The sequence below is a fragment of the Sus scrofa genome, chromosome 6 (genome assembly GCF_000003025.6).
Source record: "Sus scrofa isolate TJ Tabasco breed Duroc chromosome 6, Sscrofa11.1, whole genome shotgun sequence".
Taxonomy (NCBI): domain Eukaryota; kingdom Metazoa; phylum Chordata; class Mammalia; order Artiodactyla; family Suidae; genus Sus; species Sus scrofa.
In genome coordinates, this window is record NC_010448.4 from 128,004,123 (window position 1) to 128,058,446 (window position 54,324).

The 54,324-nt window shown below is 46.6% G+C and overlaps 2 protein-coding genes across 10 annotated transcripts; both read left to right on the forward strand.

The window, feature by feature from the left end:
* On the forward strand, positions 713 to 23,837 carry LOC100157017 (glyoxylate/hydroxypyruvate reductase B). 9 transcript variants are annotated; one of them, XM_005660566.3, is made up of 8 exons: positions 1,217 to 1,273; positions 1,505 to 1,572; positions 9,176 to 9,301; positions 11,897 to 12,281; positions 13,093 to 13,264; positions 14,699 to 14,877; positions 17,568 to 17,664; positions 23,309 to 23,837. In XM_005660566.3, exons 4-8 carry the CDS (start codon positions 11,900 to 11,902, stop codon positions 23,463 to 23,465), a joined length of 987 nt encoding a protein of 328 aa, XP_005660623.1. In that variant the 5' UTR covers positions 1,217 to 1,273; positions 1,505 to 1,572; positions 9,176 to 9,301; positions 11,897 to 11,899; the 3' UTR covers positions 23,466 to 23,837. The 9 variants fall into 9 exon arrangements, with proteins under 9 accessions (XP_001924750.5, XP_005660620.1, XP_005660622.1 ...); XM_001924715.6 differs by lacking the exons at positions 1,217 to 1,273; positions 9,176 to 9,301 and adding an exon at positions 713 to 878; XM_005660563.3 differs by lacking the exon at positions 9,176 to 9,301 and having other exon boundaries at positions 1,153 to 1,273.
* Positions 26,275 to 43,939, forward strand: RBFA (ribosome binding factor A (putative)). Its single transcript, XM_001924525.4, has 7 exons — positions 26,275 to 26,756; positions 29,698 to 29,740; positions 31,704 to 31,880; positions 32,486 to 32,598; positions 34,427 to 34,511; positions 40,279 to 40,352; positions 41,580 to 43,939. The coding sequence occupies exons 1-7, from the start codon at positions 26,290 to 26,292 to the stop codon at positions 41,938 to 41,940; spliced, it is 1,320 nt and encodes a 439-aa protein (XP_001924560.2). The 5' UTR covers positions 26,275 to 26,289; the 3' UTR covers positions 41,941 to 43,939.

Here is a 54,324-nt window from a genome sequence, read left to right on the forward strand (position 1 = left end):
TTCTCAGGCTAGGGCTCAAATTGGAGCTGCAGCTGCTGGCCTACACCACAGGCACAGTGACTCGGGGATCCAAGTCACGTCAGCTACTTACACCACAGCTCATGGCAACACCAGATCCTTAACCCACTTAGCAAGGCCAGGGATTGAACCTGCGTCTTCATGGATGCTAGTCAGATTCATTTCATTGAGCCACAACGAGCAGTCCCCAGAGATAAAAATTTGAGAACCATCAGAGTAGAGGCAGCGGGTGAAGCCACGACACTGGATGAAACGCATCAGTGTTCCCTAAAGAGGACTTTAAGTGATCTTTTACCTGTTCTTAACATTTCATCTTTTTAAAAAGCGATAATACCAGAGATTCCAGTTGCAGGGCAGGCCTTCGTCATCCACCACCCACTTTCCCAGGAAAAAGGCAGTCTGCAGTTCAGGGTGAGATCTGCTCTTTGCAGAAGCCAGCTGCAAACTTCGATGCAGACGCCAATGTGCAGACCCTGCCCAAGAGTACAGTTACCCTCCACCCCACTTCCCCCACCTTGACATAAAACAGAAGACAGCTTATTATTTTACCATAATAAAAATGTGTTTATTAATGATCAGCAAAAAAATCGCAACTTTAGCAAACTACAGGCCAATCCAGAGAACAGAGCAGAGGAAATTCTTTCATAGGGTGAAGGGGAGCTGGGCGTGGCTGGCTGTTAGAATCAGAGCCCATTGGAGGGAGCCGAGCATGGGAAGTGTAGCGGCTTCCCATTGGCTGGCTGGGTTGTCGCCGGACCCAGAGACAGCCTACCTAGCCTGCTGGGAAGTAAGGTGGCGACCTCCTTCCTGCATGGTCTCCAGTGTTGGGGGAACGGTTGGGGCTTCCCACTCCACCTTAAGTGAGGTTTTAATTTATTAATTTTCCCACTCCCCACGCTGAGGCAGACCAGCAACCTTCTCAGCTACACAGCCCCCTCCCCCACCTCCCCGCGCGACCATGCCGACCACGCTCCTGAAGGAGGCTCCAATCCCCAAGTCCTCCTGCCGCCGGGCGGCACCAGCCTTCCTTACAGACAGCTTCTAGCTTGTCCACTCGGGTTGCCCAGAGTAGGCTAGCATGTGAGCGTGTCCTGGTCGGATGTGCCGGGGCTCGCATTGGCTGACCAGGCGGGGGGGCGTGGCCGAGACCTGTGACAGGCGGTCTGGGGGCAAGGCTTGGAAGTGTAGCTAGCGGGTTTGGAAGTGCGACGGGTGGTCTCCGGGCGTGGCCAGGGCTTGGAGGCCTGACTAGGAGGTATAGGTCGCAGGCTTGGGGCGTGGTCAGGGGCTTGGCGGGGGGGCCCAGGGACTGTGAGGTGTAACGAGCAGGTTTGGGGACGTAGCCTAGAGGTGTGGCGGGCGGTTTGGGGCGTGGCTTGCGGGGGCTAGGGCGCAGCACTCTTTGACCTTAGCCTCTCTCTGTCGGTGTTGTCTTGGGAGGCTGTGGTGGCTGGAGCGTCCATTAAATCTGGGATCTTTTTTAAAGGTAAACGTGCCCCAAGGATGTCGCGATGTGGGCTGGATACTGGATCGAGCCCTACCAGAGCTATGCCGGTGGGTGTAACTGACTCGGTCTTCACCAGGACAGGCGGGCGCTATTATAACGCTGAGGGGGAGCTGCCTTCGTGGCTCAGTGGTTAAGGAACACGACTAGGAGCAATGAGGATGCGGGTTGGATCCCTGGCCTCAGTGGGTTAGGGATCTGGTGTCGCTGTGAGCTGTGGTGTAGGTCGCACACGCAACTGGGATCCAGCGTGGCTGTGGCTGTGGCTTAGGGCTGCTGCTCCTATTTCATTCCTAGCCTTGGGACCCCAGTATGCCACACTGGATTCGTGCGGCCCTAAAAGAAAAGAGAAGAAAATGCTGAGGCCCGCAGGGCACCAGCTTAAGGAATTTAATAAAGAAGATCCAACGTTGTTATTTATACCTGCCTTGTCGGAGAGAAAACTTATGGCAGCTTCAGAGATTCTAATCGAGTCTAAAGGTCATTTTGGACAGGTACTTCTTTTTCTTCTAAGCTCCAGACAGTGGCAGATTAAGCTTTAAATAGATAAGATTCTGGTACCCACATCAGATTTTATAGTTTATAGTTTACTCCCTTTCAGGAATCCAGTTTTTTAAATCTTGGCTTTCTTTTCTTTAATGTTTAGCAAGCCCTGACCATTTCTTAGGAGAGTACTGTTTGCTGAGACACATTGTGACAGTGTTGGTTCTAAATTATATTGGGTTTGTTGATACCTGGTAATTGGGGAAAATGCACATAAAGGCTGCAAACAGTGCAGAGCTACCAAGTGTCCTCAAGGATAGGCCCTTTGGCATATCTTAGTCTTTTAGGTCCTCTTATCTAGTCATGAGTGAATAGATGTCTCCCAGCAAATTCAGAAAATCAGGCCCAAGATGATAAGAAAGCAGAAGAGCTAACCAACGTCTCACCGACCCATCCTAAAGGAGAATTCTTTTTTCCAGGCTGTTTTCTGAGCCTCTGGAGCAGAATCTGGGCGGGAGCTAAGGAGGAGAGAGAACAAACGTGATTTTCATACTCATGGAGAGGGCAGGGAACTACTCTAGTAGGTGGGGTGAGGATTGAATTTGAAAGGACTGGAGAGAAAGGACTGGCCAGCTGGTGCCAATTTGATGCAAGCGTTGGCATGTTGAGGACATGAGGGGATTTTGGATTCACCTGAAATATTGAGAGGACATATGAATTTAAGAAATTTTGCTGTGTTGTATGGATTCAATCTCCCAATCTTTGGTATGGTTTGTTTCTAGACACTTGGGAAAGTATCTAAGTTGCTGTTCAGATGAAAACATTAGTAACTCATTCATTGAAGGCCAGGGCCACCATGAACTTCATGTAGGAGGAGAGTTTCAGAGAGAAGTGCAGCCTGGCAGAACAGGGTCAACCCAGAGCCCAGCTCCTCGCTTCCTGCTTTGTCCTCTTTCCTGCCCTCTCCCCATCTTGGTTGGATATTTCTCTCTGTCCCAGGAACTAAAACATATTTTTATTGGTTGCATTGGTTTTTATGTTGGTTTTATGTTGCCTTAGACAAAAAGTAGGTGCCTAATAATATACCTACTTTGTGGTGAGTTCCTTTGTTGCCAGAATGTCCCTATCTGAACTATTATGTTAATACTGTCCATCCAAGGACACCTGCCAGAGGCATGTCCACTTAGCTCTTTTTGCAGAAATTAGGGGAAGAGAAGGAAATGTGACTTTAGGGTACAGCTGTAAAACACTACCTGTTATTTTCACTTCAGTTTCATCAAGAACCCAGGAAGGCTGGCAGACCTTTATCAGCTGCAGAGCTGTGTCTTTCAACCCTACCAGTGCCCCTGGGCACAGGGATCAGCAGCAAATAGGGCTCATGCTCCGTCTCAAGAAGTTTATGGCAAGTCCCACTTTCTCTGTCATGCTTCTTTGCTGGACTCCTGGCTGTGAGTGGAGATGGTCAGAGCTCTCTCAGTCACTTAGATGATCTTGAATCTTTTCCACATACAAGTGACAGTAATGGTGTGACAGATGTGTGTTATTGCTCTTTAACCAATGTTAAAGTAGTCAGGAATTGAGCCTCCTCTGTTAAAAATAAACTGAAATATTATCCTTTTTTTTTTTTTTTTTTTGGCCTTACCTGTGGCATGCAGAAGTTCCCAGGCCAGGGACTGAATCTGCAGTGACAACACCAGATCCTTATCCTGCTGTGCAACAAGAGAACTAAAATCTGCTATTAATGAATTTCTTTTCATCTTTTACTCAAAGTCCAAAAAGCAAATGTAAGTTGTTTTTTAGCCAATTATGTTCTGAGCTTTGAACACATTTGTTGCTGAATTCTCATACAGAGAGACTGGACACTGAGACTTTTTTCCAGGAAGCAGCATTTATTCATGCTGGCACTGGCTCAGTGGATTCATATCCAAAGGCTGAGCCCTGAACCCAGCAGGGCCTTGCCTTATATACCTCTGCTAGTTTCCCTTTTACATTTTGGTCCCTTTGTTCCCCTTATTCACATTCTGTAAATTCTGATTGGATGGTCCATGTTACATAGTTGCACATGTGCACATGTGCGATATTGATTATGTCATGCTGCCACAGATTTGCATGGGCACACAGATGCTGGTTGTGCCATGCTGCCTTCCCATTGTCCTGGGAGAACCCCTATCACATTCCCCACTTTGATGCTCACAACATCATCACATGTGTGGCCTCCCCCCACCCCTACCATGGCCTCAGTGAGGCTGGAGACAGACCTTATAACTAGGAGAGCTAGACAGGGGAGGATCAGGCAGCCTCCCAAGATCAGGAGCATAATACCTACAGGATTTTGAACCCCCCCACCACCACTCCCCCGCCAAAGGTTGAAAACCATCCCCGAATAGCTCTGCAGGGTTCCAGTCTTTCCAAGTTTGTATGGGGACATGAGCCATTTTTCTGATGTTTGTAGCTATGTTTGCCATTGCCTTGCCATTATCATCTATCTGGAGGCAACAGTAAGATTAATTAAATTTTTCACATACCCCTCCTTCTTTTGGTAATAGGTAATCCAAGGCTAGGCGGTTCTGGTAAATAGCTGCTGGCATTTGCTGTTGTTGTTTTGCCATGAATTCTAAGGTTGTGGGTGTTTGGTTAGTAATAATTTCCAGTACCACCTCTAACCCAATGATCTGATTAAGCATATATATATAGGGGTTTGGTAGCCCCAGCTCCCACCTTGTGCCCAAGTGGCTGGACCATATGTCTCGATAATCCTCTGGGGTGGGCATTTATTTTCTCTCTATTTTTGTTGTCCCCCATCTCAGGGATCCTTCTTGCTCTAATCTTTAAGTTCTGATAAAGGGGAACCCCTAATTCCTCTACTTCCTGATTAGGCAGGAGGAAAAATCTAGGTTGGATTATTCCTATGGAGCAGCTCACTTTCCTTTGAGCAGTGAGTTGCATATATGCTCTTATCCAAAACAGCCCATCAGGTGCCCTCCAGTGTTCAGGGTCACTAAGAGTGAGGTTTTCCCAATGTTGACTAATTTCAGGTATGCCTTGGAATGGATTGGCCCCTTCCTTAGTATGTATAGTACAGTTGACTATGGCTTGATAGGGAGAGGATTGGCACTGGGAGGTATTAACTGTGGAGGCCAGGGCCCAGTGCCAGGAAGGAGTGTTTGGCCACCACTCAAAGCTGGTAGAGTTCTAAGACAGCTTTCTTTTGTGTGGACTTTCTCCTACCCATTGTATGTAATTGGGTCCTGTTCTACCAATGCATTCCTCTCCAAACACCTCTGAGGTCAAGACCCAACTTTGGGGCCAGTTGTTTTCCCTCTCTGTTATGGAAAGATTCCACTGAAGTAGATGAAGTGCGTTTATGCTGGTTCCCTTCCAAGGCCATTCTTCACTCATAAGGGCCCCTCCACAAACCCAACAGTTAATGACTTTGAACTCGTGGGCAATCCTTTCAGCCAGATCAATGAAAAGGTTTTTTCTTAAGGTGGGGAAGTTCAGGTCTGGACCCAGGTCCTTCCGAAGTTAGTCATAGACTGGGCTAGGTCCTGATTGTGGAGGTGTCTTAGGCCTTGGATCTGCTTGTTGCTTTGTCCTTTGTATAGTTTCTTTGACTAGCTGGGCTCGGACATGATCCTGAACTCCCCCTCCATTGGATATGCCTCAATGTCCACTATATGCCCAGTAGGCCCAAGTTCCTGTTCCCCTTCTCTTTGGTCCCTGGCAGGTGTGCCCCTCTAGGTATTTTGTTTTTATCCATCCCATCCAGTACCTTTTACCATTATACATGCAAAGGGTGGGGGTGGTAGTCAATAACAAGCAGCTGGCTGATAGGTATAGGAGGTGAAGGACAATCCAACCTTTCCTTGATACCAGATCCTTTCCATACCTTTATCACAGGGGTGGAATTTAAGTGTACAAAAGGGGCCCAGGTTAGGAGCAACCAATAAGAACAAAACACCCTCCCCACAAGAGGAAAGAGAATGCTAGCAGAACCCTTTTGCCACAGTTCCATTTGGCTAGAGCAGTCTCTGCCAACCCTATGGCAAAGATTAGGGCAAGGATCACAATAACAGGTAAAAGGGGGGTGGCAGGGCATCCCAGTAAGAAAACCGAAATGGGAAACAAAAGCAGTCTATTTATCCCATCTGCTAGCCGATTCTTCACACTTTTCTGCCATGTGTAGATTAGTCAGCTTCCAGGGTGACTAAAGCAGGGCTGTCTACCTCACAGTCTCTGGAGCTGCAGCTTGCTTCTTTTGGATGATCAGTTTGCATGGTATCGAGGCATCGGGGGTTGCAGGATTTAAGGTTCTTACTATCTCCAGGTGAATGCATGGATTTTCACATAACAGTTCCCTGATATTTGACCATCTGGGCATTAGTTAGCCAGTATTGTCCCTTACATTGCATTAATGTCAGTACTGAGTGTGGCACTCAGACCATGAATTCTGACACTAAGAGAGCTGTGGCTACAACTGCCTGTAGGGAGGGTGGCCATCCTTGGGCAATGGAGTCAAGTCGCTTGGAAAGGTATGCTACTGGATGATTCCATGACCCCAACATTTGAGTTAGGACCCCCACTGTGACACCAGTGCATTCATGCATGTACAAGAACAAGGTCTTGGAGATGTCTGGGAGTCCCAGGCCAGGTGCACTGGTGAGGGCCTTCTTGATCTCTTCAAAGGCCTTTTGTTGTACACATTCCCACAACAGAGATTCCCATTCTATCCCCTTTATGGCCTCATAAAGGGGCTTTGCCAAAATGGAGAAGTTGGGTATCCAGATTCTACAGAAACCTATGGCCCCAAGAAATTCCCGAACCTGGCATCAGGTGGACGGAACCAGGATCGAGCAGAGAGCCTGCTTTCTCTCTGGGCTGAGTTGATGTTGTCCTTGGGATAGGTGAAAGCCAAGGTATTTGACTTTTTCTTGACAGATTTGGGCCTTTTTCTTTGAAACCTTGTAGCCAGCCTCCCATAGGAGGGTGAGGAGCAGACGTGTCCCTTCAATACAATTTTCCTGGGCTTGTCTGACCAGTAGTAAGTCATCCACATATTAAAGCAGTGTACAGCCATACTGGTCTGCTGGGAAGGCTTTTAAGTCAGAGGCCAATGTGGTGCCGAAGATAGCTGTAGAATTCTTGAATCCTTGAGACAGTCTAGTCCAGGTCAGCTGGCCCTTGTCACCATTTTCCGGGTTTTCCCATTGGAAGGCGAAGATTGGTTGGCTTGGAGGGGCCAGACAGATGCAGAAGAAGGCATCTTGAGCTGACGGCTTTACAGGTCCAGACATGTAAAGAAGGCAGCTTTGGTGGAGATTTGGCCCAGGAGAGTATAGGAGTTAGGGACGACTAGGTATAGGGTAACGGTGGCTTGGTTTACTGCTTGCAGTTCCTGGACTGGCTGGTAGTCATCTGTTCCTGGTTTTTGAACTGGCAGGAGAGGCGAATTCCAAGATGATTTGCAGGGTTGGAGGATTCCATACTTTAGAAGTCTCTCCAGATGTTTCTGGATCCCTATTCTCTGCAGGGAATGAAATGTTGTTGGCAGGCGGGTTCGACCCCTGGTTTTAGTTCTACTATTACTGGGGGTGTGTTTCTGGCCAGTCCCAGGGGGTTGTCCTCAGCTCATACTCCAGGTAGGGAGCTCAGATCTTTGCCGTGGCCTCTCTATAAGACTGTAGAGGTGCCATTCTTCTCCTCGGAGGCCCATAAGGGTCATGATCTTTGCCCTCAGCTTCTCTAGGGTCAGGGCCATTTGGCCATGAGAGTTGAAAGTTATCTGGGCCTGTAGCTTTTCTAACAGGTCTCAGCCCATTAAGCCCACAGGACAGTTGGGGAGGTACAGAAATTCATGTATGACTTCATGTCTCCCCAAAGTGCATCATCTAGGCAGCAGGAGGGGGCGCTGTGTTCAGTGGCCTGTGGCCACTATGATGGTGGCTTTCTCTGCAATAGTGGGCCCACAGGCTGAGTTACCACTGAGTGTTCTGCCCCAGTATCTGCCATGAAGTCAATGGCCCAGCCCCCTACATTCATTTGGACCCATAGGCTCTTGGGGGCCTAGCAAAATAGAGCCCGGTCAGTCCTAGTCCTCCTCATAGTCTCCCATAATGGCCAGCCCTACAAAATCACTTTTGGGGGCCCCAGTGCGGCTGCTGGGCTGGCTGATATTGGCCCTGGACCACCTGGTCTCTTCCCCTCTGCTTGGGGCCCAATTGGGAATCATCTGACAATTGGAGGCACTCATTTTTTCCAATGGCCTTCCTGGTGACAGTAGGCACATTGGTTCTGTCCCAGCTTTGGCCCTGGGTGAGATGGTCCTCCTCATGGCTCCCCTTTCTGGCCTCGGTCTTGGCTTTGTGGAGCACCTTCCATTTGCTTCACCAAAGCAGAGGCCAGTAAGCTCACCTTTTTTTTTTTTGCATTTTTTTGTTTTCAGCCTTTAGTGCCACCTGGTCACGGTTGACAAACACTTTGGTTACTATCTTCAGCAACTGACTAGCACTCATTCCTGCAAAGCCCTCTAACTTCTGGAGCTTGCATTGGATGTCCCCTTGTGCCTGGCTCACAAAGGCTGCATTGACCATCCACTGGTTTTCAGCTGCTTCTGGGTCAAAGGGGGTATAGAGGTGGAATGCCTTGCATAGTCTCTCATAGAATTGGCTTGGGCTTTCATCAGGCCTCTGGAGTACCTCTGAGGTTTTGCTCATGTTCATGGCCCTTTCCCACCTTGTTTCATGCCATTTAGGAGAGCCTCATGGTCACGTGCAAGTTGTGGAAGTCCCCCTTAAACATTAGGGTCCCACCGGGGGTCTTCCCCTGGGAAATGGTCTCGGGCATAAGCCTGGGCATCTAGTGTTTGTGCCGGGGTGTTTTCCTCTAGCCATTTTAGAGCTGCCTGAGTAATTCGGCGCTGTTCTTCAGTGTTAAACAGAGTCAGGAGAAGCTGACGGCAATCAGTTCAGGTGGGCTTGTGAGTTTGAATGATGGACTGCATTAGCTCAATCATAGCTTGAGGCTTCTCTGTGTAAGAGGGGATATGATTTTTCCAGCTTAGGAGATCACTGGTGGTGAAGGGTTGGTACACAAAAACACGTTGGCCTCCTTGAATTTGGCTTTCTTGAGAAAATAGACAGGCTCTCTGGTCTCTCTCAATGGCATCTGCAGGGGCTCCTGGCACTGTGGTGAAGAGGGGCTGCCCCAGCCGGCCTGACTTTCTGGGCACCTTCCTGACCGGAGTATACAGAGTTAACCTTGGAGGCTCAGGAGAGGCAGTGACTGGTGGCATCATGGGTGAGTCAGGGGAGGGGGTGCTCTCAGGGGAGGCAGTAGCCTCTGGCATGGCCCTGGCTGCTGGAAGTACAAGTGGGAGTGGAGAGTACAATGGGGCATATGGAGGGGGGGGTTGCTTCTGGTTCCTGGTTGTTTTCAGGTTCTGGTTGGCATTTTGAAGAAGCCATCATCATTCAACTTTCCTCTAAACAGGCCTTCACCCAGGGCGGTTGTGAAAGGACCAGGTCTTGCCAACTGTTTATATAAGAAAATTGGTCTGGGTGGCCAGGGTCCCCTACCATAACGCCAAACACTCTACTGATTATCTCTTTGTCAAGGGAGCCCTCGGAGGGCTAGCCCACCCCCAAATGACGGCCAATCAATTTCACAGAACTTCCGGAGTTTTCCTGGGGTCAACTTAATACCGTAATCTCCTGAATATCCCTTCTTGAAATTTTTTATCATACATTCTAACAGGGTATGTTTACTCTGTTTTCCACCCATTTCCTCCCCCTAAAAGATGACAGTCACACACAAGAAGGGAAAGGGAAGCAGTAAACAATTGCTTCATCTGTCTCCAGCCATTTTCCAGGGGGAGATATTTCAGGTGCCGCTTAGCATTGATGGGACTGTATAAACCCCAACGTCAGGATCTCTCCAAAGTGGGCCACCATAAGCCGTGTGAGGATCACCACAGAACTGCAGATCAGGACTCAGCACTCGCTTTGGCCCTTGGTCGAGTTGGAACTCTCCTGTCATCAGTCTTATTCACTCACATTCACAGAATGTCTCCAGCCCGCTACCCAGTACCTTAGAGTCTCGGTTTTGTCTCTTGTGAGACCACTTGGGCAACTCCAGGAGGTGATCAGGCTCCCCTTCTACCTCTTAGGCACAGGCTTACAAACCAAACCCAGGTTCCTGGGCCTCACCAGGTGCCATTGTGCTCCCAGGTTCCACACCCTGGCGTGCCCAGAGGGCTAGTCCCCTACGCAATAATTGGTCCACTGGCGCCAGGGAGGTCACCTCTCCCGGTGCCTCAGGGGTCGCTCCCCAGTGACAAAGGAGCTGAAATCACAGTCTCAGAGTCCCGAATGAGCCCCCAAGAAATGCTGCAGGATTCTTGTACAGAGAGACAGGACACCAGAGGCTTATTTCCAGGAAGCAGAGTTTATTCATGCTGGCACTGGCTCAGCAGATTCACATCCAAAGGCTAAACCCGGAACCCAGCAGGGCATTGCCTTGTATACCTCTGCTAGTTTCCCCTTTACATTTTGGTCCCTTTTTCCTCCTTCTAAGGTAACATACATTCTGTAAATTCTTATTGGATCGTCCATGTTACATAGTTGCAAATGCACACACAGATACTGATTATGTCACGCTGCCACAGAATTAGACATGGGCGCACAGATGCTGGTCATGCCATGCTGCCTTCCCTTTGTCCTGGGAGGGCCCCTACCACACATTCTAAATGTTTTTAGATAAGTTTGTGACCAAAAGATAAAATGTATTCAATAGCCTCAACTCTTGAAAGCAACTGGTTTTCTTTTGGAGCAAAGCTATGAAATGTCCAAAATACCTTTTTTTTTTTTGTCTTTTGTCTTTTTTGTTGTTGTTGTTGTTGTTGTTGTTGCTATTTCTTGGGCCGCTCCGCGGCATATGGAGGTTCCCAGGCAAGGGGTTGAATCGGAGCTGTAGCCACTGGCCTACGCCAGAGCCACAGCAAGGCGGGATCCGAGCCGCGTCTGCAACCTAGACCACAGCTCACGGCAACGCCAGATCGTTAACCCACTGAGCAAGGGCAGGGACCGAACCCGCAACCTCATGGTTCCTAGTCGGATTCGTTAACCACTGCGCCACGACGGGAACTCCCAAAATACCTTATTTTTAATTAGGAAGAAGGAACATAAAACACTATTAACTCATTTGACAGACAATAACAAATATCTTTTACTCTCACAGTAAAAAATAGTTTCATTAGTTATTAATTGCTAAACACATAACAAATTATCCTAAATTTTAGTGGCTACAAAAACCAAACATCTATTATCCTCTAGGTGTTGAGGTCAGGAATCTAGGAGTGGCTTACCTGGGTGGTTGTGGAAACTTTAATCAATGCGTTGGCCAGGGCTAAGGTCATCTCAAGTCTCCCTGGGCTGTTGGCTGGCCCCTTAAGTTCCACTTCTTGCTCACTTGGGCCTTGGCATAGGACTGCCTCACAGCAGGGCCTGACCTCCCCCTGGAGAGAGAGCATCGCCCTCCCATCACTTCTGCTGCATTCTCTTCACTAGAAGCATGCTGGGGTTGGGTGGGGGAGTTACACAAAGATGTGATTACCAGGAGGGGTCATCAGAGGGGGTCTCAGAGGCTGCCAGCAGAGCCGAAGGGCAGAAATAAAGACCCAGGTAAGGGGAAGGAAGTGGGCATGGTGGACACTTGGGTGTCTTCAGAGCTCCAGGCCTGTGGCCTTTCAGGTTTCACAGGCATTTATCCAGGAAATAAAATGAATTCCAATCTTGTCGTAAATTAGAAAATCTAAAGAGAAGTAGGAGAGCATATGGGTTATTTTCTAGAAGACTCTCTTCTTTGTCAGCAGAAATTGTATTTGTCTTTGTGCAGGCCATGGGCGATCAGGAACTACCTGGAGTTTTGGTGTCTGGATTTGAAGGACCATATAGCATATGTGAAGATCATGTTGGAGTTCTGCAGAAACACTTTAATCTCATTACTATGCAAGAGTTTTTGGAAAATAAAACACACTTTGGTCCGAAGATCCAAGCAATATACCTCTGGGCTGGAAAGCCACACATCAACCAGGAGCTCCTGCAGAGCCTGCCCTCCTTGCGGGTCATCGCCAGCTCAGGGGTAGGGCTGGACCACCTGGACCTGAAGCTCATTGACAGCTTTGGTGTGAAGGTGGCCAACACACCCCATGCTGTTGCCAACCCCACAGCAGACCTGGGGATGGCCTTGCTGTTGGCCGTAGCTCGGAGAGTTGTGGAAGGTAAACTGCCAGGATATGCTGGTTTTCCAAAGCTCAGATGGCAGATATTGAACCTCACACAGGATAAAGTATTATCTTCTGGCCCATCCAGGACTTTGTCACCCTGGGGATTGGAGCCATACCCTACTCACTGCTAAGCTCAGCAAGGGACCCTTTCAGCACCTCTGTGGAAAAGCCCTTGGGGTAATTCATTGGCCATCAGTATGCTGGCCTGGGGTGAAGGCTACAGTGAGTAGGCAGCCTCTCCCCACTCCACAAACTGGTCTGTGGGAGTGTCCCTGGGAGAGACAGTGCAGCAGTTGAGCACTTCATCGTCATCCTGATGGTGCTCTGGGAAGAAGGCTCCAGAAAAGAGAAGGGAGGGACCAGGCTGGTTCTGTTTCTGGCTGCTGGTTCACATGTGCGCATGCATGTGCCAGGCATGCATGCACACACGGACACATAGTCCCATGCACAAACATGTACATAGACATACATGCTCACAGTCACACACACTGACACGTGCAAACATGTGCACAGTCACACAGTACACATACATGCACACACCAAAACCAAATTTTAACCAGAAATTCTCCCTTAATGTGAAAGAAATTGCTATTTTAAAGCATTCTGCCAGGAATGAAGAAACTGCCATCATTTCTTTCATTCTTCCCCCACAGAAACATTTTGCTGTCGGATAGAAATGTGGGAGCCCAGGATCCACCTCAGGCTTCCTTTAACCTTGTCACTCTGTCAGCAGGTCCATTGAGGGTTGTCTGGGTTCTGTGTGTGGTGCCATCCACACTGCTCACTCTGTCCCTTGTTATTGTAGGTCATCAGCTGGCTATTTCACCACATACGGAGAATTTTTCTGCAAATTGGTTGGGTGAAGAAGTGACGGGGGCCACTCTGGGAATTATCGGCATGGGCAGCATTGGCTATAAAATTGCTCAGAGGGCCAGAGCATTTGAAATGAAGATTCTCTATCACAATAGAAAACGCAGGTAAAATTTAGAAAATGGACTTGAAATTAACTAAGCAGAATTTACTACCATTGCTGCCTTACATACGGCTTGGATATATTATTTCTCCACTTTTCATATGGTTCCTCTATTCTTTCTCTCCAAAAGGTAGGATTGATGGTCAAGAAAGTGATCGTGGTATTTTTACGCTTACCTAGAAATGTGGCTATGACTTCTCTTCGTTGAAAAAAATTTCTCCAGAGTGAAGAGAGATTTTGGCTCACCGACAGTTGTGCTGTTTGTGTGTGTGTGTGTGTGAAGTGATTGCTGATCATGGAGGATGCTGTCCACACTTTAACACACAGCACCCTGAGATGTATGCTCCCTGTCCCGCTACAATACTCGGTCTGAGATCCTCTTCTGCAGACACCATCAGCAGTGTTCAGTCCAACACCCAGTCTCCAGAACAACCCACAAACCTGCCCATTTGCTCTCACTTCATCGATGCCATCTGCTACTGGCTCAGGCCCTGTCCTTTCTCCCCTGAAATACACATCCCCTAAGAGGCTGCTTTCTTGCTCTGGAACTTGTAGCCCCCTCTGCACACTAGCCAGATGATGGTGAGGCCACAACCTTTCAGTGGCTTCTGTTGCCCTGGAATAGATCTGTGCCCATGGAGTCACGATGAGCTGGGAGACTTCCTATCAGGACTGTCCCCTTTTCAGTCACCGCATTGGCACAGTGCACAGTGGAGACATGTGGGGGAGCTGTAACAATTCATTGGGATGAGGGCAGACACAGGCCAGGGATCTTCCAGCATAAGGTATGTGATGTGGTCAGGTCCTTCCTCTTTGCTGCTCCAGGCTGTCCTGGTCCTGCTAAGAGGTGTCAGGAGAGAATTCCTACAGTGTTGTGTTCCGTGTTTGTAGGGCAGAAGTGTCTACTAGGAACACTGTAATCTCCTGGAGCTTGAAATTGCTGCTGAATAATCAGCTGTATGGGGCAGAAGTTAATATTGGACCCCAAAGTTCACAGTCTTGCCTGCACCAGACCCTTGCATCCTCTCTGTTGAACAGGCAGCACTCCAAGGCCCTCTCCTCTTTTGTTTTTTCCTGAAAATTTGATGTGTTTGCCCGTGGTTAGCAATACTGACATCCCTGAAAAGCATGCCTGCCATGCCATTCACCTTGTAGCAGACTCTAGGTGTTCAAAGATGAAGAAGAGGAAGCTCCTGACCCCCAAGGGGCTTTCAGTCTGATGTAAAATTCCACAGACACTGAGGGCTCACCTTAGAGGACCCAGAGGTGCCCACAGGGTTTCCATGGGTGAACCTTGGCCTCAGAGTCCAGCCAACTCTGGACCCACTTGGGGTCTGGCGCAGTGGAGGCACCCCTCAAAAACTTCTTCTTAGGGCATCTTGATGAAATTCTAACTGGAGAATGTATTTCTAATTTTTCTTTGTTGTTCCCTTCATAGGAGCTTGGAGGAGGAGGAAGCTGTTGGGGCCACTTACTGTGAGAGGCTGGATGACTTGCTTCAGCAATCGGACTTTGTGATGTTAGCAGTGAACCTGACACCCCAGTCCCAAGGGCTGATTGGGAGGAGGGAGCTAAGTTTGATGAAGCCCACTGCCACTCTCATCAACGTGGGCAGAGGTAGCTGTTCCACTGATATTTGGGCTGGAAAGTTGTGCAGGAGGAAGCTCCTGGCTATTCTCTCAGCATTTTTTTTTTTTTTTTTTTTGGCTGCACCTGTGGCATATGGAAGTTCCTGGGCCAGGGGCTGAATCTGAGCCGCAGCTGTGCAACACCAGATCCTTAACCTACTGCACCAGGCCAGGGATTGAACCTGTGCCAGCACAGGGACAATGCCAAATCTTTAACCTGCTGTACCACAGCAGGAACTCCAGTTTGGTTATTTGATATTTACATAGAGCTTTGTGTATGTGTATACAGGAGTCAGTAGGCCCTGTGCCATACCCATATTTTGTGGTGGGTTGATGTGGCATTTATAAGGACGAGAGGGAGTTCCCTGGTGGTCTAATGGTTAGAATTTGGTGCTTCCACCAGTGTGGCCTGGGTTCAATCCCTGGTCTGGGAACTAAGATCCCATATCAATCACTGCATGCTGCAGCCAAAAAAAAAGAAAGAAGGGAGCCATAGTCCTTGATACTGGCAGGTGATGGCACACCTGAAGATCAGTGCGGACATCAAACACGCAGGTGGCGTGCCTTTGGGGGTTGGGGGCCAGAGTGCTATCAGCCAGGGTTCTTGGCCTCCTTAACCAATAAAAATTGACAAGAGGCCAGATGGGAAATTCAGGCCAGGCTTTGCTGGGACTTGTGCTAGCATGAGGGAGTGCAAACATCACAGGTTCCCTGGCTCGCTCCCTGGGGGGAGGGGGGAGGGCAAGCTAGTCCCTTAAATGGGGTGAGGATAGCAGTGGGTCCAGGGCTCAGGCTGGAGGGGTGGCTTGGGTGGTCTGGCCACCCTCTTGCTGCTGCTGTGTGCAGGATGCACATGCAGGATCCTGCTGTTGCTCCTGACCCCTCAGAAGTGGCAGTTGAGATTTTGGTCTTTCTGTATCTTGTTTGTAATTTGCTCCAACTGGGCCTGCACTTATTTTTATTCCCTTCTAGTTTCTTTGTATTTTGTTGTTGGAGATGTTTTTCCAGGTGTAAGCACTGCAGCAAAGGGCCCCCAGGTCCCAGATTTCAGCCCCTCTCAGGAGGACATGTGAAACCTGGCACTGCTGACAGTTACCTGTCTCATCCATAAAACAAGGACAATGGTGATTGCCATGAAACTGATCAGGGCCAAACTAGTATGCTGGAAGAGTCTCTGAAAACTAAGACCCTATAGATGAGCAGCAAGGAGCAATGTGTTATGTGCTTTTGGTAAGGTCAGAGGCCACTGACAAAGTAAAGATTCTAGAAAAACACCCCAAGAAAGGACTCGGGACTAGGTTTCTCCCCAGCAGCATGGGCAGGCTGGGTGTTGTGAATTGACCAGCTGGGGCAGCTCAGCTCACCAGTGGGAAGGGGGGTTCCTTGCAGGTCTCCACTGGCAAGAGAGGATTTCCTTCTTAGCTGCTGCTTCTTTTCATGCCCTGCTGTCTTTTGTTTGAAATGCAGTTATGGGTCATGTTTGTGGTAGTTTGGGTTTTGTTGTTTTGTTTCTTGTTTGTGTTTGTTTGCTTTTTAGGGCTGCACCTGTGGCATATGGAGGTTCCCAGGCTAGAGGCTGAGTCAGAGCTGCAGCTGCCAACCTATATCACAGCAAGGCCGGATCCGAGCCATGTCTGCTACCTACACCACAGTTTACGGTAACACTGGATCCTTAACTCACTGAGTGAGGCCAAGGATCGAACCCGCATCCTCATGGATACTAGTTGGATTCATAACCCACTGAGGCACAACGGGAATCCCACATTTTGGGTTTTTAATTTTTTTTTTTTTTGTCTTTTTGCCATTTCTTGGGCCTATGGAGGTTCCCAGGCTAGGGGTCTAATCGGAGCTGTAGCCACTGGCCTATGCCAGAGCCACAGCAACATGGGATCCGAGCCACGTCTGCAACCTACACCTCAGCTCATGGCAACACTGGATCCTTAACCCACTGAGCAAGGCCAGAGATTGAACACACAACTTCATGGTTCCTAGTTGGATTCATTAACCACTGAGCCACAATGGGAACTCCATATTTTGGGTTTTTAATGTGTATATAAATCTATTTGGGAGCTCCCACTGTGGCACAACAGGATTGGCAGCTTCTTGGGAGCCCTGGGATACGGGTTCAATTCCTGGCCCAGCACAGCGGGTTAAGGATCCAGTGTTGCTGCAGCTGTAGCTGAGTTCGAGGCTGTGGCTTGGATCTGACCCCTGTCCTGGGAGCTCCATATGCCACAGGGCAGTCCCAAAAACCCTATTATCCAGGGCTGTTTCTCAGCTAGGACCCTGTGGTGGTTTTGGGATGTGGTACGGTAAAGTGAGAGGGCCCAGGCTCAGGGTCAACAGAGCTGGGCTTGGATCTCAGTTGATGACTTAGAAGCATGTGACTTTGGCTGAGCATGTAACCGCTGCGCTTTGCCTATAAAATGTGTATTGACTTTTGCTGGGTAAGTGGAGGATTCAGTGAGAATGCATCAGTGAAAAGCTTAGTGGACTTTCTGGCATGTGGCAGGCTCTCAGTGTTCAAGAACAGATCAGCAGAATGAAATTCACGTGCCAAGCTCTTTGTGCTCTTTGCCTTGCTCTTTGATAAGATCAAGGTGTGTTTAATACAGCTAATGTGACCCAATTGTACTGTCCAAGTGTGGGGCCTACAGAGGAGGTGTCTCATCCACCCAGGTCTGTTAGTTGATCAAGATGCCCTGGTGGAAGCCCTTCAGACTGGAGTCATTAAAGCTGCGGCACTGGATGTGACATACCCAGAGCCCCTGCCCAGGTAAGGAAGTGGACGGGATCTATGGTTCTCTTAATACAGGTGGGGGCAATCCTCAGGCAACCGCTGCTTTTGGCTTTTGCAGCCATGTTGAGACACATGTAATCATGCAGAGTCTTGGCCTTGGAAGGGCCTGAGCAGGCCCTTAGTGACTTGTCCAGTTCTGCAGTGGGTCAGGCCTCTGCATGGACAGGGTGCTCAGGGCACATGGGCCTCAGACACCAAGGATGGAGACTGCACAGGAGAGGCTTTCTCATATAGAGCCAAATATTTGCCCTCTGGAGCATCAAAGACTAACTTTGATTATTCTCATTTATAGACCATCATGTAGTTATAGACAACCACTATATTTCATCCTAGTCTTTTTTTGAGGTTGAATATCTTCATAGCCTTCAATCGTAGCCTAAATGCTGTCATTTCCAGATACCTTGTCATTATTACTGTCTTCTAGCACTTTAGATTTTATAGTCCTTTGAAATTGTGCTGCTGAGAATTGCACACAGTACTCACATTGTGGCCTAAGTAAAGAAATTACACAAAGGTTGGGTTAGCAGCACATTTCCTAAAAGCATCACTGCGTCTTAGATCATTTAGGGTTTTTTTGTTTGTTTGTTTTGTTTTATTTTAAATGATTGCACCTGCGGCATGTGGAAGTTTCCCTGGCCAGGGGTCAAATTAGAGCTGCAGCTGAGGCCTATGGCACAGCCATGGCAACACCAGATCTGAGCCAAATCTTCGACCTACACCACAGCTTATGGCAATGCCAGATTCTTAACCCACTGAGCAAGGCCAGGGATCAAACCCCTATCTTCACAGAGACAATGTCAGGTCCTTAACCTGAGTTATAATGGGAACTCATTAAGTGTCTTTTGTTTGCTTTTTTTTTTCCTTTTTTGGCTGCCCTGCAGCATATGGAGTTCCTGGGCTAGGAGTCAGATCTAAGCCACAGCCACAGCAACAGCAACATCGGATATTTAGTGAGCTAAAATTGAAATTGTTATTCCCTAAATTGATTTTTAAGTGTGTGTGTGGAATTTTACATTTGTTTGTATTTAATTTCATTTGCTTGTGTGTTTTGACCCAGTGATACAGCTTGTTGAGACTAGAGTCTTAAATCTGTCATTTATTTTGAAACTTGATACTATCATTCATTAAACTAGCTTTTCCTAACTTTGATTTCTAGCCAGTAAGCAAATTACCATCAGCTTAATATTTGACCTTATAATCAAATTTAATATCTGAGTTTATCAAGACTGACCAGAACTCACACTTCTGAGAAAAACAATTTATTTGGAACAGTTTCTCAAAATGTGGTCTGGTGACCCTTTCAGGGAATCTGTGATATCAAATTATTTTTTTCTTTTTAAATATTTAATTGGTTATTTAATAATTCATGAATCAGGCAGCATCCTATCTAGCAGGTAGAGTGGAACTTCCAAGTTAGAACTGCTTTCATGGAGTTCCTATTGTTGCTCAGTGGTAATGAACCTAACTAGTATCCATGAGGACGCAGGATCGATACTTGGCCTTGCTCAGTGGTTAAGGATCCCAGGTTGCTGTGGCCGTGATGTAGGTCTCAGATGTGGCTTAAATCTCACATTGCTGTGGCTGTGGTGTAGGCCAGCAGCTGCAGCTCCAATTTGACCCCTAGCCTGGGAACCTCTATGTGCCACTGGTGCGGCCATAAAAAAAACCAAAAAAACAGAAAAACCCTGCTTCCCTAATACTGTAAGATGTTATCTATTTGCACCATGTGTTCTCCCAAGGGTACAGTGACATTTTCTGGACACTTAAGTACATGTGATCATATCACTCTGACAACAAATTAAATGTGTGCCTCTGTATTGTTGCTTACATTTTTTTCAGTTTTAATTTATATACAATAAATGTTAACAGACATAACCTCATTAACAAATGTTCTTTGAGATTCCCAGTTTTTTTTGGTCATGCTCATGGCATGCAGAAGTTCCAAGGCCAGGGATCGAACTTGAGCCACAAAAGTGACAATGCTGAGTCCTTCACTGCTAGGGCTCCAGAGAACTCCAAGAATGACCATTTTATTTATATTTTTATTTTATTTTATTTTTTTTCTTTTTCAGCACTGCACCTGAGGCACATGGAAGTTTCCAGGCTACAGGTCGAATCAGAGCTGCAGCTGCTGGCCTACACCACAGCCACAGCAATATGGGACCTGCGACCTATACCACAGCTATGGCAATACTGAGCAAGGCCGAAGATTAAACCTGCAACCTCACGTATACTAATAGGGTTCATTACCGCTGAGCCACAACAGGAACTCCCAAGAATGACCATTTTAGACAGTTGCCAGCTTACTCAGAAACCTAGAATCACCCCTGTTGCCTTGCCTACTAAAAGGAGTTTTACAAGTCACAGGGCAAACACCAGGGTTATAAGCCAAAATTTAGTTTATCCTAATAGGTGATGCATTCCCAGTGTCCCTTGTGAAATCATTTTTGTGGCCAAGAGCTTTAACACTTATTTTACAAATAGCTTAATATTTAGATACCCATATTAATTTCTCATCTATATTATTTTTGGTGTCTGAGTTTTCATCTTTTTTTTCCCATCCTTTTTTAGGGCTGTACCCGAGGCATATGGAAGTTCCCAAGCTAGGGGTTGGATCGAGGCTACCACTGCCAGCCTACACCACAGCCACAGCAATGCTAGATCCAAGCCACATCTGTGACCTACACCAAAGTTCACAGCAATGCTGGCCTTGCTTAACCCACTGAGCAAGGCCAGGGATTGAACCTGTGTCCTCATGGATGCTAGTCAGCTTCATTTCTGCTGAGCCACAACAGGAACTTGCTCATCTTGGTTTTTTAGGGAGACATTTTGATGCTGCTTATTGTGAAAAAAATAATTTTAAAAGTAGGAAATCTGGGTTTATTTATTTATTTATTTATTTAATCTTTTCTAGGGCTGCATCTGCAGCATATGGGAGTTCTCAGGATAGGGGTTGAATTGGAGCTGCAGCTGCTGGCCACAGCCACCACCACAGCAACTCGGGATCTGATCTGTGTCTGTGACCTACACCACAGCTCACAGCAACGCCAGATCCAAAACCCACTGCACGAGGCCAGGGATGGAACCCTCATCCTCATGGATATTAGTCAGGTTCGTTACTGCTGAGTCATGACAGGAACTCCTTTATTTCCTATTTTTTAATGATTTGATCACACCTGCAGCGTGCAGAAGTTTCCAAGCCAGGAACTGAACTCGTGCCATAGCAGTAACCAGAGCAACAGCAGTGACAATGCCGGATCATGAACCTTCTGAGCCACCAGAGAACACCAAATTATTTTAAAAAGAAAAAATTCAGGGAGTTCCCGTCATGGCGCAGCAGAAACGAATCTGACTAGGAACCATGAGGTTGCAGGTTCAACCCATGGCCACTCTCAGTGGGTTGAGGATCTGGTGTTGCAGTGAGCTGTGGTATAAGTCACAGACTCGGCTCAGATACTGCGTTGCTCTACCTGTGGCATAGGCCAGCAGTTGTAGCTCCGATTTGACCCCTAGTCTGGGAACTTACACATGCCCTAAAAAAGCAAAAAAAGAAAAAGAAAAAAAAGAAAAAATTCATTTGTCAATAGTGCCAGGAGTCCCCAAGATCAGCTTCAGGCTTAATGATCTACTAGACTCACAGAACTCAGAAAAACTTTTATACTCACAATTATAGTTGATTACAGTGAAAGGATATAGTTAAAAACCAACCAAGGCAGAAAATTTATAGGGTGAAGTCCCGGAGAACCAGACTTGAACTTGCAGTTGTCCTCCCAGGGCTGTGTGTGGACAGTACTTACTACTTCCAAAAGTGACATGAGACACGTACATATTTCCAACCAGGACGCTCACCCAAGCCTTGGTATGGAGGGGTCTGTCATGTAGGCATGGAGTGCCCACACACCTGACCTTGGCTTCTTAGGCTCCAGCCCCTGCAGAGGTCACACTGATACAGATTGGCCCAGAGGTCCAGGCAAACAAAAATAGGCATTCACACAAATGACATCACCAGCATAAACTATCTGGCTTTGCTCAAGGCCCCAAGTGTAAGAAGACACTCTGATTAGGCAGTACCTCTCATGGGTTCACAGCTTATCTCCCAGAGGTGAGTCCTATCTATGAAATGTGCAAAGTTCAAGAACTCCTGTCTGTTGAATTAATTCTTCACTACACAGGGCTACCCCCTGGCCCTTGGCCTAGGCTGTCCAATAGCAAAATGATCGTATTTATTGGAGCATCGACATTTATTATACAGTATTTATATGACAGATACAGCACTAGTGTCAGTATGACTATGCCTAACATTTGGAGGGGAGAGTGGGGCAGGGCTCTATTTAAAGAAACAAGTAACCCATTGTATGTCTGTACTAGTTTGGTGACTTGTTCCCCCCAGCCCCTGATCTACCACAATTTGTACCTTATGAGGAGCTGGTATAGCACTATTTAGTATATAAATTAGCTGAGATTTAGCTAAATCCGGTTTTTCCTTAGGCCAATCATTTCCCATTGATCAACATGAGTACTATCATATGACTTGACATGAGGTACTTAAATCGTACCAACAATGCCAGTGTTACACCATATTGCAATATGGTCATGGTATAATGCAGTTTCACTACATAAAAAATCAATAAGAATTACAGAGGTATTTGTCATGCCTTCCCCACAGAAGTGTCTCTTCCCTCTACACTGGATCTTGTAATGGGCAGGTACTGGTACAGTTGGCCATGATTCAGTTCTTTCTGGATTCTAAGTCAGTTGGGACAAAGCCAGTCACTTTGTCTCAGTTCACATCCTTGTACTGAGACTGTTTTCTATTATGTGCTATTAAGCAGTAGGGCCCACGTTCTTATGGAAAGCATGAGTGTTTTTCAGGATAATTCCCATCCTACTAACTTAACTGTACCATAGGATTACTTACTTCAATCAGTTCTGGAGGTAAGGGCAGTTGTAGCGCATTGATATAAATTACAGATGCCCCCAGAGAACTTCTATAGCTTTGGGGGGATCTATAAGATTCCCAAAGGTGTGCCTCCTGAGCCTCAGTAGCTAGGATGGGGGATCCTTGTCACATGGCCACTTTGTCCTCTGTATTAAAATGGTCAGGAGGCCCTACTGGGCCAGGTGACAGCACTTTCCTAATACTGGGTTCTAGTATTATCCATTATTATGTTTGAGCCTCCCTGACCCACTTCACTAAAATCTCATTATCTTTCCAGGCTAACTCCCAACCTTTGCCTTCTTCCCAGAAGAGAGCTCCCTCTAACCTGCTAATTCTAGTTAATAAATCTCTTCCTTCTGAATGCCACTCCCATTAAAGGCACATTCAGCTTGTCCCACGCTGCCTAGATCAGTATCTGTCTCCCCAAGGTCCTTTCTTGTGTGTGGGTCAGTGTCATTTAATCCACCTTGCATGTTGTGCCATTGTGTACTAGTGGCCAGTTAGGATGTGTGTTTTACATCCAGAAATATGGGTCACCTGTACCAGGGTTAGAAAAGCAGTGGTCATATCTGGGAGTTAGGTAGAGTCTTCCCCATCTCAGGGTGGAGAGTGAAACCAGAATGTGAAGTTAAGGAGATGAAATGACTCAGGATAGTTTACCTCAATGAATCTGTTTTTCAGAGATCATCCTTTGTTAGAGTTGAAGAACGTCACTCTGACACCTCACATTGGAAGTGCAACCCATCAAGCAAGACGACAGATGATGGAAAATTTGGTTGAAAGCATCCTGGCTTCTCTCAGTGGCCTTCCTATTCCTAATGAAGTGCTACTTAAATGATTTCTGTGGGTTGGAAATTCAGTGGGATGATAACATGACAGATTTAATGGCGGGAAAATAAGTATTTTGTGCACTTTATGTTGCAGTTCATTATATAGATTGGATTAATACTACTTACATGGAAAACTTAAAGAATAGTAATAATAGTTACCACTTGTTGACAGTTTGCTAAATTCATTCCTTCCATTCTCACTTCATCTTCAAGGAAGCTGTATGAGGAAGTTCTGTTATCATTTATAATGAAACAGCAGAGAGGATTACTTGCCTAATTTCCAAAAACCTGCACTAGGTCTGTGGATTGCTTGGTGAGCTATGTTGCTTTCAATCCTGATAAATTTTGATTGTTTATTGGATTACATAGTCCCTCTGATACTCTATCACTATTCATTTGTTTTTATTTTTATCTTTTTAGGGGCACACCTGCAGCATATGGAAGTTCCCAGGCTAGGGGGTCTAATTGGAGATACACAACAACTCAGGATCCGAGCCACCTCTGCAGCCTACACCACAGCTCATGGCAATGTTGGATCCTTAACCCACTGAGTGCAGGGATTGAACCCACATGCTCATGGATACAAATCAGGCTCATTACCACTGAGTCACAGTGGGAACTTCCTCATTTGTCTTTTTTTAAAAAAAGAATTACTGAGCACTTTCTATGTGCCAAGTCCTGTTCTAAGTGCTAGCGTTACTAATCAGGGTTCTTGGCCTCCTTAATCAATGGAAATTGATAAAAGGCTAGATGAGAAATTCAGGCACAGCTTTATTGGGATTTGTGCTAACACTTGCTAGCTCCCTGAGGGGAGGGGGTTGGGTGAGCTGGTCTCTTATATGGGGTGAGGGTAGGTGGGAGTCCAGGGGTCAGGCTGGAGGAGTGGCTTGGGTAGTTGGCCTTGGGTGGTCTGTTCTTGGTGGTGCTGTGTGCAGGATGCATGCCCAGGATTCTGCTTTTACTCCCAGTCCTTCAGAAGTGGCAGTTGAGATTTTGGTCTTTCTGTTTTTTTTTTCATAATATGTCCCAACTGGGCCTGCATGCAATTACTTTTATTCTATAGTTTCTTTGTATTTTGTTGCTGGAGATGTTTGTCCAAATGCAGGCACTACAGCAAGGGGGCTCCAGTTCTCCATTCTAGTCTGTCTCACCTAGGCTGCTGTAGGAAAGAAAGCCCTTGCCTCAAGGGGTTTCCTTATTAGTAAAGAAGAGGAAGAGGTAGTTCTGTGAGGCAGTGGCAAGCATGGTGAAACAAGCAGGGAAAGAGTGCCTGGTATGGAATTATCAGGAATGATCAAGAGGGTCTGAGGTGAATGTACCTCCTTTCTGGAGTGGTTTGGAAGCTCTTATCTTTCTCCAGGTAGACTGGTGAGTAGATATTGCACAACATGAGCAAAAGAATTGGTAGCAAATCCACTCTTGGGCACATATCTGGACAAAACATTCCTTGAAAAAGACATGCACCTGTACACTGCAGCACTGATCACAATAGCCAAGACATGGAGACAACCTAAATGTCCATCCACAGATGAATGGATAGAAGATGCAGTTTATATACACAATGGACTAATACTCAGCCATAAAAAACAAAATGCCACTTGCAGCAACATGGATGGAACTGGAAACTCTCATACTAAGTGAAGTAAGTCAGAAAGAGAAAGACAGGAGTTCCTGTCGTGGCACAGTGGTTAATGAACCCGACTAGGAACCATGAGGTTGCGGGTTCAATCCCTGGCCTTGCTCAGTGGATTAAGGATCCGGCATTGCTGTGAGCTGTGGTGTAGGTCACAGACGCAGTTCAGATCTCACATTGCTGTGGCTGTGGTGTAGGCCGGCCTCTACAGCTCTGATTAGACCCCTAGCCTGGGACCCTCCATATGCTGCGGTGCACCCCTAGAAAAGACAAAAAAAAAAAAAAAAGAAAGACAAATATCATATGGTATCATTTATATCTGGAATCTAATATACTGCACAAATGAACCTTTCCACAGAAACTCATGGACATGGAGAACAGACTTGTGGTTGCCAAGAGGGAGGGGGAGGGATTGGGATGGACTGGGAATTTGGGGTTAATTGATGCAAACTATTGCCTTTGGAATGCATAAGCAATGAGATCCTGCTGTATAGCACTGGGAAGTAAGTACATCTAGTCACTTATGATGGAACATGATGATGTGACAAAAAGAATGTATGTATGTATGTGTGACTGGGTCGCCTTGCTGTATAGTAGAAAATTGACAGAACACCGTAAATCAGCTATGGTGGGGAAAATAAAAATTATTTAAAAAAAAGAATTGGCAGTATAAAGAGGAAGAAACTTCAGTCCTTCCCAGTTGTGCAGGGAGTAGGGGTTCTGCTCTAGAAGGGCCGCATTTCATCTAAACTACCCAGTGACGACCTCGCATCTCGCTGCTCCAACATGTTGTGGCCAGAGAGTTGAAATGCACCCTTCTCTGTTAGCTTTGTGTATTTACAAAAAGTGTATTCCCCACTCAGCAGTCTCCGCACTGGGCGGCATGTGTGCTTCCCAAAAACCGAGTTCCCCCCCCCCCTCATCTTGCCCTCTGCCACCTTACGATGAGCCCCTCGCCTAAGAAAGAACCGCGGGGACGTGGCCCGCCCACCCCACGCTCACATCATCAGATCCCGCTCCTCCTGGTCACCGGCTCTACTACACTACCCCATGTGCCATCTGACCCCGCCCACAGGCGTCCCGTTGGGCCCGCCCCACCCACACGGCCCCGCCTACTGCTCCACCTTCTCCGCGCCCAGCGGCCCACCATCCACGCTTAGTCCCGGCCCTCCCCGCACGTGGCTCCGCCCCGCCGCTCCATGTCCAGCCTACCTGCTCTCCAGACCCCGCCTCGTCTTCTCGTCCCGCCTACAGTCCCGCCTGTGTCTCCCCGCACGCACGTTGCTTCGCCCTACAACGCCCCAAGCCATCTCGTGTGGTTCCGCTTGTTCGTATTCCCACAGCGTCCCAGGTCCGCTTGTGCCTCCCCGGCCCATGTCACCCCTGCCCCCTCCCCCTCCCCCCTCCATGTCGCCCCTCCTCACGTCACTCACGCGACTGTCGCCGCGCACACGTCGCTCCGTCAACGTCGCCCCCGCTACACGTCTGTCCGCTGCACGTTGTCCCGCCCACGTTCCAGGGTCGGCAGTCGGGCTGAGGACATGTGGGCGACGCTCAGGGGGCTGGGGGTCCCACACGCTAGGCTCCTGGGCGGCGCCCAAGGCCTGCACACCTCGCCAGTGTCCTATGGCAAGAACCTGCTTAAGAAATTTGCTTCGAAAACCAAGTAATGCTCCCTGAGTGGGCGGGACGGTGGCCCCGGGATGGGGGTGGGGGTGCCCTGCAATGGGCGGGGGTACGGCACGGGGTCTACTGCTTGGGCGTTAGCTTGAGTCCCAGCCGGATCCGTAAGCTCAGCCTTTGCTTGATAGGTTAATGGCTGTTGAAAGATCATCAGTTATTCCAGCCCTAACGTTTGCAGTTTTTCCCACTCAGCTTTCTGTTTTCTACGCAGTTGTTTTGATAAAGTGGTGAGTCTCCTAAAGGCTAGCAGTAAACCATGAACTTATGAAGCAACGTGATATACACTTTTACAGTCCTCCCAGGCTCCGAGCTTCCACATTCAAGATTCACCCAACCTTGGGTTGAAAAAATTACAGCAAGTGCTGAAAAGCAAAATCTAAATTTGCCTGCACTGGCAACTATTTACATAGCGTTTACATTGTATTAGGTATCATAAGTAACCTAGAGAGATTTAATCTGCAGGGGAGGGTGTGCGGAGGTTATGTGCATATTCTGCTTGTTGAGCATCCTCGAATTGGGTTTTTTTTTTTTTTTTTTTTGGTTTGTTTTTTGCTTTTTATTTTTTTTTGCTTCTTAGGGCCACACTTGCAGCAAATGGAAGTTCCTAGGCTAGGGGTCAAATCAGAGCTACAGCTGCTGGCTTGCATGCAGCACAGCAACGCAAGATCTGAGCTGTGTTTGGGACCTCATGGCAATGCTGGATCCTTAACCCACTGAGCGAGACCAGGGATCGAACCTGTGTCCTCTTGGATACTATTGGGTTACTTACTGCTGAGGCACAATAGGAACTTCCAAACTGTTCCTGTTTTTGATGACCAGTTTGAGGAGTACTGGTTAGATATTTTGTAGGATGCCCCTTTGTTGGGATTTGCGTTATCTTTTTCTCATGATTTTACTGGAATTACTGATTTTAGGGAGTAAGACCACAGATGAAAAGTGCCGTTTTCATCATAACATGTCAACACATACATACTGTCGACATGGTTTATCACTGTTGACAATAGTCTTGATCACTGACTGAGGTCATTTGTGTGTGTCAGGCTTATCTACTGTAATGTCAGCCTCCCACCATTCCATACTGGCTTGGACGGAAAGTCACATGTGCAGTCCCCGCTAGAGGAGTAGGAGTCATGCTCATGAATTAGCAGCAGTTCTGCACAGGAGATGTGGCTCTTCTCCCTTTACTAGTTAACTCATCAGTATGAACTTAGGGGTTATATATAACCCAGTACTACTTAATTTTGCTCCAATTGTTTTGGCTTTGACCCTTGGGAGCTCTTTCAGATACCTTATATATTCCTTTGGGATTTTGAAAGTAAATAATTTCTTTATCACTTTCTTACTTTCTGGCACTATAGGATGCTTCAGCCCTAGAACCAACCATTTCCCCTAGGAGCTCTGATTCCTTTTATTGAAGAGTGACGTCAGAACCGTGTGACCTAGAGTTCCTGTCGTGGCTCAGCGGTTAAGGAACCTGACTGGCATCCATGAGGACGTAGGTTCTATCCCCGGCCTCGCTCAGTGGGTTAAAGATCTGGCATTGCCATGAACTGTGGTGTAAGTCACAGACGTGGCTTGGATCCCACATTGCTGTGGCCCCGGTGTAGGCTGACTGCTACAGGTCCGATTGGGTCCCTAGCCTGGGACCGTCCATATGCCATGGGTGCAGCCCTAAAAAGAGAGAAAAAAAAGAAAAGAAAAGAAAGAAACCTTGACCTGAGAGCTTAGTATGTTCATTGCTACTGACATATCTCTCTTTTAGGCCTTTTCAGCTGACAGAGTGAAAAAAATATGTGCTTATGTTAACCCGTGTATATATGTGCTTATCTATAAATGTTTCTGCATGTCATTATCACCTGTAGCTGTAATAAGAGAAACAAGTTCATACTGATCTCCACTTCTAATCCATTGGCACACAGATCATTTTTGCTTCTTTCCTTTGCTTGTCTGCAACAATGAGGAGCCTGGTTGGTCTCCCATCTGCTTTCTATTTATTAGTGTTCAATCTTTTTTTTTTTTTTTTTTTTTTTTTTTTTTTTTTTTTGGCTTCCTTAGGCTGCACGCTCGGCATATGGAAGCTCACAGGCCAGGGGTCAAATCGGAGCTTCAGCTTCTGGCCTGCACCACAGCCATAACAACATAGGATCCAAGCTGCGTCTGTGACCTATACCGCAGCTCACAGAAACGTACTAAGCGAGGCCAGGGATCTAACCCACATCCTCATGGATACTAGTCAGTTTCTTTTCTGCTGCGCCACAATGAGAACTCCTGTCCAATCCCAGTGTTGATGTGCAGCAGTGTCCATTGATAGCCATACCTCAGGAAACAGCTTTATGGAATAGAGGACAGTACTCATATGCAGTTGGTTAAGTGTATTTTTAAGATCCTCTTTCTCTACCTTTGGGACTAGAGGTAGACTTTAGGTAAAAATTATGAGCTTGAATTAAAACTGTCTTCTGTGTCTTCCCCACAATTGATGCTGTTGTCAATTTGATAATCTAAGTCTTTTCTCTCTCTCTCTCATTTTTTTTTATAGTCAGACCTGCAGCGTGTGGAAGTTCCCAGGTCTGTATTGGCTTCTGAACCCACTGAGCCACACAGGAACTCCCAGTATTTAAATCTTTTAGACTCTCAGCAACTTAATTTCTACATCCAGGTTTAGCCTCTTAGAAACAGTCTTAGTATCGTAACCTGAAGTTAGCTTTTGTAACTTTTTTTTTCCTTTCTTTTTTTTTTTTTTTTTTCCTTTTTCCTTTTTGGCTCACCCCACAGCATATGGAAGTTCCTAGGCCTGGGATTGAACCTGTGCCACCACAGAGACAACATTGGATCCTTAACTTGCTGCACCACACTAGAAACTCCTGTAACTGTCTCTTATTTAATTTGCCATCAATACCCAGCATAATTCTTTCTTTCACCCCTAGGAAGAAGTTTTGGTATGAAGGTCCTTCCTTAGGCTCTCACTTGGTAAGTATAGAGTAGCAGTGATGAGCTGCTCTAGAACCTTGATGGGCGTGAGGCTGCAAAAGTTAAAGCAGGAGTTCCCGTCGTGGCACAGTGGTTAATGAATCCGACTAGGAACCATGAGGTTGCAGGTTCGGTCCCTGCCCTTGCTCAGTGGGTTAACAATCCGGCGTTGCCGTGAGCTGTGGTGTAGGTCGCAGGCGCGGCTCGGATCCCGCATTGCTGTGGCTCTGGTGTAGGCTGGCGGCTACAGCTCCGATTAGACCCCTAGCCCGGGAACCTCCATATGCCACAGGAGCGGCCCAAATAAATAGCAAAAAGACAAAAAAAAAAAAAAAAAAAAAAAAAAGTTAAAGCACTCCAGCCTGGCAGTCCTTCCGTTTTAGCCTTGGAAGGGACAGGGTCTGTAGGAGAGAGACTAGACTCACTGGTAACACGAAATTTTGTCCTTAAAAAAAAAAAATTACATTAACGTTTCCCACAGTGTTGTATCTGTTAGCAGACTCTTAGTACGGTAATGTCCATTCAGTTATCAAACTCTTAGTATGATAATGGCCGTTCAGTTTCGTGTGTGTATTAACACATCTATGTGGAGATATACATATCTTTTTTTTTTCTTTTTTTCCTCTGATTTTTAGGGCCATACCTGCAGCGTATGGAGGTTCCTAGCTAGGGGTCTAATCAGAGCTGTAGCCGCTGGCCTACACCACAGCCACAGCAACGCAGGATCCGAACCGCATCTGACCTACACCACAGCTCATGGCAATGCTGGATCCTTAACCCACTGAGCAAGGCCAGGGATCAGACATGCAACCTCATGGATCCTAGTCGAATTCGTTAACTACTGCACCATGAGGGGAACTCCTAATAAAGTATATTGTTATTAGATATATTGCTATAGCACACTTAATAGATTACTGTACAGTGTAAACATAGCTTTTATATGCACTGAGAAACAAAACATTTTTGTGAGTTACTTTATTTCAGTGGTTGCTTTATTGAAGTGGTCTGTAACCTGCAGTATTTCTGAAATATGCTTGTACTGTAAAAATATGTAATGAATGGTTTTTTGGGGGGGCCCACACCCATGGCATGTGGAAGTTCCCAGGCTATAGCAGCAAACTGAGCCGCTGCAGTGACAACACAGGATCCTTAACCTGCTGTTGCACCATAAGAGAACTCCTAATGAATTGTTTTTATTAGAGAAAAAAATACACTGTATACACTAAAAATAACTACTTTTTAAGAGGAAGATCTTTATGGTATGTGGATTATACGTGTATATATTTTGTTTTTTTAGGGCTGCACCTGTGGCATATGGAGGTTCCCAGGCCAGGGGTCTAATCGAAGCTACAGCTGCTTGCCTGCACCATAGCCACTGCAGTGCGAGATTTGAGCCACATCTGTGACCTAGACCGAAGTTCACGGCAATGCTGGATCCCTAACCCACTGAGTGAAGCCAGGGATTGAACCTGCATCCTCATGGATACTAGTCATATTCTTTTTTTTTTTTTTTTTTTTCCCTTTCCAGGGCTGCATCCACAGCATATGGATCTTCCCAGGCTAGGGGTCGAATTGGAGCTAGAGCCACTGGCCTTCGCCACAGCCATAGCAATGCCAGATCTGAGCCACATCTGCGACCTACACCACAGCTCATGGCAACGCCAGATCCTTAACCCACTGAGGAAGGCCAGGGATTGAACCTCTGTCCTCATGGATACTAGTCAGATTCATTTCTGCTGAGCTACAGCTGGAACCCCATGTGGATTATGTTTTAAGAAACATCTCTTGGAGATAAATATATACTTGGAAGTACTTTTAATGTTGGAGGTATTCTAGGTAAAATGTAGAAGGAGCCAGGTCTGTAAGATAAACTGTCTACGTGAAAGTTGAGACAACTGAGTGAGTACATGTTTCTGTATAATTATAACATTGGCCTCTGTGTCTGCCTTTCTTCCTCATGGAGACTTACAAGCCGTCACAGTTGGAATTCCTAACGAAGAGTACATCCAAAACGACCAGGAAGGAAGATCACGTGCGCCTGAGGGCCCTTAACGGACTCCTTCACAAAGCGCTGACCGACATGCTGTGTACCCCTGAAGTGAGCCAGGAGATCTGCGACCTGAATGTGGAGCTCTCTAAGGTAGGCCTCAGCCTCTGGAGGTTAAAAAGGCAGAAGGGCTGTGGAGGTGGGGAGCCAGGTGCAGAAGCACATAGCTCGCTGTGCACAGGTGGGGTCTTTGCCCAGACAGCACAGATGGTGCTCGGAACCCAGTAAATGATGAAATGGGGTGTCCAAAGGTCTGGGGGCCAGATGAGTTGTGTGTTTGTCTGCCTTTGCCTTGGGGTCAAGACAGGGGGTGGGGTGTTCCCTGGTGGTCTGATGGTTAGGATTCGGTGCTTTCACCACTGTGACCCAGTTTCGATCCCTGGGCCAAAAAAAAAAAAAAAAAAAAAAAAAAAGGCAAGACAAAGGAGGTGGCTTGCTGTCTGTACCCTGAAAGGAATGGGTTCAGCCAAAAGAGGCATGACAGTTAAGGTATTTCTGGAGTGGGGCTGGGGTCTAATTGGGGAAGGTGAAATTTTCACCTTCCCCCAGTGGCCAGCTTGGGGCAGCAGGTGGACTGGGGCAGTAGCTGTGGTGGCAGGTGCCTAAAGCCAGGATTGCCAGTGAGTAAGGGCTCCTCTGCTGGCATGGCTATGTCCATGGGGAGCCCTGGAATCTGAGTGATTTGAGGTGGGGTTCAGGTCTCTCTGACTACAGACTTTTCTGCCTGCCGAGTGTTCTGGAGGGCGACACTCTCTGAGGCTCAGAACGCACACACGGAGGCCGTCCTGCAGAGGAGTGCTGCGCACATGAGGTGAGACCTTCGCTTGACCTTGCCTTCCCAACTGGTTTCCTTCAGTAGTTCTGCTTTTAAGGAAAATTAGGTCAGTGGTTCTCAGTGTATGGTCTGTGTCTCCAGGGGCCTCTCAGATCTGGGGGCAGGGGTATGGGAAGGGGAGGGGAGGGTGGTTTCTGAGGCGTGAGGTATTGTTTTCCTTTCTCACTGTGTTGGCATTTGCACCCAAGCCATGGTGGGTTAACGCTGCTGCTCTAGACATTCTAGTGGTTATTGCAACTTTAGCCACGGGCTCACAGTCACAAACCACCAGCTTTGCTGAAGAATATCCTCTATGAATAAGTGATAAATATTAATTGTATTAAATTTTAACCCTTGGACACATCTGTTTAGTGTCTGGTAGGAAGTATGCATGTGGCTCTGATGGACTCAGGGACACTGCAGTTGCTGGTTCTAAGAATGAGTGAACCACTCTGTGTATGCAGACGTAGTAACTGACCATAATGAGCACAGTGTACCTGTCACTTCAGGAAAACAACTGACCGTTTTTGTTGTCAATGATAAAATTCGAGCTTTTGATGAAAATTAGAATTTTAGAAAACTTGTTTCCACCACCTTGAGTTTGACATCTTTGCAAAAGGCGCTTTTGGTGAGATTGGAGGTAATATATAGTAAAAATGTGTCATCATTCTGAAAATCTTATAACATGGTGAACCAGTATTTTTGCAATGACTGATGCATGAGGTTACAGAATCTCCCCCAGGAAAAGATCAAGTCAAAGGGCAGGTGCACCAGTGGATTTTACTGTAAAGAGAATGGCCTGTTCAGTGATCTGGTTTCATATTTCACATTGCAGTTAACCTTTAATAAACTACAATTTGTTGAGTTTTTGTGCAGCATCAAAGAAGATCTAGACTTTTCTGAAGGGCTGTTCATATACTCTTCCCTCTTCAGTTGCAGATCGGTGTGAGGCCAGATTTTCTTCTTAAATTTTAAACAAGATGACAGAATAGACTGCATGCAGATACAGAGATGAGAATTTGGTTACCTTGCGTTTTGCTAGGTGTTAAAGAAATTTGCAACTGTAAGCAATGCCACTCTTCTGAATAATTTCTTTCATTTATTTATTTTTGGCTGTCCCTAGGGCATATGGAAGTTCCCCAGCCAGAGACTAAAGCTGATCTAAGCTGCAACTTCGACCTATGCCACAGCTGTGACATCGGGTCCTTGACCCACTGTGCCAGGCCAGGGATTGAACTGGTGCCTCCACAGAGACAGACCTGATCATTCATTAACCCACTGCGCCACAGTGAGAACTTCTCCCACCTTTTTTGATCACCATGGTTTAATGTAAAAGTTTTTCCACAACTATGCGTGGAGTTCTGTCATTGAGTAGATGTGCTCTGTGCCTCAGCAGTGTTTTCACTGGATGCTTGTTGCACCTGGATTTGCAGGTATTGCAGGACTGGACAACATGAAGATCATTCTTGTGTCTGATGTCTGGGTGGTGGAGGGCTGTCCGTTACGCTGAGTGAGGAATGGAGCATTGGCAAGTTGTTGGTGCCCAAACCACGAAGCTCAAGGCCACAGTGATGCCCAGGGAGGGTGTCCAAGGCCACATCAGACTACATATAAGGATCTCAGAAGTTTCATTTAGAGAATTAAAAATTAGTTGCACTGATGCTTTTGTAATGTGGCAGCTAGCTAAGATGATTTTTCATTTTTAAATAATGTAATAAGCAGAATTCATGTTGCACCTCTTTGAGAGATGACATTCCTGTTTCTAGCACTGTCACCCTCCACTAAATGTCATCTGTGACTGCATACATTCTTATTATATCTCCAGGCATCTTTTGATGTCCCAGCAGACTCTGAGGAGCATGCCGCCAATAGTGTTTGTTCAGGACAAAAAACATGCAGCTGCAGTGGAGGTAAGGCTTTCACTAATTACCTTTTTATATTTATCTACTTGATTGTTTTTTATTCTAATGGCCGTACTGCGGCATATGGAATTTCCTGGGCCAGGGCTTGAATCCTAGCCCCAGCTGCAACTTACACCAACAGAAGCTGCAGCACTGCTCCAGGCCAGGAATTGAACCCTCACCTCTGCAGCAATCTGAGCTGCTACTGTCGTATTCTTAACTCACTGCACAATACTCGGCACTCCTAATTACCTTTTAACGATGTATAATTTTATATGTTAAGATCTTAAATTTAGGAGTTCCCGTCGTGACTCAGTGGTTGACGAATCCGACTAGGAACCATGAGGTTGCAGGTTCGATCCCTGGCCTTGCTCAGTGGGTTAGGGATCTGGCGTTGCCATGAGCTGTGGTGTAGGTTGCAGATATGGCTCAGATCCCACATTGCTGTGGCTCTGGCGAAGGCTGGCAGCTACAGCTCTGATTAGACCCCTAGCCTGGCAACCTCCATATGCCATGGGTGCGGCCCTAGAAAATCCAAAAAAAAAAAGGACAAAGATCTTAAATTTAGCTTTTAAATATTCAAAAAATACAGTTTTACATAATTCAGTTTTTAAAAGGTAGTACTTGGAAGGATACAAATAAAAAGTAAGACTCCTGCACTCCTGTTCTTAGCCTGATTCCCCAGAGGTGAGCACTTTGTATGGCTCTAATTTTTTAATGCTTATCAGCGTATTCTAATAAACCAGACCTCTCTCATGTGTAAACTCTAAGGAGTTGGAGCGGCCCTCCTGTGCTTCCCTCCTCTCACATCCCTAGATGGTCGCTTGCTTTCTTTCTTTATTTTTTGGCTTTTTAGGGCCATACCCACAGCATGTGGAGGTTCCCAGGCTAGGGGTTGAATTGGAGATACAGCTGCTGGCCTACACCACAGCCACAGCAACACCAGATCCGAACTGCGTCTGCGACCTACATCTCAGCTCATGGCAACACTGAATCTTTACTGCATTGAGAGAGGCCAGGGATTGAACCCGCAACCTCATGGTTCCTAGTCGGATTCGTTTCTGCTGCACCACAGTGGGAACTCCTGCACTATTGTTTCTTGACTGCTCCTCCCTGGTCTCTGCATCCCCTCTCTTCCCTGATTAGCAACCATTTGGACATGCCCTTTGGAACTCAGGCAAGGTCATGGAGGCCGAAGCTTGTTCCCCAAAAACAAGAAATGGAGCACACAGAAAGAAAGGTTTATGCCCAGGAGCCCACAGGGTCCTGCTTGGCTTCAAACTCACAGCTGTGAGGACCTCCTTGATGTGTGGGTTCCTTTCCAGATGAACCCTGTCTGTGCCTCTCTCTGTGGAGGAAGAACTCACAACTGCGAGGGCCTCCTGGCTGTGGCTTCCTTTCCAGGAGAAGCAGCTGGAGGGAGGACATGCACAAGTGCTTAAACGTTTCTGGGAGGTCCTTTCTTTGGAGATTGTGGTGTTGGTGTTTGCACTAGAAGTGACCTCAGGCCCATCCAGGTCTGTCCCTCCACATGTGCCCAGGAGAAATGCTAAACGGTCAGACAGATGCCACATGGTGATGGTGTTCCTGCCTGTGCTCAAGCTCAACTCTTCCCTGGAGGCGGAGGGAAGGCCAGGCTTTGGCTGTCCTCTGTTCTACAGTTAGAAGTAAAGGCTGGACCAGAGGGGGTTTCTCTTTGGGGCAGGTGATCATTTGAAAGTGTGATCATTACTTGCTTCTCCTGGCATAAGTCAAGGCATTGTTTTTCAAACACTACATTTTTAATAGGTTTAAAGTCAGCCCTTGATAAAGCAGCTTCAATAGATAAAAAAATTTGAAACTGGGAGTTGTTAATGAAACTTTGCACTTTCTGTCAGTTTATTTCTGTCTCTCTTTTTTTAAATTTTAATTTATTTTAATTTTTGTTTGTTTTTTGTCCTTTTTAGGGCCACACCTGCAGCATATGGAGGTTCCCAGGCTAGGGGTCAAATAGGACCTGTAGCTGCCGGGCTGTACCAGAACCACAGCAACACCAGATCGAAGCTGCGTCTGCCACCTACAACCACAGCTCACGGCAACACCGGATCCTTAACCCACTGAGTGAGGCCACGGATCAAACCTGCAACCTCATGGTTCCTAGTCAGATTCATTTCCACTATGCCACAACGAGAACTCCTTTTTTTTTTAATTTTTTTTTTTTTTTGTCTCTCTTTAAGAATAATTTTATTTTTTTAATTTTTTGGCTATACCTGCAACATACAGAAGTTCCCAGGCCAGGGATCAAACCTGTGCCACAGCAGTGACAGGGCCAGATCCTTAATGACTAGGCCACCAGGGAACTTCTATTACTGTCTTATATTGGTTTCACTATATTGAAAAATCACAGGTAATTGCAGATGGTAACACTTGTTAACAGGTTCAGCAGTTTATTTTGCATTCTTAGGATACTCTTCAGGTCACTGGTCTGGACATTGGAAAGAGGACTAGTGATCCACTCGGTCCAAACTGAACCCTGAGTAATTCAGCAACATTGATGAAACACACACAGGTGCTTGGCACCACTGGTCATGAGAAAACAAGAATGAAAACCAGATTGCAGTTGATCCATATGCCCTGCAGGCTGGTGGAGTGTGGCTCACAGTACCCATCAGAGGTGGGCACCAGCTGCGCTGGGAGCACTGGCACAGGTCTCGTGGGTGCAGCCAGCAGCAGGGTGGGTGAACATGCTCTGGCACAGCCCCCTGACCCCTCATTCACACCCCATGTGGACCAAAGAAAAGGCCGTGTTCTCCTCAGTCTGTTTATGAAAAGTTCAGAGACAAGCCTGGCTAATCTTGGTGGTAGAAGTAAAAATATGGCTCTCTTGGGGAGGGGAGTGAGCAGGAGGGGCCTGAAGGAAGCTTCTGGGGTTCATCTTGTAAATGGCGAGGGGAGTGCACAGATGTGTTCAACTGATGAAATGTTATTGGGCTACATGCTTAAGGCTTTGTTTACTTTTTTTCTGTATCATACTTCAATCAAAAAAATTTTTAAATGGTGATTTTTATTAGAACTGTAAGAGAAAAAAATTTTTAATATGAATATTTAAGGAAAATATGTAAAATCTGACACCAGTATTGGGATCCACTTCCACTTGTCTCCCAGCTGACCATCAGACTTATGAGGGAAGGCAGCAGGCAGGTGGTGCCTACCAGAGCAGGGGCCTGCACCATCTGATCTCAGGGCTTTTTTCCATGCAAGAGGTTCTAAAGGTACATGGATTTGGCTCACGAAGTTAGCCTGGTGGCCTGTGTTAATGTCCTACAATTTGAGGTTGGGAGTTCCTGTCATGGCTCAGCAGTTAATGAACCCAACTAGCATCCATGAGGACATCCTTGGCCTTGCTTAGTGAGTTAAGCATCCGGCGTTGCCATGAGCTGTGGTATAGGTCGCAGATGCAGCTTGGATCCTGTGTTGCTGTGGCATAGGCTGGCAGCTACAGCTCCGATTAGACCCCTAGCCTGGGAACGTCCATAGACCACAGGTGCAACCCTAAAAAGACCCAAAAAAAAAAAAAAATTTAAAAAAGAGGTTGGATTTGTATTTAGTTCTTTTTTTATCAGTCGCCACACCTGCAGCATATAGAATCTCAGCCAGGGATTGAATCCAAGACGTGGCTGCCACTTATACTGCAGCTGTGGCAACACTGGATCTGGATCCTTTAACCCACTCTGCCAGGCCAGGGATCAAACCCACACCTCTGCACCAACCCAAGCAGCAGTAGTTGGCTCTTAATCCACTGACCCACAGCAGGAACTCCTGGATTTGGTTAAGATAAGCTTAATTCACATAAGATGTGCATTGTTTTGTTTTGTTTTGTTTTTGTCATCTTTTTAAGGTCACCTCCGTGGCATATGGAAGTTACCAGGCTAGGGGTGCATTAGAGCTGTAGCTGCCAGCCTGTACCACAGCCACAGCCACAAGGGATCCAAACCATGTCTGACCTACACCACAGTTCACAGCAATGCCAGGTCCTTAACCCACGGATCAAGGCCAGGGGTTGAACCCGAGTCTTCATGGGTACAAGTCAGGTTCATTAACCACTGAACCATGTCAGGAACTCCAGTGTGCGCATTTCGGCAAGTCACCACCCCACACCACCTATCTGATTTCATTTCCTTGAGATTAGTTTTGTCTAAAGAGATTACTGTGATTTCACATAAATACAATCAGGATGTTGTCTGGCCTTGCTAAGCAGTGCTTTTGAGGTTCTTCCCCATTGCTTCCCATGTAAGTAGTTCCTTTTTTATTAGTAAGTAACATCCATTGTATGATGTACTAATCTACTTACCTTTTGATGGACGTTTGTCTTTTTTCTCAGTTTTTGTTTTTTTTATTTTTGTTATTATTGTTTGTCTTTTTAGGGCTTCACCCATGGCACATGAAGGTTTCTAGGCTGAGGGTCAAATTGGAGCTGTAGCCCCGGCCTACACCACAGCCATAACAACATGGGATCCAAGCCACGTCTGCTATACCTGCACCACGGCTCACAGCAACACCAGATCCTTAACCCACTGAGCAAGGCCAGGGATCCAACCTGTGTCCTCGTGGATGCCAGTCGGATTCGTTTCTGCTGAGCCATGATGGGAACTCTAGTCTTTCTTTCTCGGTTTTTGGCTATAATGGCTGAAGCTGCTATGAACATTTGTGTACAGGTTTTTTTGTGGATGCAGTGTTTTTGTTTTAGGTCAGTTCCTCAGAGTAGCAAGTGTATGATATTTTAACTTTCAGAAAACTGCCAGACTATTAACTCTGTGGTATCAGAGTTACCATGGCTCTGCAGTCTCACTCCAACCTGATGTTGCCATTCTGGTGGTTTAAGCTTGCATTTTCTTGATGACTAATTATACTGAGCATCTCTTTTTTTCATGTGCCTAGTGGTCATTCCTCCTTTTGTTGATTGGTTCAAATCTTTGGCCTATTTTTTATAAGGTTTGCTTATTACTTAGTTGTACAAGTTCATATCTATCTGGTATAAGTCACTTGATAGGAATGTGCATTGTGAATATTTTCTCCCAGTTTTAACTCTGGAGGAGTCCAGTTGTCTTTGTTTTATAGCTTCATCAGTCCCATTCCTGGTATTTTCTGTGGACTGATTTGTCTCCAGTTCTGATGCTTTTCGCCTTTGTAGTCTATCAGTGTGTCCTTGGCTGGTGACCATCCCTTATTCTCTGAGAATGACAGGGCCTGGTATTAGACCAGGCTCTCCTGGGCTTCCACTGAAGCCATCACTGCCACAAAGCTGGGTCACTGTACGGCCCCCATAGGGTGGCCCAGCCCCGGTAGGGCAGCCTGCCGGCATCAGAGTGTGTGAAGGTGCAGCAGCCTTTTGTGAGCCCTGCTGAGGAGCAGTGCTCATCTCCTGCTCAGGCCCCTCAGCCCTGGAGCTAGACTCATGCCTGGCTTTGTGACTCTCATATTCTGTGCTGGGAATGTTTTTCCCTCCAAATTCTATGGCAGAACTGAGGCATTTTTTCTAACTCTATTAGAAACCAGTAAGTGTTAGTGATTCAGCTAATATTTAACTGGTTTCTTTGTAAACTGGACTAACATTTACAAGTTTTAACTTGTTTTTAAAAAGCTTCAGTTCATTATCAAAGGACATGTGATTAAGACAGTGGCTGTTGAAACCGGCGCTAGAAGGAACAGTGGAAGGTAGTGGGGGGTGGGGCCTACGTGGGGGTGGGGGTGGCACTCATGCTCAGCTGACACTGAATCAGCCTCTGTTCCTTTTCAGGTTGATCAGTTATTGGCAATTGCTGATTTTGGACCCGTAGATGAAAAAGACAACTTTACACAAAATGATTTCAGGTGATACGTGTGGGCGTGTGTGTGTGTGTGTGTGTGTGTGTGTGTGTGTGTATTTTTTTAGGGTTGCAACTGTGGCATATGGAAGTTCCAGGCTAGGGGTCGATCGGAGCTGTAGCCTCCAGCCTATACCACGGCCATGCCAGATCCGAGCTGTGTCTGCCACCTACACCACAGCTCATGGCAACACTGGATCCTTAACCCACTGAGCGAGGCCAGGGATCAAACCCATGTCCTCATGGATACCGATTGGGTTTGTTACCATCGAGCCACCACAGGAACTCAGAATTTTTTTTTTCTGTCTGTGTGGGCACATTTTTGATTTGGGCAGACCCCCAGGTGTAGAGTTACTGCGCCCCCAGACAGGGTTTTGCTCTGGGGCCCAGCCCCCCAGGAGGCTATCTGGAGGGCTTCAGTGGTCCACCTGGAGGTGAGTGCTGGTTCATTTGGTGCCCTGGTGTTGGGGGCCTGCTTCAGGACCAGCCCTTTCTTGGCACTTGGCGGACACCTGTGGGTAGGTAGTAGTGCTTTGGAACCTGCATTTTGCTGGGAAGCAGCCGACATCAGGGTAGGCCTCTGAGAAAGTGACATGACGCTTAAGGGTGTGGGGGGGCCCCGTCCAAGGTGGGGGAACAGCTGCGCTGGGTTCTCAGCCTATGTCCTTTAGACCAGCTGCACCCATATCACATGAGCATGCTCAGGGCCTCGGAGGGCCCACAGGAGCCTTCCTGTAGGTGAGGGGTAGAGTATGATCTCGGCTTTCAGAGCATCAAGGAGCAGGCCTTGGGGGAGGCATGTGGGTGCCCACCCTGTTGGCACGGAACCCCATCTGGAGCGGAGTAGGCATGTGTGGCCAGATTTGAGTTTTGAAAGGATTTCTCTGGTTTTACTCTCAGAATAGACTCTTCTGTTTGGTTCAGCAAGTAACCCAAGTGAGATCTAAGGTACCACCCATAATTCTGTTTAACCGACCTAGCATGCTAGCCTTAAGTGGGGACAAAATGAAAATCCTTTACTGTCGGTACAGAGAGGCTGTGCCAGAGTATGTTGGCCTGGGCTACGCGTGGGCTGCAGAGTGCTGGCTGGCTGGCTCTGGACTGGAGAAGGCCTGACCAAATCCCACTTTCTTTCTGTTTTGTCTCCACATTTGCCCTTAGACATTAGACAGTGCTTGAGCAGGTGGGTTTAGGAGTATTTGTGCTTGGTGTGAAGTCCTGTTCTCCCCTCCAGGAACCCTGAGGCCCCTGACACCATGTCGCCATGTGACAGCTCTGGCCCTGCCATGCACTCGAGTCTATATGGGATTGATCACGAGGCGCTCAACAAGCAGATTGTGGAATACAAGCAGAGGAGAGAGAAGGGGCATGGGGGCATGAGCCCCATGTGGCCAGAGCGAGAGGCTGAGCCCACAAAGCACATGAAGAGGAGGAGAGCCAGGCCCCATGGGGACGATGGCCTCTCTCCCCAGAACTGCCTGTGGGGAGACTGTGGTGAGCCCCTTCCTGAGGAGCAGGCCTCAGCATACAAGTGGCGGTTCCAGGAAGCAGAGCAGGAACTGGAGGTGGAGAGAAAGGATCAGGGCAACTGTTAGGGCTTTTGAAGGGAGTGGATGGCGCACACAGAAGAGGAACTGGCCTGGAACACATACAGCTGGTGCCTCCAGGAAGCCCCGTGCAGGCGCAGCCGAGCCGTGCCGACTGTGACTGCATTGCTGTGGAGGCAGTGTAACCTGTGGAAAGTACGTGGAAATGTCTTGGTTGGAAGCTGTAATAGTCAGCCCTCCTTACTGGGCTCCAGATCTGCAGGTCAGCCTGCTCGCTGGTTCTGCGGAGCCCCCAGGCCAGCACTTGTGGCGCTTTGTGGTCATTCTCGGACACACACAGAGAAGTGGAAGCCTGGTTCGTGAAGTACACATGCTCCCTTAGGTTCAAACATGGTGCCGCCCCGCCTGCTGCTTTCATCTCATGCTGCAAAAACTTGTCCTCTGCAGTCTGGTCAGCCTCCTTGTGGTGCTGAAGTGCTGTCTAGTTTTCCTAAGTGCCTTTCAGAGAAAGCACCTGTGTTAGATGCGCCACGTTAGGAAATAAATAAATCACATCTGACACAGGGAAATATATTCTCTGGGGCTTGAGACCCCTCCATGCCCCAAGAGTTATCAGCCTGGAAATACAGTGATATTAAGTAAGTTCATTTTTTTTCTTCTTTTTTTTTTTTAGGGCCGCACCATTGGCACATGGAGGTTCCCAGGCCAGGGGTCCAATTGGAGCTGCAGCTGCCAGCTCACGCCACAGCCACGGCAATGCCAGATCCAAGCCACGTCTGCAACCTATACCACAGCTCATGGCAATGCCAGATCCTCAACCCACTGCTGCGTGAGGCTATGGATCGAACCCACAACCTCATGGTTCCTAGTTGGATTCATTTCCACTGTGCCATGACGAGATCTCCTTTTCCTTTTCTTTTTCTTTCTTTTTTTCTTTTTTATATGAGTTCAAGATGATTGGGAAAGGTAGACTATTAAGATAAAGCAAGGAAACTTGTAACACGGCTTTTCAGGAAGTGTAATTTCCATTCTTATAAACTCTTTCGGGAAGGAAAGCATTGTCCTTCAAGGAAAACTCTGCATACCCCGAGCACTGTGTTCCGTCTGGGCATCTGAGACCTAGTGCAGTGACCCAGCCTGGGTGTGGCACCAGGCAGCCCTGTCTTTGTTGGGACAGTGGCCCCCACTGAAGGGACAGCATCACAGGGCATGGGCTGACCACAGTGGATACCCTGGGCTGCTGTTTGGGTGGCACTTGTGTGACCTTGCCTGCCCTGAAACAGTGCACGTAGCCTGTGTGTGGCTGCTTCCTTTAGTAGTGTGGGCTGCTTACACAGCCTTCTCTGCTGACCAGAGAAGCAATATGCATGGGAATTCCTGCTGTGGCACAGTGGGTTAAGACTGACTGCTGAGGCTCAGGTTGCTGTGGAATGGGTTCAATCCCTGCCTGGCCCAGGAACTTCCATGTGCCACAGGTGTGGCCAGAAGAAGTATCCAGAGGAAGGGTGGACCTGCATTAAAATGCATATGGATTTGTTCTAATCCAGTTTGGTAAGATGGCAGACTTGGAAACAGCTGCCTGGGAAGAATTCCAAGAGGAGGGAGAACCCCATACTGCACAGGGTCCTGTGAGCATCAGGATTGACCAGGAGATGGAGGAAGAGGCAAAGGCAAGGCCAGAACTTGTACTGTGGCTCCTGCAGGAGGGGGTGGGCTCAGTAGGGTAAGCAGGTTTGGGCAAGATGAGGTTGGATAGTTTAAGTAATTTCAGCAGACTCTGGGCTGTGGGGTGATTTCTGGTATCCACTACCTGCCCTGGTGTGATTTAGGGAAGAGGAAATGCTGGCCTTGGACCACCAGAGCTGGGAGGGGGGTTGGGCTAGCTTTGGGTTGGTTTGCATGTGAATGGCAGGTTGGGGGCGGGGGTGTCACTTGCTGTGTCTGGGAGTTAGCCAGCATGGGAAGGGGTCTTTTCCCAGCCTACAAGGCCCCCAAGATGACAAAACACAATAAATGCAAAAAATGGAAACTATGATTAATCCTCCAAGGCGCCGAGCAGTCTTTTCCACTGATGACTGATTCTGGGTCCACACTGCAGAACTGCTCCAATCCCAAAGGCTGGAGGGCACAGGTGGTGGCAAGGCTCTGGTCACAGCAAAACATGGATGTTCACCAGCCTCCGTGTATCCAGAAAACAGGGACTGCAGGAGAGGCTGGTACAAGGTGCTGGCTCTTTCCATTTGTGCCCCAGGCCAAGTTCACAAATGGCAAGAACAAGTTTTTTTCTCAGACCCAGTAAATTTTGTCTTTGCTCCATACTCTTACAGGAAGGAGCTAAAATGATTTGTAAGGATACATGAAATACCACATAAGAGTGTACGTAGAATGACAAAAAGGGGCCAGGAATCAGAGGTGGTGTTTGGTCTAGAAGTGGAAGGAACAGAATAAGAAAGGGAGCCTGAGCATGACCCTTGTTGGTGCTCTCCAAGGACAGGCCCTGGAATGGTGTTCCTGGAGACAGGCATGGGGCGGGCAGCTGGCCCCTGGTGCAGCTCTGCGTCTCCTGCAAGTGCTTCACAGCAAACAGAGACTACACCCAGTTTCATCCCTGTGGCGGCTGGGCTACAGCACCCTGTACATCTGCTGTGAAAGCAGACAGCGGTGCAGGCTCCCTGTGCAGCCTGCTTCCTCGTTCACCTTCATTCTCATCAGAAGGACCTAGAACTTTGCTTCCTTAAAGCACATGGAGGAAGCTTCCAGGCTGTGACTGCGTGGAAAAGGGAGGGGCAGCTGAAGGGGCAGGTGGCCTCACCCAAGGGACAGCCTTGTGCACTACAGAGCTGATTTACAGGAGGGTTTTCAGGGCCCCCAAATGCTGAGACTCACTGAAGACGGACTAAGGAACAACTAGAGACCTCTTAGGGCTGAGAGGCCAAAGAACAAAACTGGAAATGACCAAATATTAAACATCTGAAAACATCTAATAGGAAAAAACAGGTTTCTGGGGAGCATTGCCTACAAAAGTCTTTGAAAACTTCATATTCTTCAGAAGGGGTTTTCTACCTTCTGTCTTTCTGTGTTGGCCTTTTAGTTCCTATAGTAAAATTCAAAAGGGCCAAAGATTTCTTTTTTAAAATTTTCACCTATTTTTATGGCCCTGTAGCATATGGCAGTTCCTGGGCCTGGGGATTGAACCTGTGCCTCTGAAATGACCTGAGCCACTACAGTCAGGTTCTTAACCCTCTGCACCACAGCCAAACTCCCAAAATGGCAAAGTTTTCTTTTGGCATCTTTTTGTCCAGGAGTTTGTGGTATGTGTAATTGTTTTATTTTTTAAAATAAAAAGTACTTTTTTTTTTCTTTTTCTTTTTTTTTTTTTTCTTTTTGCCTTTTCTAGGGCTGCTCCCGTGGCATATGGAGGTTCCCAGGCTAGGGGTCTAATCAGAGCTGTAGCTACTGGCCTATGCCAGAGCCACAGCAACGTGGCATCTGAGCTGCATCTGCATCCTACACCACAGCTCACGGCAAACGCTGGATCCCTAACCTACTGAGCAAGGCCAGGGATCGAATCCACAACCTCATGGTTCCTAGTCGGATTTGTTAACCACTGCGCCACGACGGGAACTCCAACTCTTTCACATTTTTTAGAAAGCATACTTGAGACATTACCATCAAAACTGATACATTGAAGCTCCAGAGTAAAGGAAAAGATCTCATTTTGGGGGGTGGAAAAGGTCTACCTGCCCCTTCACATGCAACACCAGGCTGGTGAGGTGTGGCTGTCAGTGTCTGAAGTTCCTGTTTCAGACATTGCTCTATACTAGAAGGTGATCAAGATTGTGTAAAAGGAACAGTGGAAACAACACATCACATGTGACAAAATAGAGATCAAACTTGCCTTTTAATAGGTTAAGATGAAGAACCAAAGTCTACTGAGTGAAATTTGAAAGGAATACATGTAAACTCCTATGTTTGAGGTTTAAAGTATTAATTATTGAATTCTAGGACTGTGGGTAGGGTGAATAAGATGAAAGTTTAGGTGGAAAAGGTCTGGTGGCTTCACTGTGCGTGTCCTGCCTTGAGATGCTAAGGGAAGCACAAGGAGGTGCTGTCACGCTGGCATCTACAGACCTTCAGCTGGGAAGGGTCTGGTAAGCAGGTGAAGAAGCCACGAGGTTATTCCAGGCCAAAGCAGCTGAAGCCAGGACAACAGCCTGGGGCGCCTGCTGGTTAAAATCAGCTTTGAACCTGCATCTTTACCTTGATCTGTTACTTCTGTTAGAATCAGAGGCTCCTTGCTACACATTTGAATCAACATTTACCCCTTTTCCCCAGCCCCCTACCTGTCACCTGGCTGCAGGCTGGCTTCTCTCCAGGAACTATCTGCACACAAAGGTCACTCATGCCACAGCCCCTCAGGATGTGTATCTCAATGCACTTGCTCCAGTTTCTGTGACTTCATCAGGGCACACTGTCCTTGCTACTTCCTGCCTCCCCTGGGCTCTGCCTCCACTGAGGAGCCTTCCATGAGCCCAGATACCCCTAACCAAACCTCAAGGTACTGAGAAGTGGGGGTCAGCCTCTCAGACAGCCACTGTCCTTGAGCTCCCCTGAGCAAGATTAAGGCCTGTGCCTGATAATGATTACAAGGACTGTACTGTTCAGATTTGTCCCAGGGTTGAGGGCAGGTGTCCTGCTGGCTCAGAGGGAGGCCAGCAAATGGCTCTGGGACTCTTTCTCACCCTGTGCCTGAGCAAAGCAGAGAAGAAGCAGGTGTGGAGCCAGCATTGGTCATTGGAATCCCTGGAGAAAATCGGGCCTTGAGGGAATGAAAGAAGCAAGAAATAGGTCCTCTGGATACAAGAACTCAGGTCATCCAGTCCAACTGAAGCAGAAGTGACATGCCACGGAGAAGGGTTTTCCAGTCATTTGGCTCTTAAACCTGCCACCCTGAGTTCAGTGCTTGGATCCTGCACTTGGTTGCTGAGTGATGTCTCAGCTCTGTTTCCTGCCTGGCCAGGATGTTAAGGCATGTGCTTCAAAGGTTTTGGGTGCAACTGCATTGGCTGGCACATGTGGAGCAGAGTCTTGCATGTAACATGTGCCACAGGGGCCCTAGTTCTCCACACTGCCTACCTAGGAGTTTGATTTCAGAGAGGCTGTGGGTGCAGTGCTCTTTGCAGGATGTGCAGGGCCCGCTTCCTGAGGGCATGTGGAACAGGACCATAGGTGCCCCTATTTGAAGCTGGATGGTCCTCTGCAGGGTAGCCCTGCAGATGTGGCTGAAACATACACATTGCCAGGTTTTCATGTGCTTGTGCCAAGGTGAAAGGAGGACATCAAAGTCTGCCTGTTGGAAGTAGAATTAGTTTATCAGAATCCAAAGCACCAGTGAAAAACCTGAAAGGGCTCATATGTGCAAACATCTCTGCAGCCCCCAAATCAATCATGGCAAGAAAGCAGAAACGCTCCACTCTCGGGTTTTGCCTTTGGAGAACATGAGCACACCTGCGTGACTTTTTTGCATTAATTCAAATACCATAGCGCTCTAGACGGACTAAAACCTGAACTGGAAGCTGAATATGGACAAGTTGTTTTCATTCTGAAGACTCAGTGTCATTGTCTGGAGTAAACTTAGAACCCCCTATGTTGAGGTTCCTGAGCTGCAAGTTCATCCAGTCAAGCCCTCAGTGGGCCCTGGGGTCTCAGAGGCCCTGTTGGAGGAGATGGGGCTCAGGCATTCTGCATGGACAGTATGGAGATGAAGACCAAGGCCATTGGGCAGCAAAAGACCTGTCAAGTCCCATTAAGGATATTTCATTTTGTTCTGGATAATGCTGCTCAGTTTTACAGAATGCAGGTCCCTGTAACACCATTTTCTGTATTATTTTCAAATTCTCTTATGCATAGCACTTCTCAACATGGAGTATGAGATTATCAGTTACAGATTTTAAAGTAAGCTATTCTGGGAGGAGTACATATAAAAGGAACTCTCAAATGTCCAATAAAGCCTCTCCCCTCAGCTCCAAACAAAATTCCCCTTTGCCTCCATCCTGCATGCATACGGCGCAGGCATTGGCTTTGGAGAAGTGCTTGATGCAGGTTCTGCAAAATGAGTCAGACAAATGCAATGGGGAAAGATGCCCTTTCAGTTGGCACATATTTTAGCGGGCTGAGAGCCACATCAGAGGAGCAGCCAGCTGTGTTCATATCATAGTGACTGGCATGGGTGACATCCACATGTGTAGGCTGGTCCTTCCATGTGAATAAGTTGAATTCCTGACATCAGTTCCTCCTCAGGCCCATGACTTGCAGTTGGCTTATAGCTGCAGGCTACATCACATGTCATTTGGGATCAAGAAATTCTGTCAAGAGTCAGCTGCTCCCTTCTGGTTCCCATGTTTGGCTTCTGGACCTTCAAAGCAGGTTTTATCAGAGATACATTAATCTTAGTCTTAAAGCCAAGATTAGACTATGTATGGGTGTATTTTAGTTACTAGAAGAGGAAAAGCACAGGAAGAACCCTTGAGAAATGACAAAAGTCTCATTGCAAATACTTTCCTGAATTCTATTTGTATAAACTAGCAGAGCCTACAGAGTAGAACATATAGTAGAGCACTGTATTAAAATGTGTGAGAGTCTGTGTAAGAGCCCATGCACAGACATGTGCAAGTGTATGTATGTGTCTGGTGCTTGTGGGAGTACCCGTGCACAAGGCTTGAGACACAGCATTCACAATAGGCACTCACTCCTCTGGTCACTGCAGCTGACATTTGTCTTGTGGTTTTGTCTTCCATCTGAGGAAGCAGACCTTCGAGGTCAGGGAAAAGACAGAGTTTGAAGATGGGGTCCTATACTGTTGCAAAGCTGTACATTTTTGGGTAGAAGCACAAGAGGCTTTCACTCTTTTCCATAATGAAATAACTTTCAAGAATGTTCCAGTGAATAACAGTTCTGGACCCCCTCTGGGATCTGTGGTAACAAGCTGGACCCAGACCTAGACAGAACGGTTTCCCTAACCCCTGGGTCATAGCACCTCTTCTCATGAGGACCCTGGTCCTTGTCCGTTCGTGATAGGATGGTGGGTGTGCAGTGTGACAACTGGGATGGATTTTGCTGACCATCAGCACAGAGACAGTCTATAACAAAGAGAATAAGCCCCAATAAAACAGCAAACTCTAGGAAAGAGAATCTGATTAACAAGTTTAGGCATTATTAGATTCAAATGTCCAGTTTTCAGCAACAACGAAAAATCACAAGGTAAAAAAGAAAGGGAGTATTGCCCATTAAAAAAAAAAAAAATCAACAGAAACTGTCACTGGAAGAAAGACCCGATGACAGAGAAATAAGGCTTTAACTCTTTTAAAGATGCTTAAATAACTAATGGAAGATATAGAGAAAGTCATGAAAATAATAGATGAACAAAATGAAACTATCAATAAAGAGACTGAAAACCTAAATAGAAACCATAAATCTAGACGAAAAAAAAAAAAAAAAACGAAAAGAAAGAAAAGGAAATCTGGAGCTTGGTCACTAATCTGTGATGAGGGAGGCAAGACTATACCAAAAAAACAAAAAACCAGTCTTGGAGTTCCTGTCATGGCATAGCAGAAACAAATCTGACTAGTATCCATGAGGATGCAGGTTAGATTCCTGGCCTTGCTCAGTGGATTAAGGATCTGCCTTTGCCATAAGCTGTGGCATAGGTCAAAGATGCAGATGAGGTTTGTATCCCCCATTGCTGTGGCTGTGGTGTAGGCCAGCAGTTATACCTCCAATTCGACCCCTAGCCTGGGAACTTCTGTGTGCCTCAGGTGTGGCCCTAAACGGAAATAAAGAATAAAAAAATCTGGAGCGTGGTAACTAATCTATGATAAAGGGGGCAAGAATTTACAATAGGGAGTTTCCGTTGTGGCTGAGCAGTTAGCAAACCTTAATAGCATCCATGAGGACTCAGGTTAGATCCCTGGCCTCGCTCAGTGGGTTAAGGATCCAGCGTTGTTGTGAGCTGTGGTGTAGGTCTCAGATGCAGCTCGGATTCCGAGTTTTCTGGCGGCTACAGCTCCAATTGGACCCTTAGCCTGGGAACCTCCATATGCTGGAGTTTCCATTCTGGCTCAAGTGGTAACAAACCTGACTAGTATCTATGAGGATACCAGTTCAATTCCTGGCCAGTTCAATTCCTGGCCTCCCGCAGTGGGTTAAGGATCAGTGTAGTTCACAGATGGCAGCTCAGCTCTAGTGTTACTTTGGTTGTAGTGTAGGCCAGCAGCTGCAGCTCCAAATGACTCCTAGCCTGGGAACTTCCATATGCCACAACTATGGTTAAAAAAAAATTACTTCTTACTACAAATTCTTGGTACTTTTCTATTGGCATCAAATTAAACCAACCCCCAGTCTGTATTGAATATGTGAACCTTGTTTTTCTATAATATATATATATATATATATATACACATTTTTTTGGCTGTACCTGCAGCATTTGGATGTACCTGGGCCAGGGATCAAACCTGTGCCACAGCAGCGACCTGAACCGCTGCAGTGACAATGCCAGATCCTTAGCCTATTGCACCACAAAGGTACTCCTCCTGTAACCTTTAAATGCTTCAGAAGGTTAGTTCTGGAAATGGTAAAATTTCACAAGACTAAAACTTTGCGTTATTATATCAAGAACATCTTAAGTCTCAAATTTAAATGAAAAAGTAAGAAGTTGGGACTGAGACCTTCCAGAATTATTGCCAACAGCATTATCGCCAGAGGCAGAATTGAGGGTTTGCAATTTTGATCTTGTGGCATTTCAGGGCCCAGTCCAGAGACCAGTGAAAGCAAACATTTGCATTACTGCCAAGTTCTCGTTGTGGTTCAGTGGTTAACGAACCCAACTAGCATCCATGAGGATGCAGGTTCAATCCCTGGCATCACTCAGAGGGTTAAGGATCTGGCATTGCCGTTAGCTCACGGTTTCTGTTATGGCTCAGTGGTAACTAACCCGGCTAGTATCCATGAGGAGTCAGGTTTGCTCCCTAGCCCTGATCAGTGGATCTGGCGTTGCCATGAGCTGCAGTGTAGGTCACAGACACAGCTTGGATCTGGCGTTGCTATCTATGGCTGTGGTGTAGGCTGGCAGCTATAGCTCTGATTTGACCTCTAGCCTGGGATTTTCCATGTGCCTTGGGTGTGGCCCCAAAAGAAAAGACAAAAAAAAAAAAAAAAAAAAAAAAAACCATGATTACTGATAATGATGGATTTACTTCTGCCAATTTGCTATTTGTTTTCTATATGTATTATTATTATTATTATATTATTATTATTATTTTGTCTTTTTGCCTTTTCTAGGGCCTCTCCTGTGGTATGTGGAGATTCCCAGGCTAGGGGTCTAATCCGAGCTGTAGCCGCCGGCCTACACCAGAGCCACAGCAACACAGGATCCGAGCCGTGTTTGCGACCTACTACTCCATAAGCTCACAGCAGCACCGGATCCTTAACCCACTAAGCAAAGCCAGGGATCGAACCCGAAACCTCATGGTTCCTAGTTGGATTCGTTAACCACTGAGCCACTATGGGAACTCCTGTATTATTATTTTTGATATTTCATTCCTCCAGCAGTACTTCCTTTTATGTTTAATTGATTTTGGTTTCCTTTGTGTGTGTGTGCGTGTGTGTGTGTGTGTGTGTGTGTGTGTGTGTGTGTGTGTGCGTGCGTATTTTGTGTGTGTATAGTTTTTTCCTAGTGGTTACTATAGGGGTTACAGGTAAATTTTAGATTTATATGACTATAGATTGAATAAAAACAAACTTAGTTTCAACAGCATATGTTAAATCTACTATCCAGCATCACCTCCTACTTTATGTTGTTGTTGTTACTAATTACATCAGTATAGGTTGTGTGCCCATTAACATAGGTTTTTTTTGTTTTGTTTTGTTTTTGTCTTTTTAGGACTGCACCTGTGGCATATGGAGATTCCAAGGCTAGGGGTCAAATCAGAGCTGTAGCTGCCAGTCTACACCACAGCCACAGCAACACCAGATCTGAGCTGCATCTGTGACCTACACCGTGGTAACACCTGATCCTTAACCCACTGAGTGAGACCAAGGATCGAACCCACGTCTTCATGGATACTAGTTGGGTTTGTTCACCACTGAGCCATGACAGGAATTCCAAAATAGACTTATAATAATAATTGTTTTGGAGTTCCTATAATGGCACAGCAGAAACGAATCTGACTAGGAACCATGAGGTTGTGGGTTCGATCCCTGGCCTTGCTCAGTGGGTTAATAAGGATCTGGCGTTGCCACGAGCTGTGGTGTAAGCCAGCCTACCTCATTGTTCCTAGTTGGATTCATTTTCACTGCACCACGATGGGAACTCCTCTTTTATTTTGTATTTTAAAATTTTTTTATCTTTGAGATCTTTATTTATTTGTATGACTTTGTTCCTTTCATTTCACCATGAATTCCCTTTAGCATTTTTTGTTGGGCAGGTCTACTTGTGATGAATTCTCTTACTTTTTTTTTCTCTGCAAATTTCTTAATTTATCCTTCATTCTCCCCCCACCCCTACCCCCCAGTGGCTGCAGCCATGGCATATGGAAGTTTCTGGGCCAGAGTTGTATCCGAGCTGCAGCTGCAACCTATGCTGTAGCTGTGGTCACACCAGATCCTTTAACCTACTGCACCAGTCTGGAGGTTTGAACCCGTGCCTTTGCAGTGACCCAAGCTGCTGCAGTCAGATTCTTAACCTACTGCATCACAATGGGAATTCCTCTCTCTTTCATTCTTGAAGGATAATTTTGCTGAACATAAAATTCTTAGTTGAAAGGGTTTTTTCCCTCAATAATTCAAGTATATTATCCCATCACCCACTGGCTTTCAGTGATTTCTGATGAGAAATTGACTGTTAGTTGTATTGAAAATCGCTTGTATGTTACGAATTGCTTCTCTCTCACTGCCTTCAAGATTTTCTCTTTGTCTTTTGATAGTTTTATTGTAACATGTTTCAGTGTACATCTTGTGGTGTTTATCTTGCTTGGAATTCGTTGAACTTGAGTGTGTAGTTTCAAATTTGGGAAGTTTCTGACCATTATTTCTTCAAAGATTTTCTGCTTCTTTTCTGTCCCTCTTCTGGGTGTCCATAATGTGAATATTGTTATATCTGATGTCTTGTAGTTTCCTCAGACTCTGTTCATTTTCTTCTTTCTGATTCTCAGGTAGGTGGTTTCAATTGCCCTATATTCAAGTTTGCTATTCCTTTCTTCTGCCTGATCAAATCTGTTGCTGAACATCTCTAGTAAATTTTTATTATTTATTTATTTATTTATTTATTTTTGCTATTTCTTGGGCCACTCCCGCGACATATGGAGGTTCCCAGGCTAGGGGTCTAATTGGAGCTGTAGCCACCGGCCTACATCAGAGCCACAGCAACGTGGGATCCAAGCCACGTCTGCAACCTACACCACAGCTCACGGCAATGCCGGATCCTTAACCCACTGAGCAAGGGCAGGGACTGAACCTGCAACCTCATGTTTCCTAGTCGGATTCATTAACCACTGCGCCACGACAGGAACTCCTTTAGTAAATTTTTAATTTCAGCTATTGTGCTTTCCAGCTCCAGAATTTCTGTTTGGTTCCTTTGCATAATTTCTATCTCTTTATTGATATTCCCTATTTATTCATTATTCTCCTGATTTCCCTTAGTTCCTTTTCCATAGTTTCCTTCAGCTTCCTGAATACATTTAAGACAGTTAAAATCTTTGTCTCATAAATCCAGTGTCTTGGTTTCTTCAGAGATCTTTATGGCCAATTTCTTTATTCCCTGGAATGCACTATCCTTTCTTGGTGTTTTTTATGACTTGTAAGTTTTGTTGAGAACTGGATAGTTTGAATATTTCTATGAGGTAACTCTAAAAATCAGCTTATTCTCCTTCCACAGGGATTGGTGATGTTGCTTGTTAAAGGGTGTAATCATTTGCATAGTGACTTTCCCAAGGATTGATCAGATGTTAGGCCTTATATCAATTCTCAATAAATTCTTTTCTTACGTATGTGTTTTCCTTTTTTTTAATTTTTAATTAAAGTGTAGTCAATTTATAATGTTGTGTCGATTTCTGCTGTAAAGCAAAGTGACCCAGTCATATATATATACATATATGTATGTATGAGTGTGTGTGTATATTATCACTTTCTTATATTATCTTCCATCATTGTCTATCCCAATAGACTGGATATAGTTCCCCGTGCTTTACAGTAGGACCTCATTTCTTATCCCTTCTAAATGCAATAGTTTGTGTCTACTAACCCCAAACTCCCAGTCCATCCTACTCTCTCCCCCCTTCCCTTTGGCAACCACAACTCTTTTCTCTAATTTTGTGAGTCTGTTTCTGTTTTGTATAGAGGTTCATTTGTGCCATATTTTAGGTTCCACATATAAGTGAT

What these genes read in the sequence shown, in the direction of transcription:
- LOC100157017 (XM_001924715.6), top strand. Translation starts at nt 728, where the DNA reads ATGGGAAGTGTAGCGGCTTCCCATTGGCTGGCTGGGTTGTCGCCGGAC. An exon ending in AGCTCGGAGAGTTGTGGAAG is followed by an intron (nt 12,282 to 13,092) that starts GTAAACTGCCAG and finishes TTGTTATTGTAG; the next exon opens with GTCATCAGCTGGCTATTTCA. An exon ending in TCTCATCAACGTGGGCAGAG is followed by an intron (nt 14,878 to 17,567) that starts GTAGCTGTTCCA and finishes TCATCCACCCAG; the next exon opens with GTCTGTTAGTTGATCAAGAT.
- RBFA (XM_001924525.4), top strand. Translation starts at nt 26,290, where the DNA reads ATGTCCAGCCTACCTGCTCTCCAGACCCCGCCTCGTCTTCTCGTCCCG. An exon ending in CTTCCTTAGGCTCTCACTTG is followed by an intron (nt 29,741 to 31,703) that starts GTAAGTATAGAG and finishes TTCCTCATGGAG; the next exon opens with ACTTACAAGCCGTCACAGTT. An exon ending in AGGAGTGCTGCGCACATGAG is followed by an intron (nt 32,599 to 34,426) that starts GTGAGACCTTCG and finishes TTATATCTCCAG; the next exon opens with GCATCTTTTGATGTCCCAGC.